At 19.0% G+C, this 72,089-nt stretch overlaps 9 protein-coding genes across 9 annotated transcripts; 5 read left to right on the plus strand and 4 right to left on the minus strand.

Annotated features, from left to right (window-relative positions):
- Nucleotides 1-7,545: 7,545 nt before the first annotated feature.
- Nucleotides 7,546-9,202, plus strand: MKS88_000095 (fam-l protein; the record flags this gene model as incomplete). Its single annotated transcript, XM_067219428.1, has 2 exons — nucleotides 7,546-7,548; nucleotides 8,393-9,202. The coding sequence occupies 2 exons, from the start codon at nucleotides 7,546-7,548 to the stop codon at nucleotides 9,200-9,202; spliced, it is 813 nt and encodes a 270-aa protein (XP_067070253.1).
- A 2,687-nt stretch (nucleotides 9,203-11,889) lies between these two features.
- Nucleotides 11,890-12,799, plus strand: MKS88_000096 (fam-m protein; the record flags this gene model as incomplete). Its single annotated transcript, XM_067219429.1, has 2 exons — nucleotides 11,890-11,976; nucleotides 12,110-12,799. 2 exons carry the CDS (start codon nucleotides 11,890-11,892, stop codon nucleotides 12,797-12,799), a joined length of 777 nt encoding a protein of 258 aa, XP_067070254.1.
- Nucleotides 12,800-18,720: 5,921 nt separating this feature from the next.
- On the minus strand, nucleotides 18,721-21,279 carry MKS88_000097 (uncharacterized protein; the record flags this gene model as incomplete). The annotated part of the gene is made up of 4 exons (XM_067219430.1): nucleotides 18,721-19,845; nucleotides 19,967-20,019; nucleotides 20,106-21,129; nucleotides 21,259-21,279. The coding sequence occupies 4 exons, from the start codon at nucleotides 21,277-21,279 to the stop codon at nucleotides 18,721-18,723; spliced, it is 2,223 nt and encodes a 740-aa protein (XP_067070255.1).
- Nucleotides 21,280-28,484: 7,205 nt separating this feature from the next.
- Nucleotides 28,485-31,059, plus strand: MKS88_000098 (uncharacterized protein; the record flags this gene model as incomplete). Its single annotated transcript, XM_067219431.1, has 3 exons — nucleotides 28,485-28,493; nucleotides 28,623-29,664; nucleotides 29,930-31,059. The coding sequence occupies 3 exons, from the start codon at nucleotides 28,485-28,487 to the stop codon at nucleotides 31,057-31,059; spliced, it is 2,181 nt and encodes a 726-aa protein (XP_067070256.1).
- A 4,196-nt stretch (nucleotides 31,060-35,255) lies between these two features.
- On the plus strand, nucleotides 35,256-35,991 carry MKS88_000099 (uncharacterized protein; the record flags this gene model as incomplete). Its single annotated transcript, XM_067219433.1, has 2 exons — nucleotides 35,256-35,339; nucleotides 35,473-35,991. 2 exons carry the CDS (start codon nucleotides 35,256-35,258, stop codon nucleotides 35,989-35,991), a joined length of 603 nt encoding a protein of 200 aa, XP_067070257.1.
- Nucleotides 35,992-44,447: 8,456 nt separating this feature from the next.
- Nucleotides 44,448-45,690, minus strand: MKS88_000100 (uncharacterized protein; the record flags this gene model as incomplete). Its single annotated transcript, XM_067219434.1, has 3 exons — nucleotides 44,448-44,585; nucleotides 44,710-45,534; nucleotides 45,667-45,690. The coding sequence occupies 3 exons, from the start codon at nucleotides 45,688-45,690 to the stop codon at nucleotides 44,448-44,450; spliced, it is 987 nt and encodes a 328-aa protein (XP_067070258.1).
- A 7,232-nt stretch (nucleotides 45,691-52,922) lies between these two features.
- Nucleotides 52,923-54,703, plus strand: MKS88_000101 (PIR protein; the record flags this gene model as incomplete). Its single annotated transcript, XM_067219435.1, has 3 exons — nucleotides 52,923-52,949; nucleotides 53,105-54,415; nucleotides 54,539-54,703. 3 exons carry the CDS (start codon nucleotides 52,923-52,925, stop codon nucleotides 54,701-54,703), a joined length of 1,503 nt encoding a protein of 500 aa, XP_067070259.1.
- A 3,707-nt stretch (nucleotides 54,704-58,410) lies between these two features.
- Nucleotides 58,411-59,278, minus strand: MKS88_000102 (uncharacterized protein; the record flags this gene model as incomplete). Its single annotated transcript, XM_067219436.1, has 2 exons — nucleotides 58,411-59,064; nucleotides 59,192-59,278. 2 exons carry the CDS (start codon nucleotides 59,276-59,278, stop codon nucleotides 58,411-58,413), a joined length of 741 nt encoding a protein of 246 aa, XP_067070260.1.
- A 10,936-nt stretch (nucleotides 59,279-70,214) lies between these two features.
- On the minus strand, nucleotides 70,215-71,249 carry MKS88_000103 (uncharacterized protein; the record flags this gene model as incomplete). The annotated part of the gene is made up of 2 exons (XM_067219437.1): nucleotides 70,215-70,832; nucleotides 71,232-71,249. The coding sequence occupies 2 exons, from the start codon at nucleotides 71,247-71,249 to the stop codon at nucleotides 70,215-70,217; spliced, it is 636 nt and encodes a 211-aa protein (XP_067070261.1).
- Between the last annotated feature and the right edge of the window lie 840 nt (nucleotides 71,250-72,089).

Raw genomic sequence — 72,089 nt, forward strand, 5'->3', positions numbered from 1 at the left:
ACCCAATTGAAAAAAATGTATTTTTTTGTTTAAATTAATTTTAAATGTCTTTTTTATATTTTATAAAGCAAAAAGTGTATATTTTATTTTTTTTATTTTTTTGTAAAAATCAAATTTAGTTACTTTTTATTTTATATTATATTTTGATCAAAGTATTATAATGCGCATTTAGTACAAAAGCTTTTTTAATACATGTTTAAAAGTTTGAATGTTTTAAATATGAGAATATGAGTATATAACTAAAAATAATTATTTTTTAGAATGAATTATTTATAGTTCACTATTATTTTTATGTATTATAAGTTCTTTATTCATTTAAGTTTTACATACACTTAATATTTTTCTCAAGTAAAATGTTCTTTTAATTCGATTTTATAAAATTATATGAATATATATTTTAAAAAAGAAAGTAATAGAAATATTTTCTATATGTATTTTGTTTTTTAATTAATATTAAATATCACAATGCGCTATTAAATTATTTAATTTTATATATAGAATATTTAAGAAATAATTATACTCTGATTAAACACGCACATATATATATATAGATAGATATATATATATTTTTACATTTAAAAATATTATAAATGAATATGATTGTTTATAAAAAAGACAATTACATTTTATATACCACATTTTTAACTAGAAATACTGTAAGTTTTTAAGATCCTTGTATATAACCATTTTCAATGGGAAAAAATATATATCATAGTAGAACATTTATTGTTTCTTTTTTATTTCTGTATATTTAACTTCCTATCTTGTATTTATTTTTTCAATAAAGTTTGTAATGTAAACTATATATGAGATTAAATATGTATATATATATATATATATAATATGATAAAATTAAGGACAAACACTAAAGAAAAAAAATTAAAAATTAAGTAGTGTCTTTATATTTATTAGAACTATGTATCATAAACATATCGCTCTTTTTGTATATTAATTTATGACTACTATAAATTGATATGAATAATAAAAATGAATATCTAATCATTATAAAACCTTTGTATTTATCCTTTTCATGATAACAAGACAGTATATCAATAATGTGAAATAATTTCTCTAATACTATTTTTTGTTGTATTATTTTGAAAATGATATTAATTATGTTACGAAAAAACTTATATATATATTAATAACTAAAATTTAGATATATTATAAAATTGAAGATTATACATAATTATATGGAGTTATTAAAATGAGTGAATATTTTAAAATAACAAATTCACAAATTGGAGTGGCATCTGAAAATTTTATAAGATGAAAAACAGGAGCTTGTATTTAAGAAAATTTCATTTGTATTAGAATATACACATAGTAACTTATATTTTATAATGACTTTAGTGGGCACTTAAATAATTTAAAGAAAAACAAAACTAATAATGCTGGAATATAATTGTATATATATATAACTAAAATATTTAGAAGACAGAATCTTGTGCATATGTATGTACATTAAAAAAATAGCATTATCTATAAGTGAATACATAATTATCCTTATAACAAGCGTATGTAAATATAAAATTGTTTTTTTCATGTACTTTCATTAACTGTGATGCCTTTTTATATGGAATATTCTATAAAGAAGATACATACATATATATATGTATGTATAAAAACGTTTGAATATTGAAAATTTATTCATTCATTATTGCTCACATTATCGATTTATGTTCTCCTGTTGTAGATGTGTGCACATAAGAGTACGTATATGTATATAACAAAGAATGAGACGAATGACAAAATACTGATAAATGAGGAGGTAGTATATCACTAGTGCTTCAAGTTCATAGAAATATTTATTTTTTTTATGTTAATAAAATGAAGAACGAAGAAATTAAATATCTAATGCATATTCAAAGGAAAATGTTTAAAATAAGTAGTTGTATAGAAATACAGTTTAACGATATTCCCATTTTATATTCCATTATATTTGTAATTGAACTTATTATTTCCTTTATTAGTAATAGTTCTAAAGGTTTTTAATCAGCATAACCACCATTATATCTAAGAAAGCTCAAGCGAAAACATAAAAAATGTAAAAGTAACAATTTTCAGTTCTTAATGTGGAAGAGCGCAAATTATATATGAATATATATGCGTATGGTGAATTTATATAAAAATGCACGAGGTTATAATATTTATCATTCATAAACAAGCATATAAGAAAATATATGGATGTAGTAACACAAATTATGTACATGGATATTAACTGTGCATACTTTCATATAATGAATTTGTTCATATGGAAATGAAAAAAAAAAAAAAAAGTATTATAATATAATTTTTTGCTATTTTTTTTTTTTTGTAAAATTTACATTAGATATATTCATGCACTCTTATTTGTAGAGTGAAAATGTTAAATATTTTCTTATAAAAATGAAAATAAGATGCTATAATGGACTGAAACGCATATAGATAAAATACATAAAAGTATTCGTTTTAGGGATTATTTTGACATTTATAAGTTTGTGTGGAAAAACATCAAAATGCAGAATAGTGCTAAGGGTATTTTTTAAATAATTTAATAATTTTATAATAAGTATAACTGTAAAAATATTAAGTAATGTAAAATTAGTAAAATTGTAATTTCACTGAAAATATATAAAACACACTTTAATTCATGTTTGAAACAAATATTAAAAAGAAAATTGTCTTGTAACCTATTATTATTATAATAATAACATCATTAGTTAAAAGAGAAATAATTTATTATTATACAAGTCATATTTATGAGAAGTGATTATTACATATAATATTATATATATAAGAATTAAAGAATATTTAAATACTAATATGGATATATTTATATGAATAAATAGATATAAATATATAAAATAAATATATATAATTAATAATATTATTCACATACAATGTATGCCTTCACTTGGGAAATAATAAAATATATCAGAAAAAATAAAAACTATACATATGTATTCCCTCATATTACTGAATATAAATAATTAATTAAATTAAATTGACTTGAATAACATTAATAAATACAAGATGCATAAAATAAGGCAGGAAAAAAAAAGTAATTCTCTAAAAATTTCGAACTTTTTTAATTACAGATAAATTTATAAAATAATAAATAAATAGAATCTAATATATATATGTAATATTTATCATTATATATTCAACATATTATATAGTATTATTTATTAAAAAGCACTGTTACAATCTTTCATATGTCTTAATATTTATAAATTTTGGAAAGCAAGAGATATCCATATGAAAGTATAATTTAATGTTCTTGAACAGAGAATCTGTTTAAATATATATATATAAATATATATACTATATTAATATGAAAATATGTAATGAAATAAAACTTTTATTATTTTTATAAAATACTATATGATAACATGTATTATATTGCATATTAAAAATTTAGAGACTTCACAGATATTTTTTTAATTACATAAAATATATTATTCATTACATTATTTGGGTTAATATTTATTTATAATTTAATAAAAAATTAATGCATTGTTATCTGCTGTATATAGTAGTAAAAAAGTAAAATAACACTTTAAGCATTTTCCTAAATTGCAATATATGTTATTTTATGTATTGTCTTTTCGTATTTCTTATATATATCATATTATGTTCTAAATTATTGTATTTAAATAATTTTCTTACTGTAATTGTTCATTTTTTTTAATCATCATATTTACAATAAGCGCTTTTTTTTTTGGCATTTACTTTTTTATTGTATTTTTTAAAATTGTCATTTCTATAGAAATTATAAATATATATTTTTTTCAAGAAAAAAAAATTTCCCGCCTTTTTTTTCTGGATTCTCAAATCTAATAAATTTTATTTTAGTCAAAATAAAACAATAAATTTTATCAAATGGTACAAAAATTTTAGTATTTCATGTGTAATAATATCATAAGTATATATAAAAGCGTTAAATTAGAGAGTAATACTTGAAACAGCAAATGCATGCATATGAATTAAACCTTACAATGGATTTTTTTAATCGTTGCATTAATGTTGTACATATCGTAGATACATGATATGTGTTAGTTTATAATTTGTAGGATAAAAAAATGTTTTGTTTTTTTCTTGTTTTTTCCATCTTATAAATACTATTATATAGTACGAAATAATTTATATTTTATCAGTAATATAATGATGTTTAAAAGGACTGACATAGAAATAAACTAGAAGTTTCATTAGGTTATCTAAAAAAAAATCAATAATTATATTTCTATTATATACTAATATCTCCTTTCTCAATGACTATATTTTATCTATTCCAGTAAAATAAAATATACATGCTCCCAAAAATCTATTTTATATCATATTTTTTCTGAAAACTAAGACAACAAAAAGTTATAATTGTTCTTCTGTACTATTAAAAAATATATTTTTTCTGAGGAATTATTAATTGATTAGTTTTACCAGTAATTATTTTATTTGATGTTTCTTGTTTATATATATTTTTATTGAAAACATTTACTATATTTTTAAAATTTTGTTATCTTTTTTGCACTTCATATTTTAATATTATTTATGAATATAAGAAACATTTTGAAAAATATAATAAAACAAAAGAAGAATTGCGTTAATAGTATTTTTCTAAGTATAATGTGTAATTATAAATGGTGTTGTTTACAGAGTTAAAGGTATTATAACCTTAAACCATACCAACTTGATATAAATTAAAATGATTTATTTTATTTAAAATTACTACATTTATATTTTTTATTTTAATATGTTCTGATTTTTATAATGTTTTATAAAGAAAACATAAAAGAAATTATTTCTATGTGGTTCCCTACTTCATATCATATATATATTTATATACTAATAAAAAAAAATACTTAACGCTTATATAAATTTATTACGTAATATATAATATAAATATTTCCATATATTTTTAGAGTATCTTTGATAAATATTTATATAATAAGAAAATTATTAATATAACATTATATCCAAGAATAGACAGATTATTATAATATAATTGTACGGAAAAAAAGTAAGTACCACTCTAAAATATGTTATTTTGAAATGGATGATATTATGAAAATAAATAAGATAATTATAAATCTGAATATGATGAGTAATGTTAATCTAAAAATAAATATAATTCAGGAGCAGAGTCCAAAAAATTGTTCACGTATTGCAAATATGTCCTATATTATTTTTTAAAAGAAATAAATAATGTTTTTGTAAAAATACTATATTGTATATTCATCCCTATATATATAATACAGGAAATGTATCTATCCTACTAAGAAAAAAAGTTTAATACTTTCAAAGTGTACGACTACCGCCTTAACATATTCCATATTGGTGTTATATTTAATAAAAGCATTTTCATTAACTGTATTTTTAGAAATCGATAAAGAATTTACGCTGTTGTTTTCTTTATTGTTAGTTATTTTATGTAATTCGGTGGTTATTTATATATTTGTAAAATTCTTCAAGCAAGCAATAGTAATATGATAATATTGGATTCACGCTTATATATATTGAATGTATAGCTTTGAAAAAAAGGTTTTCAGGTGTTTATTAGAAATTTTGTTTATGATGAATGCAATTATGTGCTCAAAATAATTTTTCCTTATACACTTATAAAATTCATATTGAAAAAATATAATATACATACATATAATTATATATAACTGTAAAAATGTTTATATTAAATATTTATAACCCCACAATCCTATATTTATTTTAGTATTATAACGCAATTATTGATGTAAGTTATATTTGTTGTTAGACACAAATATATTTACATATATATTTAAATTTTTATAATAATATGCTATTAATATTTATAAATATTCACAACAAAAATATATGTTTTATATGAAAAAATTATGTGCATATATGTTTAATTAAAATTTTTATTATAATAAATTTGTGTTTATTTAATTTAATACAAAATGCTTCAATTAATACAATGTCACTAGGACTAGTGATAAAATTTATATTTTTAACGATCATAATTTTTCTTTACTTTTTTTAAAGGATTTAATAATTTGAAGAATTAACTATAGGAATTTACTGTATATTACTTTTAATTTTAATATACCACGTTGTTCCTCATTTAAAAAAACAATAAATATATATTTTTTTTGTTAATATATATTTTTTCTATAAATGTAAATATGAAAAATTATTTTTGTAAAAAATATTTTGAAATATATGTGCTTTAAATCTTAATTCATATAAGAATATTTTTATTAAAATGTTCGATATTTATACTATTTTAATTATGATATTGTTAAGATTATGCTAATATTATTTTAATTTTATGAATAAATTATTAATTTTATAACTGATGAAGCTTTACATTTAAATGAAAAGCTTAAAAAACCTTTACTATTTTATTTTTTAATTTATGCAGTTATTGCAGTTAATTCTGTTTTATGAAATATTTATAAATTTTTTTAATAATAATAATGTAGTTAAGAAAAAAGGATATATATGTTTTTGTTTACGTATGTATTAAGTGAATACATATATGAACTGGTGTTAATCTAATATTAAATTATTCATACAGCAATTAATACTTTAGTTCTGTATTAGAGAATAATTACTTAATAATAGAGAATAATATTTTATTAGTGAAAAATATTTAACAATTAATTAAAATATACACGTATATTAAGGTTAAATATATTTTTTTTCATAGTATCCATATATATATATAATAGTTCATACATTTATGGTACTTTGAATGATATCTCTACATATAAGCTTACTACAGAAGTAATAGGACCCTAAAAAAATAAAAAAGTATAAATAGTTTATTAACTAGAAAATTATTTTAAATTTTCAATTATAATCCTTATTATAATATAATAGTAAGTAAAAGTAAAAACATGTTATATATGTGAGGAAATTAACATAAATATAATTGTCTTTATTAATAATATAATCTCTGATATATTTTAAGTAAAACATTATTATATATTTTGTATAAAGTATTAATTATATAAAAATATACTATATATTTTTTTGCACAAATTGTTTGCGAGCTTATCAATTGATTAAACTTTAATTTTCTTAAAGTCCCTCTTTAATAAATTTTTATTGAATACTCAGGTTAATATTAATATTTGATTTAATAATAACTAGGAATGTTAATATGAAAATACATTAATTAAAACATGAATGAGCTTAAGTATTTTATTTTTCTGGCCTAAATATAGTTGGAAATAGACAAATTGATATTAATACTTGGGAGAGTTTACATAATAATTTGACCACCTATTAATAAATATTTTTAAATGATTATTAGTTTTTTTTTTATCTATGATATTTTAATATTTCTTATAAATATATAAACTTAAGAAAAATCAAATATATCAAAAAAATGAATTTAAAAAGTTATGTTTAGATATTATGATATAAATTGAACTTAATAATTAGATTTTCCAAAAATTAGTATACTCCAATAAAAAATAATTTTATATTTATTTTTAAAATATAAATTGTTTATTTATTACGAATGGAGTTATTAATTAATTTGTTTATATATTTTATAGTATTATAAAATATATATATGCATAAATGGTAACTAATTATGCACTTAATATTAAACCAAGTTTTTTTTACAAATTTTTATTTTTTTAATTTATTTTTACTTTTATTATATTGTTATAATAACAAATATTTTATACAAAAATATCCAATTGTTGCAGTGTATACTGTAAATGAAATTATATTAGTTTACTGAATAATATTAAAATCAGTAATTATTATTTAGATATATAGAACAATGAATTATATCTACATTCTCTATATTCTATACTATATATGAATTCAGAATTTACAAATATTAAAAAAAAATATATATATATTATTTTGAATAGGATTAATAATATCATTTGTTCATTAACTACTCTATAAAACTAAATTATATATTTTAAATATATATAAATTAAAAATTATTATATTATTTTAAATGAATTATATATTAATGAATAAAATTAAAATAAAAATTTTATAATAATTTAAAATATTAATTTTTTTTGTATTATAAAATGTATTATTGTTATTTTATATGATTATTTTTTTATGAAACCGAATAAAAAAATAATAATAAACTAAATAAAAAGACGTAGATTCCTTTATTAGAAATATATTATATCAATATAATTTTTTTTATTAATTGAACTTATTACAATATATGAATTATATGCAATAGAAAAAAAAATAAAGTTACTCTTATTTATTAATATTGCTGCGTTTATTCTCTTAACATGGATATACAATTTTAGCATTTATATTGTATGATAATGTTATTCAGGAATATTTGCATTATTTGCTTCCTTTGTGTTTTATTTTTATTAACATTTTATTTAAGTGTAATATTGTTGACATTTTTTAATTATATATATTTAATTTATTTTTTTAGAGTAAATATCATAAATTTTCGGAACAGAACCATAAACATGGTAAAAAATTAAATATAGGGAATTATCGATTATTAGCAAAATGTAAACACAATAAGGATACATTTATTGTGGGTTTAAATGAAGTCAATTCAAATAATGGAATGAACGAAAAAAAAGATATATATAATAATGAACAAATGTTTGCAAAATTAAAAAGTAAACCAAATAGAAGTTCATCAAATAATATGGAATTCAGTAAAAAAGAAAAGAAAAATAAATCTTGTATATTTGAAACAAAAAAATATTCCCGTATGGAAAAAAAAATATTCAAAGAACTAAATTATTTGGATTTTCTTAAAAGCAATAGGACGATTCGTAATAACACTTACCAAAAAATAATACGTAAAAAGTACGGATTTCGAATAACGTTACCAATATTATTTGTTTTGTTGTTATGTATATTACTTTTTCTGGATTTATTCGAGGGTTGTGGACTTATAAGGGGGTTGTTTAAAGTATTGAATATTATTGCTACAACAATGGGATTAACAAACACAGCTGGTGTGACACCTTTACGAAAATTCTTGAATCCTTTACATCAATGGTTGAAAAAGTCCTTTTTTGGTTCGTTCTTCAAAAAAGCTATTGAAGCAACAAGGAAAGGAGCCACCAGTACTAATATAGATAAACATTATTATATAACAGGTTTCTTTGGTTTTCTTATATACTTCATACCCATCTTTATAATAGGTGTCACATATATATTAGGTATTTTTTACTACCATAAAAAAGTTAAAAAGTATGAAAAAATTAAGTTTAGAAAAGGGTAAAATGAATAATAAGAAATATGATTCTATCTATAAGAACGTATTTAATGTGAAGTAATAAATGTAATGTCTTTAGTTATATAGCTATTAAACATACCCATAATTGATTAATTTTTCTCAATTGTATCCACATAAACAAGGTTTTTTTGATATACAACAGTAAAAATATTTATTTCTAGATTTGCTTGAATTTGAATGTGCGATTGTTTTTCATTATTTATTTAAATTATTATTTATGTTTATTAAATATTATGGCGTAAATACATATTTGTGTATTTATATGTATTTTAATAAAAAATATATGTATGAGTGTTTAAATGAATTTATAATAGTACAATATATATTTTTTAATTTAAGCCATAAGTTACTTTACATTTCAACTGTATGAAATAGTATTTTTCAATTTTTCACTTGTTACAGTTCAAAAATATTATATGTTGATATAATTCAAAAACTGTGTTTTACTACTTTAAAATTAAAAATTAATATGACTTTTTTTGTATTTAATTATAGGAATTGTATGTCTTTTGTTGCAGAGAATTATATATATATTTTTTTTCTCAAAAGGAAATATTAATTACTCTATAAATTAAGTTTTGTAAGATATGCGTTATAAATAATACATAATTTATAAGTGGTTTTATCAATTGTTTACCTATTTTTTCTTAGTTTAAAAAGGAAAAAAATAAAGTATATCAAAATAATAACTTTATTGTCTATGGGTTATTAGTTATTTTTTAATAAAATTGAATTTATTTTTATTCTTATATAAATGAACTGTTAACGCTATTTATCATTTTATTATTGTGCTTACTTTTGGAGTTAATTCAGTTTCTATAAAAGTAATTAAATTTAATTTATATTGATAATTTATAAATAAATAAGCTATATAAATTTTATTATTTTTTACGTCGTTAAAGGATAATATTACTTAATTATATGTAATTTGATATTAATAAATTGTATATTGAAATCGTTATCTATATAATATTGTTTTTTTTCATAATTGTAGACTTTTAAGAATGTTTTATATATCTATAAATATTTTCATTAAGGGTAATGAAAAACAATTCAGTTATTTTCTCTTTAAAATAATAATACATAGATAAGTATTATATGTAAGTTTTATTGTTTACGATTTTTTGTAAATATATTAAGTTAAAACGTAACATTATTTCATAAATATATATATGTATACATAAAGTTTATATTAACCATTAGTAATTTTATCAAATTAATAATAAAAGTGCTATAAACAAAATAAAAATTAAAAATGGATTATTATTTGATAAATGATTTATAAATTGGTAATATTTGTATTATTCCTTTGATAATTATTAATAAATTATATCAAAATGACAAATATATTTTTTTAAAACGTTTTATCTAAATAATCATAATGAATGAGAAACTGCATGGAACAATTTCCCAAGTAATTTTCATGATTAAACTTTATTTTTTTTATATAATTTTCTATGTATTCATATGAAAATAACAATAAAATAATAACATACGTTTGAATTATCACCTTTATATATTATTTAAAAAGTGCTGTATAGTCAAAGAAATAATCATTGCACAATTTTTCTTTGTAAAGGTATACTTGGGAACTATAGAAAATTAGACTGATATATATGGTAATAATATATGTGGAAAATAAAAATATAAATAATAAAAATTTCAATAAAAATTGTATATATATACTTTTTAATAATAAATATTAATAAAACATATTAAAATATTTTAGTCCATTTATCAAATTAGTGTATGCACAGAAAAGAAAAATACTTATATTTTGACAATATTTATTTATTTTATTTTTTTTTTTTTTATATGTGAATGTTTCTTCTATATGAGAAAAAATTAATTAAAAAAAATATGTAAAAAGTTAAGTAGATGAATATAAAGATTTTTCATTAATTAATAATGGTATATATTAAACATAATTTAAAATCTTATTAATTAAAAATTATGGTAGAATATTAAAAAGTCAGTTTTTTTGGTATTTAAAATAAATTCTACTGCTTATATCAGATAGTAGAATATATATATAATACTATATAAGATTGTATGTGCTCAGGGATTACCTAAAGGATATGTAATGATTAATGTAACACAAAATATTATTCTATAGGTATATTATTACCATTATTATTCTGTTAAAATAATAAATATTTTTTAAAAATAATAAGAGATGCTTCTGAAATAAATTATTTATACTAATAGAATTATTAGTTTTATAGTATCTGTACGAAATGTACATATGGTATTCATTTATAGGACAGTATATTAACTGTATTCTATACGTTATATATTCTATATAAATTTAATAATTATATATTTTTTTATTTTATTTTGGAAAAAATGAATAAAAAGAATTACATAATTGTTCATATTATATAATAAAATTATAGTTTTAAAATATTTAAGTATAAATGAAAATTATTTTATCTTAATGAGAGTTAATTTTTTATAAAAATTAAGATTAAAATTTTATGATATATATTTAAAATTATTTTCTGTAGGGATGTTATAATAGATGTTTTATTTATATAATTTTTATTAGTTTTTTACAGAGAAAACAGTAAAAGATTGTTTTAAAAATAATTATAGCATTATTGATCTTTTGAAGCATATTATGAAATAATTATTTCTTTCCTTAATTTATTAGAATATTAAAGATATGTATAATGGTGCAAATAATTAAGTCTATCTTATTTATTAAAACTTCTGTCTTAGTCCTTGTAACATGTATATGTCATTTTAACAATGATATGGTTTGATAATAATATATAAGGATATATTCTTTATACGATTATTACATATTCTACTTTAATTACAAAAATTTCATAGAATTAATTATTTATTTTTTAAATAAAATAAATTTAATTTATTAATTTTTTTTTTTAGAGAACATTTAATAAATTCGCGGATGTGAAATACAAACCTGGAAGAAATTTAGATCCAATAACCTTTCGATTATTAGCAAAATATAAACAGGATAAGGATTCGCATATTTTAGGATTAAAACAGAATAAATCAAATAATAATGAGCATGAAAACTATGATATAACTATTAATGAAAAAGGGAACAAAGGGAAAAACAAAAAATCTGATAAAAGTTCATTAAATAAGGCGCAATACTATATGGACGTAATAGATTATAACAATGGAATGTTTGATGGAAAACATTTTCATTTTGAAAAAAAATGGATTAAAAAAAAAGATTACGATAATTTTCTTGAAAGAAACAGGAGAATTTGTGATATATCTTTAAGAAAAATAAGATATAGGAAGTATGGTACAGGAGTTGCTATGTTTGTTATTTTTTCCTTGTGTGCGGCAGCAATTGATGTATTACCGAGATTATCGTCTTTGAATAATGCATGGAAAAAACTTGAAGAGGGTAATATATTGAAAACATTGTATGACTGTGTAGATAAATGGAACACAACACTAAAGACCTCTATTTATTTAACATTATATAGTGTTCTTATGCTTATATTGATTATTGCGCTTGTAATAGGAATTTGTAGAGTCTTAGGAAATAATGAGAAATATAATAAAATTAAATTGATGTCTGAACAAAATGCATATTAATAGACTTATATATTTTTGTAATTAATTCTTTAATATAAGTAATGTCTGTAATATATTTAGTGATATTCTTAATATGAACACTTATAATTTCTAAAATATTGTAAATTCTCATGAACATAATTAGTCTTTTTGGCACACAACAATATATGTTCCTCGTCTTTTTAGGAATTTGAAAGTTAAAAATTTTTTTAATTTGTATTTTAACGTATAATTGAAGCTTAACTAAAAATACTTATAATAAATATATTTGTGTAATAAATAAATTTCAATAGACAATATATGTCGTTGCTTTAAGTGGAGCAAATAGTAGAATTATTCATAAAATATCATAAAACTCAGTTAAATTACATTATAACTAAACATTATTGTCTCCTATAATGTAACATCTTTTATTCTAAAATTATTTTTTGCTAAGGCAATTAAAAGAAATTATATTATTTTTTTTAAATTAATAAACGCCTATAGTTTAATATTTAATAAAATTATATGGGATCATTGTGTTGCACGGTTATATATATTTTTACTTAAAAACGCCATTAATATTTATTTTATATAATATCTTTTATTAGACATATATAAAAAAATATATTTATTGAAAAAATATTCTCAAAATATTTTGATTTCTATTTTAATCAGTAATTGTGAAGTATAAATATATAATGAAATAATATATTTTTCGAATATGAAAAATTTATAATTGTTTAATAATTTGTGTATTATGAAACATCATAATTATTTCATGAATAAAAACCAATTATTATATTATTACTGTTCATAACGATATTGTTGATTCTATTAATTATAAATTAATTTAATATATATTATATTGAATATACATACATATATTTTATATTGTTTTATTTTTCATACTATTATAAAATTAAATTTGTGAATTAGTTTTAATCACATATTAATAGGTAATATTTATATTTATTTAGATTGTAAGGTTTATCTTTTTAAAGTTTATTAGGAGAATATAAAGTTTTCGTATTAACTGGCAGAACTGAAGCATATAAGATATATATATATATGCTTATTACTGAAAATATATGTCAAAGTAGTTCTGCTTAATTCTATACATATTTTCTAAACTAATATAATCATTTTGTTACTCTGCTACAATATTGTTGTATGATTATTGCATTCATGTTTTAAAATAATAATATATCTTATTTTTATTATTATTTAGAGTAAGTCGATTTGATACGCGTAATTAATATTTTCAAATTAACAACAGAACAACTACATTTTTTATAATAATTTTTATAATTATAGACTAGCCAAATATATGATATTTTAGATTTATATTAAACGTATTAAGGGTTAATACTCATAAAATATATTATCACTTATATTTTGTTTATATATTATTTTATTTATTACTTCAACAGATGAATAATTATATAGCAAGATATATATCGAAATATTTGAAATGATGATTATATAATAAATATGTATAAACTTCATAACTAAAGTATGTTTTTATATTAATATAAATATTATTAATTTATTTTGGATTATATATTTCAAAAATTATATGTTATTTTTTGATTATTTTTTTGCTATTACTTACATATTTCAGTAATATTTATATTCTATGCACGGAATTTTCGATATATATAAGGTAACACAATTATTGAATTAAAAATAAAGAAATACCTATTTTATAGATGATAAATCTTGCACCTTTTGTTTTTTTACATAATTTAGTTAATTTTTTTTTTCTGATGAATTTTTAGATAGGAAAATTATATAAACCTATTATTATAGTGTGAATTATACGCTTGTTTTAGCGTTTACCAGACAACTATGGTAATTAATTCTAATTATACAGATTTTATTAATGTGTTATTATAAATTCAATTATTTAAAAATATTTTTAAAATTCTACAAACTCGTTTTAATACATAAAACATTTATGACTAACATTTAATGAAAAATATGACTGATTAACATGTTTTTCAGGGATTCTTTTCGTTGCACTATTCCCTACTTCATTATAATATAAAATCTGAAACTTAAGCGTATAAATGTAAGCATAAAACCTAAATAGTGAACCATTGGAATTTTCTAATTTTAGTACCTAAATGGAAGAAAATTATATAAATGTTTTAATATTTATTGTTAGATATATCGTGGTTTATTATATCTATATTTGCTTTCCAAGTTATAGCCTTTTTTTCATTATTCTTTATATTCCATTGTTTTTATTTTCAATTTTCTTAACAAATGAATGATTCTATTAATTAAATAAAAGGAGTTTATTCATTATTCGTTTTTTCTCTACAATTAATATATTTAAATAAATAAAATTTTTGTAAATTACCTACGAATTTTTTTTACTGCTTCACTTTTTAGTGTATCTTTTCTTCTCTTATAAGCCATTTTTTAAATATTAATGTAAAAATGTTATTATTAAGCGCCATTTCCATAGCGCACCACCTTTTTCTCCATTTATAATCGGAATATATAATATGATTCATGTTTTTTTAAACCATTATATACATTAATTTTTGCTCCAACTAGAGAATACATCATAAAGTTCTGATTGATATTCTTATTACATATTGGGATTGTAATGTATCCATTTATCATCTAATTTGTTCAAAAATATATTAAATTCCTCCTTTTTTTTCAGGACAAGAATTCTTTTACTTTATAAAATCTTATATCATTTTCTTTTTCCATCTACTAAGCCATATTTCACAAATAAAATTTTTATATTTTTCTGATAATTTGTATTCCGCTATCTTTTGTTTTAAATATACTTCTGGTATAACTTTAGAGAATTTATAAGATTTACAAAGTGGAGACGTTGCTTTTCCCGAAAATATTTAAATAAAATATTAAAAAAAGTGTATATTTTAGATTAATTTAATTTTTAAATGGAATTAACTAAAATTCAAATATATTTATTTGAAATATTTTATCTTACCCAACATCAGAAATCATCATTTGAACTGGTAGAAGACAATTTAAATATGACTGTCGAAACAGACACAAAAAAGAATATTGTCTTCATCTTTAATAATAAATAGTGTTATTTTATATTATTTAATTTTCATTTATATATATTAAATTACAAAAGTATACAATATAAAATAATATGTATAAAAATAAAACGGAACACAATAGAGTTTATAAAAATTATTTAAATTACTATTTAAAAAAAATAATGAAACAAAAAGTTTTACATAAAAAAAAAATAAAAAATTATGATTTTTATTAAGAATTAATTTTATAAAAACGTTATAACGTATCTATAGAGAAACGCCTATATCTACTTAAATGTAATTAAATATTTATTTATGTACTTATGCCCCATTATAATTATTTTAATAGCATTAAATTATTTTATTTATTATTTTTTTTTTATAAATATTTAATTTTAAAATATAAATAATAATAATATATAAAATTATTGTAAAACTTAATATAAATAAATCTATATATATAAATGTATAGATAAAACTTCAAGTGTTACAATAGATTCTCCCATGCATTCCTTTTTATCATGTAGATATATCATTAATATAATCCATATGGATTTTATTAATAAATAAACTATCCGTCATTAATACTATTATGATTATAATTTTTTTTTTTTATGGACTTGTTATTCTGTATAATTATAATATGATAATAAATATGCTGATGTAGAAATGAAGACAAGAATTATATTAGAAAAAAATATAAAAATAAATAACTAAAATATGAAACTCAAACTTATATTAATTTTAAAGATACATAACGATTATATAATGGATAAAAATAAGTTTTTAAAAATAACTTTTTAACATTTAAAACAGATTATGTTTTCCATATTATATTGTTTTACATTTTTTTCAACTTTCTTTTTATTTTAATTTATAAGATTTTTCAAACCTATTTTTTGTTCTTCTAATTCTTCTATTACTTTTTATATTTATTTTTATCTATTTTATACATTCTTATTAGTTTATTATTTTTATCCTCTTTTTACTTTTTCTCTTAATTTTTTTCATAATTTATGTTTTTTACCCATTTTTTTTCTATTAAAAAAAGTTCAGTAGAATAAATCATGATTTATGGCATTATTGGAGCAAAACTAGTTATATTAAAAAATATATTATTTGCATATTTTTATTATTTCCTTTTTTTTCTAATTGAATTATTCTGATATTGAAAAATTAGAATATATATTATGTATTACTTTTGGAGAAAATAATTATTTATATCTTTGTTCTGTATGAATTCTAATGATTTTAAAATAAAGTAAACGGCATAAAAATTTGCATGTATAATTTTTTATTATTATAATTCTATAACAGAATTAATATTTGCTATATTATCAAAATGTTCTAATAAAACGTTTTTTTTATTTATAAATATATTATAAGAATTGTAATTTTTAAAAAATGTAGTTAATATTTTTGGAATACTGTTAAAAGATAATTTAAAAAAAAAGTTTTTACTAGTAAAAAGTTTAATAGTATAAAAAATATGGTTACTGTACATTTTATAAATGTTGAAATATGTGTAACAAAATAAAAAAAATATATATATTTAAAAAAAACAAATTTATTTATTTAACGTGAAGGTGAATATTTACTTAACATTTACGCCATGCTCTAAAAGTTAATTAATAACATGTTTTAATGAACAGAAAAAATGATAATGTAATAAAATTATTTATACACAATAGCATAGCATTAAAATTGAAAAATAACATTATAAATCGGATGAGATATATCATTCCCATGATCTACTATAAGGTTGCTCTTTTTATTAATATTTCATCAATCATTAATAATAATTACTTTACATTTTAAAAATATATAAGTAACATAATAAATAATTCAATTATTTAAAAATATTATTTATTCTGCAGTATGTTCTAATTGAGAATATCTCCTACAATTGTAGTAAAATATATAGCATATTGTTTTATGGTATCTTTTTCTTATTCTCCTAAAAATGAAAAAAGAAAATTTTTTTTTATAAATATATATATATATATGTAAATGTGTTTAGTTTATTATTCATTATATATTATGGAGAAAATGAAATTATTCATTAAGAAATAGAATTTATAAATATAATTTTTTAATTTTTCCAAAAAATAAATAATTAAAAAGAACGCAAATATAGCTATAGGTAAAATTTTGAAAATATACAATAAATGAACGCTATTAATGTACTATATTCATTAACTCATAACAGAATAAGACGTTTTCATTAAGTATGTAGCATATTTTTTTTTTTTTAATATAATTCGTAATACAAATTTTGTGTAAATTATCATTAAGTTTTCATGCATATAAAGAGTTCTTTTCCTTATTTTTTTTTTTTTTATGAACAAATTTTTTATATAAATTGAAACATGAAACCGGTTGATCAATGGAAATATATAAAAGATACAAATAAGTATATTTCTAAACGTGAAAATAACTGTAAAATAAGAAGTAATGGAATAAAATGGAATTATATAAATTTTTGTAATAATATTATATTAATTCAGGAATAGTGTTACAAATTTTTTATTTTGTTTTTTTTTATTATTTCAAATTATAATTTTTTCAAGGTGTAACATTTTCGAAAAATTTTAATATTAATCTTTTTTTTTTATATATGTATTAACATATTACTATTTTTGTTAAATCAAGTATTAGCGGAGTGTCCTAATGTATATTATTACAGATATGAAAAAACGTATATAATTGTAATATATTTTAAATACTTCAATTTCAAACTTCATGTTTCATGATTTTTTTTTTCCTTTTTATTACTTATTACTTTACATTCATTTTCATTATTTCCTAGAGACTTTAAAAAATTTAAATAATATTTTTCATTAATAGCCTTTTTTCTTAAATATCATCTAAATATATTATGGAAGTATACCTATGAATTTATAGAAACTGTTTTTCTGCTATTTCATCCTATTTGTCTATTGTTCTATCACTAACTATAGAATTTGCATATAAGTCATCTTCTCTTATCCAATCTTCTATCTCATTTCTGAAACTATCTTTCCGTATATGAGCATCAAATTCCTCATTTCTTTTATTTTCTATATAATTTTTATTATATTCAATTATATTTTCTGTAATTTCTTGCTTTTTACTTGAATATCCTTCTCCTTTCCATTCATTTATGGATCTATCCAAATATGATTCCCTATTTTCAAGGTTTACCTCATTTTTATATTCTTCTAATACTGTTATAAGCACGAGAATACAAAACTTTGTTAATAATTTTTTTTTTATATATTTACATAATTCTTCATAATTTTCTTTGTGCTGCAGTTCTTGTACATTTAATAGTGATACATAATTTTTAGTATCCTCATTTACCCATTCATCTGAGATATTCCGCAACTCCTCTGCTAATCCATTATTCCAGTACTGATCAAGATGTTGTTGTAGAATCATACCCTTTTTTGATATCCACTGTCTCCATATATCTTTTTCTCTTTCTAAAAATGAAACTTTTTGATTTTCATTTGAAGATTTCTTTTTTATTTCTTCCATTTCTTGTATGTAAGATACTTCTCTTTTCCATTCATCCTTCAAATTATTAAACCAATCGTCTTTTTTAAGATTTTGAGAAAGATTTCTATGTCTTTGTATCCATTTATTCCATAGAATATTTTGTTTTTTAATATCAATGATACATTTAATATTTTCTATTATTAGATCATCATCAATTAAATTAGGAAAGGTTATATTATCCTCTTTTGTGAACTCATCTATGCATATTTCTAAAAATTCGTCTTGGATGTTTTCCCATTCTTTATTTCTGAATTCTTCGAGTACTTCCATATGTACTTCTACAATGATTTTGGATCTGTCTCTTGTTCGCTTTGATAAATTTACATTTTTTGTAAGTTCATTTATTTTTATTTTTTTTATAATTTCTTCATCATCGTATATTGTGTGTTCTAAAGGATCATCCGTAAAAATTTTACTTTTCTTGTTACAAAATGAAGGTACAAGCAATCTCAGAAATTTCACATGTCTTCTACTTATCTTTTTTTTTTTTTTAAACATTCCAGTTAAAGCAAACTATAGTATAAGTAAAACATTTTTATAAAATAAGCTATTACAATAAATAAATGATTTTCATATTTTTAATCTTTTATTATTATATTACTTTAATAAAAAGAGAAAATAAAATAATAATTACCAAGCTTATTAAAATAGATGATGTATATTTATCACTTGGATTTAATGTCGTACCTATAATTGTATTTTATACATATATATGTATATATTATTTAGTATAGTTATTGCAAATGTAGAAATATAAGTAGAATTAGTGATACCTGTAGTATGGGGTATTTGAGGAGGACTACGTGCTAAGGTATATATCGATGCTTTATCAGTTGGCTGGGTATTCTCACGATCAGGAGATAATTGCATGTCTTGAACAGTTTGAGGGGGTGATTCATTAGTATCTTCTGATACTACATGTACATATTCAGAACTATTAGCTGTTTCTAATGATGCATCTGTTAAAGGTTGTAGATGATTAGTCTCTTTAGTTGAATCCTGAATTTCTAAAGCTTCTCCATCAATTAGTTTTGGAGGAGCTTGTGATGGAATTTGTAGTTCAAGTTCAGTTTGATTTTTGGGTGTAATGGGTACATCTATATTTTGATCTTGAAGTTTTGGAATAATTTGATCTGTACCTTCAGTTTCACTTTGTAATCTTTTATTTTCAAGTAAATGTTCAGTAGTGTCTATAGAATTCGGGGTTATACATTCAGAAAGTTCTTTAAATGTATCCTGATCCAATATGTTGCATACAGGTTCAGGGATTTGTTTTTTTGATTTTTTTTTTGGACTTTCTTTTGTATAACAATTTTTAAAGAGACTTTTCTTTTCTTCAAATTGATTCTGCATCTGTTTAATCCATGCATTATATGTTTTGCATTTGTCTAAACATGTATTGGCGCATTTACCTGAATTATTCTGTTTTAAGCTCTCTATTTCTTTCAATTGGGCAGTCTTTTTTTTACAAAAATCCTCTTCTTTATATTTTAATTCTAAAAGTTCTTTATGTTCTTTTTTTAAGATCATGGGGCATCCACCATAATTAGTTATATCCTTAAAGTATTGATGTAGATGAAACTTCAATAAGGATTCCCACATATGTTGGCTTGTATACCAAGGAGGAGACGTATTCTCAATTAGATAATCAGCTAATTGTTTGCATTCTTCTCTAAATAAATCTTCTTTATTTTCCCTTTTTAAGAAATTAGTTTTATTTTGTATGTGAGCTCTAATAGTCTTAAATTGTGGTGTAAATGTTAGCCCAAATCCTGCCGTTCCAGAAAGAGCGAAATGCTGAATTTAAAAGAATTATTAAAAATTACCTAAGTATTAAGTTTTACGTTAATTGCACTGTAACATATTTTATCATAAATAAATAATCTATATATGAATTTAATAGTTTAAAAAAAAAATGAATATTACCTTAGGTATACAATTTTCCATAATGACCCTATATTGATGCTCTAATTCGTTGAAAATGAAAATGTTAAAGAAATTTAACCGTGTACATTTTGTATCAATAGTTTATTTTAAAAATTAAGATGTATTAAAAGGAATTACATATTTATGAGCTACGTAGTAATTTATATTAGAAATATAAAGTAAATAAATTTATTATTATATATTTGTAAGAGTTTTATCTTATTTTACCTTAAATAAATATAAAACAACGGAAGATATATCCTAAATATGTTTTGAAATTAAATGGTAGTTAAGCATATATTAGTGTATAAAATTTATATAACCTTCATTAAAGGAATCACAATAACTTACAAAAAAAAAATTACATATAAATTAAATGTAAAATAAGTTAAAATTTACTATATATAAGTATTATTAATCAATTTATTGCTTTTTTTTTTTTTTTTAACGCAAAAATAAGTATATGAATACTGTTGTATTAAGGTAAACAATTTTTTTTGTTCAAGTTTTTTTGGAAAATAAATAATCTATAAACCAGATAATTATTAACACTTATAGTATGTTTGTTATTATGTTATATTTATCATTTTTCCCATATTGGACACTACATTGTAATTATATTGTTAACGGTTTTTTATTTTTAATACCTTATATATAGAAATGGGAAATAATAATATATAAATTATACTATATTGTTTCTGTTTTTGAGAATGATAAATAACATTATAATGCACTTAATCCATTTAATAATATATGCAAATAATCTACCAAAAATTTAATGAGTTATGCTATATATTATGCCATAGAATAATTTTAAATAGTATGCATTATCATATATATACATATATATGTATATTCGGTACTTGTCTATTACCATTTTTGAATAAAATTGATTTCATTTGGACTAAATGTTAATTAATAAAGAATACGTTAAGGTATATTATTTATTGAATAAAATGTTGACTGCTTATGAAATATATGAAAAATTATTAGAATATACTTATGAGAACGTCATTCGTATTATATGTCTAAAAAAACGTAAAATGAATTATAACTATGTAATGAAAAATAATAATACTAAATTTCTCGTAAATGCAATAATATATTAAATTAAATAATACAAAATTATTGAAGTTTCGTAAAAGTTTTTTTGTACTTATTCATATATATATTCTAATAAATACATCAAAAATATTTTTTTTAATTTTATTTCTATTTTTATTTTTTTTTTCTGCATTTGTTATGAATCTGAAAATATAGTTGTAAGACTATTATTAAGTATTCATTTATGAATTAGAATGACAAAATTAAGTATTAGCTTATAATATTTTTTAAATATTAATAAATAAATGAAATCACAGAACTCTTTAAAAATATTACTTGCAATATAATTTATTATTTGTTAATGTAAATATATTATTACTTATTTTAAAATTTTTTGTGAAACAAGCATATAAAAGATAATGTATAAGCAAGAAATTAAAATAATATATATATTAGTAAATTTTAGTAAATAATTATTTGCATTAGTGGTTGCTTCAATATAATTATGTTTAACCAATCTGTTATATTAAAGAATTATTGGTTTTTACTTATTTGTAATTTTTGAATTTATTTTTACTCAATTTTTATTTATTTTTTTTCTGTTCTTTATATTTTAATCCCTTACATACTATCTCATTTTTTTTTTAAATATTTTTATTTATTACATTGTACATGGGAATATATGTGATAGTAATTCATCATTTTTTAAGATATTATATATTTAAAATATCTCATTTGAATATATAAGATATGTGGAAAATATAGTATATAATATATATGTAATAGTGGTTGATTAGGTAGCAAAATAAAAGAAAATATACTTTTCCGAAATATGTGAAAGTATACTGGAAGAACATTATTATAATTGTTATAAAGTGTATATAAAACAATTTATTTGCTCTATATTTTTTTTTTTTTATTGTTTTATATGTGTATGAAAAATCTTACTGTTTTGATGTATCCTTTATTATTATATTTTTAATATATTATAAAATTTATTGCATAACATTACAGTTTATACATAACATATAAGTTAAATAAATAAAAAAAATAGTAAATATTATTATGAATTATATGATATTTCTCCATAGTTCGATGATTATTTTATTAATTTATTTTAAAAATATATTTTAATATTAAAATAGATATATTAAATAAGTGGAATATTCATATAAAATGCACTAATGATATTCCAGCATGTATAAATATATATATATAACGTTTTATTAAGAATACTTTTAACGTATATAGTATGCAAAAATATTTGTATTCTTTATGTATTAAAACCAACTTTTTAATAATTATAAAAAAATTATATGCCCAATATTAATTATAATCACATAAATACATTATACTGTTGTTCACTTAAAAAAATATTATTCGTCCAATTGAATAATTAAAAAATAATAAAAAAAAAAAAAAAATTCACAAAATTAACAATAATATATTATTATCTTTTTAATATATATATATTTTTGTTATGACAGCGTTTATGATAGCGATTATTTAGTTTTTAATAGGTTTTAGCAGAACTGGATTCTTTAATAATCTTATGTATATCTGATGTTTAGAATGAAATAAATATTCATCCATTTTTATATATTCATAATAATATAAATGTAGCATACAAAACAGAATAAAAATAAACGTTGTATATAATGAAATTCCCTTAAACATTTACATGCAAAGAGGATTTTTCTATTTTAGTAAAAATCCTTGTTCCTAAATATTTTTTGGGGATATTTTAATAAAACAAAATATATATATTTAACTAACTTATTTATGTTTTTTCTATATTAAGGAATACTATAAAAATGATTTATTATCTTTGTAAAATATTATATTTTTTCCTTATTGAGTATATATTATATAAGGAAAATGCATTATTATATGTACATCTGCATAAAGTGCAGAAACTTTTCACATGAAGTCTTTTTTGTATTTGCTAAATTATACATAAATAAAAAAGAAAATAAATATAAAATAATATTAACAATTTTTAAAGTGTTATTTTTATATTTATTCTAGCTATATATTACAATATATACAGAAAATAAAATGTTCGATTTTTATGGAATATAATGTTTTATATGTGAGGTTTCAAAATATTACTTGAAGATATCAATATTTTCACTTTAGAACGAAAGAAAATTCTTTAAACTTTTCTCTTTATTATATTTTTAATATAAATTATATGTTTTGTTTATACAAAAAGTTCATGTAACTTAATCTAATGCTTATATTCATCGCATCCACGATAAAAAATATCATTAATTATATAATTGTCATACAAATAGATGTGAACAGAAAATTGTAAATAATTCTTGTAATCAACTAGAAACATTTTAAAATAAATATGGAACTAGTAAAAAATATATGTCTATGTTCAAAAGTGTATAATAGTTAAAATATATTAATGAACTACATGAAGTTACTGAATCTCAGTCATTTTTAGTTTCAGTAAAGTACTGATAAGAGAAATAACTGTCAAATAAACCACCTTATGATGGTACTTGGAGTTAATTTATCTATTAATTTTCCATAAATAGATTAATACTTATTGTAATATTTTTCATATTTTTCTTTTTGTATTACATTATATATTATTTGAATTAAAAATGTGAACACTTTTCTATAGTAGCAATATATAACGATAATAATTTATTACTATATTAGAACTTTTTATCTCTCTATGTAATACTTAGTGATATTAGTTTATTACATTTTGACAATGATGTTATTTCCAAAGAATAAAAAATAAAAAGTTGTCGAAATGTGTAGAACGCAATGACAAAATACAGATAACTTGTTTTGAAAATCATTGGATATATATGAGTAGAGAGATATTACATAATATATACAGAAAAAAGTGCTAATGTATAAATTTCCAATAAAACATATATTTGTGAATATAAAATAAGACCTTAATAAACTTAATGAAATATATTTTAAAAGAATGCAAAAAAAAAGTTAAAATAATTTTTTTTTAACAATAATACTACTAATGTAATATATAAGTGTATGATTCTAACAGAATTATAAAACTTTGATAAGTGAAGAGCCGTATAAACTATTATAATAAGGTTAAAAAAGAAAATATTTAATTAAAAATCAAGTATTTTACTAAAAGACTAAGTTATGAATACATAGGATGAGAAAATAAAAAAGCATTAATTTTTATTGTATAATCAATATTCATATTAATGTTTAGTATGAACATAGTAAGGATATATAAAATTTCTTCTAAGTAACCCATCTTATTATATATATAAATGGATAGTAAAGAAGAGACGTTTATTAACTGAATAAGTGTAGGACGAATAGAAACTATTAAATGTAAACAGAATTATGATTAAATTAACTAAAATTTCGTAATAGATAGAGTATATCATATATTGTAATTCAGAATTAATATATAAATTATGTTTTTTGCACTATAGTAATATATTTGTCAAAAATATCTTAAAGTCTGTAATCCAAAATTTTAAATACAAATGCTATAAAATAGAATTTTATATTAAAAATATTTATAGAGAATAAAAATATTTAATCCAATATCATTAAAAAATTTTAATTGAATATTAACAATACTATCTAATATTTTATATTGAGATAATGGGGATATAATTTAATGAATTTTTACTAAAATCAAACATATAGACAAATTTCTTGTATAGTTCTAGTAGACTCTATATTTACTTGCATTTCTAATAAATAAAACGTAAAATTAAAAATTATTTAAGGTAAAATAAAGTCTTATGTTATAATTTTCTACTATATTATGCTTTAATACTGCTTGAACTATTGGAATATATTTATAATGACATATTGCAGAAGGAAATAATATGAACTATAAAATTTTAATACTTAAGGGTATTTTTTTAAAATATTATATATGACAGTTACTTAAATTTTTCATTTATACAAATTAAATATGAGATAATTATAATATGTTATATAAAGTAATTGAAAAATATTACATAGGATTGTTTTCTAGTATATATGTATCTAGAAATTGTGAAGTTTAATGTGTAATGTAATACTGTTGATGTGTTTAATGTGAAATGTTTCAATGTCAAAAAAATCTATTTTAATGTTAAATATTATTTTTTAAATAAATAATATATTAATGATGCTATGAAAAAATAGAATATTCAATAATACGTTTGAATTTTTATTAATTTATCATTACTTTTAATGAAATGCAAAGTATAAATTGATATAGGATAAAATAATTATGATCATTTATAAAAGCAAAATAATAAAAAATACCTTTAAAAAGAAAAAATTTGGTTATATAAATTTTTGAAAGCAAATTTTACTTATTTATTTTCATAATCTAAATTTATTTTTGGAAAAACATATAATGTTTTATGTTTGTACATGTTCAAATACAATTTTAAGTTTGTTATGTATGTAAATAATGTATTCAATTACAACTTAAATATATAATATCCTATAATACAATAACATTACATTTATATATATTCCAATGTATACGGTTATTAAACAACATATTTCAAAAAAAAAAATTGCATATATCGTAAGAAATTAAAATAAAATGATTGTGTTTGTGAAGGAACAAAAAATTGTATATAGCTAATTTAAAAAGTTAAAAATGCTTTATTATATTAAATCTTAAATAGAATGAATAAACTTAACTATAATAAATTTAACTGTTTACTTGATAAAATTATTAAAAATTTATTTATTTATTAATATATATTTTTTTATATTACTTTTTCAATATTTTTTAATCTTTTATTTACCCAATACAAGTGAAGTGTTAAAATTAGATATAAATTTACATTATAGTAGAATAACATGTAATATATATAATACATTTAAATTTTTCTGTAATTTCGTTTGCAAATACATGTCTTAAAAATATTGTAAAATAATATACGAATATTTTTATTTTTTATAGCAAATAATATTTACTGACAGTGTTAAAGAGATATATATTCGTATAGTTATCAAATGCAGTAAAAATTGAAAAAATAAATAACAAATTTTAATCTATTTATTTGAACATTTATATTAATAATTAGAAAAAAATTATTACGAAAGTTCAACGTTTTTGTTTAATTTCATATATTATTGCATTTACATGAAATTATAATAATTTTATTTTTTATTGTAATGTTCTAACAAAAATTTTTTTTTTTTTAACCATATTGTATAATTATTTTCTTTATAAGTATAACCTAATAATTTTTCATATTTTGAATAATTTGTTAAACGCATTTTTATTAATAAATATACGTTAGTGCCCATTTTACTAATTAAAATTTAGTCCTAATGGAATCATTCGTATCCAAATGTGGCAACATATATACCCAGTAGAACACTTATATATAATAATTTATACTAATTTAAAAATATTAAATTTCATGTTTACCATAAGTAATGAAATTTATATAATTCATATATATAGAATGATTAGACAAGTTCGTACATATTAATTCCATGTATTTGCCTTAACTATAGCAAAAATTTAGTGTAATTTATATATTATTAATTCTCACCAAGGGATAAAAGGAATTAAATATAAAAAACTATTTATAAAGTTATAACATTATAATGGAATACATCAAAAATAAATAACAAAGAAGTATAAAAAGAAACATACTATAAGTACTTATGACTATTTTTCTTAGAGATTATATGTTATTTTTCACGTAAAAGTTTAAAAAGTGTCATTTACATTAATACAGGTAAAAAATAATTATACATATAAAATTTATAACTAAAAAATAAAGGATATAATACATATTTTATTGATAATTTTATACAATAATTCTTGTATTGCTTATTATTGTTACTTATATGTAATTTTATATATTTAGCTATTGAGATTTTTTTATATAAGAGGAAATATTAATTTTATAAAAAAATATATACTCATCTTTGTTTTGATATCAAAATAGGAATAGGATGCATCTACTATTGTGATAAATTCTTTTAATGTAAAACGAGATAAGAAGATTATAAAAGAAATAATAATGTATTCAATTAATTTCTAGTTATAATATAAATACTTCTGTATTTTATTAATTTCTTTTTGCTCTTAAATAATAATGATTTTAAAATTACTATATTGATAAATAAAAAGATGTAATTTCATATTTTTCTTTCTTTTTATTATTCACAACGAACTAAGATAGCAACGAAGTGTCATTATGAAATGGGTAAAATATATTCTTCCTTAATATATCTAAATTTAGATATAAACTGTTTATTAATAAAAAAAACCGTCATATTTTAAATAATATAAAATTTGATGAATAAATAATTCCTAATTATTCTTTTAATTTTAGAATTTAAGTGGACAAGGTTATGGGGTTTTGGAATATTTTAGAAATCCACAATTTAAGGAAATTATAGAATATATTAAAAAGGAAACTCCTAAATTAAAGTCTATAAGACGTAAAAATGATTTTAGAGAAAAATGCTTATATTTTGCTGAATATGTAATTGAAAAAAGGTATAAAAATCCACCTAGGTTTAAACAAGAAAATTGGGAAGCAGCACTTAAAACATGGGTAAAGCATTATTTCTTCAAGGAGAAAACTAAATATGGTATCTGTCCTGTTATTTTTGAGCAGAACGATAGAGATCTTTTAGAATTAACATATAAGGCAGAGGATTTCTTTGAAAAAAAAGAAAAAGAATTAAAAAAAATAAAACACTTAAAAGAAAAAAAAGAAATTTCAAATAATTGCATTAATGATAATAAATGTAAACGTTCATGTGAGGAATATAATGAATGGATTATATCTATGAAGAAAGAATTTGAAGGAAAACGAGTCTTCATTTTAAACAATTCTAATAAGGAATTTACAAAATTAAAGAATAACAAAACATTGAGCGACTTGGTTAAATCTGATACATTTGAAGAAATTCCTAATTGCTCATACAGGGAAACAGTCGTTAATGTTGAACTTGTATCTGAGAAAAAAGAGGAAGTTCCTGTAGGAAAACCAGGAGGAGCTCCTAAAGAACAAATTATGAGTTCATCTGGAGAAGATGGGCATTCTATGGAAGCTGCAGTTCCATCTGAAAGAAATGATCAAATGCCACAAGAAACAAGTACTTCTCATTCATATCAAGTACAACGTGAAAAAGAATCCTTACCTGAAGATCCCCCTAAAGATACTGAAGCTAATAGTGCAGAAAACACACAATATGAACCGGAAAGTATGTTACAAATTCCAGGAGATTCTGGAACAGCAGTTGAAGGAAATATAATTTTACATCAAGAAAAACCCCTAACTGATGTCCATGCAACTACTTTTACACCTTCTGCACTACCAATTCCTAACTTACCTTTTGTAACATCTGACATCCTTAAAAAGCCTGGTACCACTAATGCTTGTTATTTTTATATTTTTGAAATAAATACAATATAAAATACATATATATAAGGTTTAATTACAGGTGACAATGGAAGTACTCGTATGACGCATATACCGCCTCTTTTAATAAGCCTTCTAATTATTGTATTATTTTCTTTTATTATTAAAGTAAAATAAATGTAAAATATTAAAAATATTATAAAGATTTCCTTACTAAAATAATTTGTTGTATAAATACATTTTGCTAAAATTGTAGTATTTTTTAACAGGGTTGTTTAAAAAAAAAAAAAAGATAAAAAGAAGAGAAGTTAAATTTCTGAGAATATTAGTACCTTCCTATTATAAAAGAAGTAAATTTTTAAGACAAAGTCATTTGGAGCACCCAATAAATGAAGAAGAAGAAATAATTAAAAAAATAAAAATACAAGAACATAATATGAACAAAAATGAAAATGTATCATACGGAAAAAAGGACAGATCCATAACTATTATAGAAGTACATATGGAAATACTGGAAGAATGCAGAAATAAAGAATGGGAATATAACAAAGGAGAATTTTTAGCAATATGCCAAGAAGTATTAACAAAAAAAGAAAATAGAAACTACACTAACTTAAAAGATGATGAAGTAGTAATGGATAATATTAAAAGTACCAATGAAATTGAAAAACAAAAAAGTCTATGGAGTAAATGGGTGGAAAGACATAAAATATTGTTGGAAAAATTGAGAAAAAAGGATTGGTTTAACAATCTGAAAAATGATTGGAAAGAAGAAAGTTCATACATAAAAAATAGCGAAAAATTAAGAAAATATCTTTCAAATGAAAATGAACAAGATCCATTTTTAGAAAGAAAAAAAGATATATGGAGACGTTGGGTATCAAGGAAGGGTACTATTGTAGAAAAATATTTGGAAGAGGACTTGTTTGAAAAATTGGCAGAGGAAATATATAATATATTAGATACATATGAAAATGAAGGAAGAAAGGATGATATATTATTTATGAATAAAGAAGAATTGGAAAACAAAAAAAATTATGAAGAATTATATAAATATTTTAAAAAAAAATTACTAGAAAAACTGTGCATACTAGTATTTATGATGGTATTAGAGGAATGTAAAATTGAGGAGTATATAGAAAATATGGAATCACATTTTGATAATTCTATAAATGAATGTATGACAGGAAAAAACTTAGATATTAGACCAGAAAATGAGGAAAACTTAATTGATATTAACGTCGATGTTTTAGAGAATAGAAAAAATAATAAATTTAATGCTTATGAAGAAGAAACTTTTAGAGAAGTACTGGAAGAATGGATAAGAGAAAATGATACCCATGTGAATTCCTTAGATAGTGTCAATAACGTATACAAATTTGATCAAATCGTAGAATAATACATCTTAGAAATTGATAAGAACATACTAAAAATATACTTTAACAATATTTAAAAGAAGTCAAACCATATCCTTGAAACAAATTTATTAAAATTTTTGGTGCCTAAAGGGAACAAAGAAAAGGAAGAATGTAAAGTAAAGAAAAATATAAAAGCTAAAACGAGGAATGAAATATGAAGATTAAAAAGTTATTATTTTAAAAATATTACCCCTATATATAATATTTTATTGTTGCTTAAGAATATCTCTAAGAAAGTTATATTTAATACAAGATTCAATAAAATTAGCAAGACAGTAACGTCTATATAAAAAATATATTAATTTTTATATGTTATATTTTAGCATATTTATATATGGAGTTTTGAGCAAAGTTTTTTTGTTTGATTCCTTAATAAATATTTTTTTTTAATGAAATAATGGGATATATTAAATTTATATCTTATATTTTTAAATTGTATTTACTTTATTATATATATTTTAGATAAATATATAGTAAAATATTTGGTACCCGGTTCCCATAATATTAATATTTATGCGAATACTAAGATCCTGCATCAAATTTTGTTTTTAGTTATATATATATTATGTTATTTCCTAATTTTTTTTCCATTTTTATTTAAATAATTAATTTCATTAAACTTCTTTTATTTGATTTAATACTGAATTTTTTATTTTTATAACATAATAATGTTATGTTTTACCGTAAGTGGAGTAAATTTTTATATATATTTAATATTAAGATCATATATAGTGAGCCATGAAAAAAAAAAAAAATTATAAGATTCTATAATAATTTATTTTTCATTCATGTTAAAATATAGTGATACACGTTACGTCTAATAGAATGATCCGATACGAATAATATTATATAAAGATTAATGAATGGTTATTAACCGAATATATAATTTAACAAACAAAATATAAATATTCATTGATTAACAAGAAATGGGATAATAATACGCATGTAATAAATAACTGCGTAATGTAGAGATACAATGTACTTCATTAATAACATTTTATTATAATTCGTAATTTACATTCTTTATATTTGTAAAATGGAGAATAAAAAAACAATTTAGACATGTCCTCGTAGTATACATCGTATATGTTAGATATCTATAAAATGATGTTTTGTATTTCCTAATTATGGGATAAAAAATTAATGATTAAAATATTTCTGACTATGTGAAAAATATGTTTACTGTCCTTAAATTAATTCTAAAAGATACTTAAGAAAATATATTATTGATTTAGTATTCTTAATTAATTACGAATACATATATATATGTACACAATGTTTTAATTAGTGGTGAAACATGATAATATTAGACCATTTGATCCAAATAATATTTTATCTAGTATTTTTCTATAATATAATATTAAATATGTTAGAAAAATTGCGAACTAGGAAGTAAAATATAGATATAATGAAATTTTTTATGTTATTTTTTATTTTTCTAAAAATTTATTTTTAAAGATTTTGAATATATCATTAATTTTTTTCATTTACTTTTGTTTAATTTTATCATATGTTTTTGTTTTATGTAATATAATTCTACAAGTAAAAGGAAAAAATATTCTTAAATTCATATTAAAAAAAGAATAATTTTATTACTTAAATTATATATAAGACAAATATAATTTCTCAGAAATTTTTTGTTAACTAAATTTAGGAAAAATTCATACATATGTACAATAGAAAAATAAAGCACAATACTATTATACCTTCATATTTTCTGTTAATGTTATTGTATATAATAAAATATATTTTATTTTTTTGGATACTCATTATACAAGTGTTTTGGACTTACATTGATGAATAAATAAATTTTATGCATTATATATTTCTACTAAATGCAGCTTATTTATTTAGAATAAGTCTTATTTATAATATCTATGATAATATATGTACTGCAGGAATTTACCAAACTTTCGTAAAGAAGTAATGAATAATAATCATTATATATCTCTTCATTATATATTTTTAAGTCTTACTAGGTTGTATATAACTTTTTGAAAATTAATCCTTTCGGTATGTATTCACCTCGAAATAACATGGGCAATAATACTTAATATGTAACATATTAATATCATTCTTTTATGTATGTATATATATATAGAAATTATTGCATATAAATTTTTATAATATTCAGTTTTTTTTATATATTTACTATCTTATTACTTATTTTTATATTAAAAATGCAAGAATAAAAACACACATTAATTAATATTTCTTATGTCATTTAACATAGTAATTTATGCTTTATATATAAAATTCACGTATAAGGAAAATTTCTTAGGCTTTGTTTAATCCCCATTACGGACTTATTGCATGTGTCATAGGGTATAATCCCAAGAATCACAATGTGGGTTAAGATTTAATGTATTAGGAATGTGTTCTGAATATTCAAAATATATATTATACAGGGCTATATAAATATAAATAACACCTAAATAATTAACAATATAAAATTTCATGAAAAGCTATTTTACATACTAATATATTTTTCTAGTTTTAGAAAATAATTTTTTTTTATTATATATGAATATTTTGGTGGCCACTTAAAACGAATTTAGAAAAAATTAATAAAATTTTTTAAATCAACTAACATGATGTTATTTACTATGTTTTATATGTAAGTGATATATGAAATAGTTTTCTAGATATTCGTGATCAGATTTTATCCTAAATTTTGTTATAATAATGAAAAAGAAAAAGGTAACACTTATAACTATATGAATTTATTATATATGTAGTAAATATAAACTTACATATACCCATCATATATAAAGAAAAAAATTTCTAATAGAATGTACTTATATGTATATGTTTATATAAACATAATTAAAATAATGTGTCATTTCAAAAATAAAATTAATGTATAAGATAATTTAAATTATTAATTATTTACTCTTTATATAGCAAATTATATTTTATAAATAAAAAATATGTATTAAATCAAGAAATGTGGTTAAATTATGTTGATGAATAATCGTCTAAATAAACTCTTTAATAGTATATGACAAAAACAAAAAAATAATATAATTTTAACCAATAATTATTTAATCACTAACTATAATGATTCATTTTTCTTAACAATTTTTATATTGTTCTATTGCATTTTATAGTAAACAAAATTTTCTCTATTGTTTCACATATTTTCTTATTATATATAATTAAAAGAAAAATTCAACGTAGTATAATTATAAAAAGTGTCAATTATATATAATATAAATCTTTATAACATTTTATATATATATGAAGCTTCAGTTTTTTATTAATTTTTTTATTTTTTTTTAATTATATTTTTTAATTGTAAGAATTTTATAAAATAATTTGTACGAGTTCAAATTCTTATTTGCAATATTATTTATTATATTTGAAATTTTGAAATAATATTATAGGAACATTAGGTATATGGTATAGGAAGAATTATGATTCAATCATTTAAAAAAGTTAATATTAATTTATCTGTTAAAATATAACAGAAAGTAACCTCAGTCAAAATAATATATATAAATTTTCATTATCAATTCATTTAAGAATATTTGTTTAAAATACAAAATCATGTTATATATTATATACTTCTTATGTAATGAATTAAATTCTATTAAATCTATAAATATTTTTTTTCGATATAATAATATTAATTTGCATATTAGAAAAAATTTTTTTTTCCACATATAATATTTTAGCTGACTCCAAAAGAGTTTGCTTTTTTTTAAATGCAAATATCAATTAAAAATATATTTTAAAAATCTTATATCTATTATGTTATCTAATTTTATTAGATCTTATCTATTTCTATAAAAGATTAAGGAAACACTTTAATAATACGAGAAATTAATATATACATTATTTGCAGCTTTTTGTAGGTACAATTATAATATAATAATTATATGTTTTTTAATAATTTTTTAAAATTTATTTTATATATTTAATCTTAATAATATTTTTACTTAGAAATATTATTATACTATTTACTATTTAATGAATTTTTTTTTTTTTTACTTTTGAATGTATGATATAATTAAACATTAAGTAGAGAGAGCTAAAAAGTTTTAAAAATTGAAGGAACTGGTAACAATAAGGAAAACCTATAACATGCCTCCTATTGAGTATTATAGAAAAGGTTGTATGGATAAAATTTATATTAACACATAAGATTAGCATTTAACTTAAATAATTTTAAATAATGGTACAAACAAAAAAATATTGTAAGGTCATTAAAATTTTTTTATTTGCCCTTTTGATATGGAAGTGTCAGAACTTCTATGAAGTAAGATAATTATTATATTCATTAATTTTTTCCCATTTTTTATAATCTTATATTTTAATTTTATAGTTAATATTTAATTTATATGGAAGTATGGCTGTTTTTTTAAACATAAAATATTTTCTGTAATTTTTAGGCAAATACTTACGGCAAATCATGTATAAAAAGGTGCATCCTGGATAATGCATTAGATCTAAGGGTAAATAGATTACTATATGATGAAACAGATGTAGAATTAGAACGAAAATATGTGTCTTTAAAAAAAAAAGCAGAGAAAATAGTTAATGAAGATGAATACAATTTTGGAAATAGATTAAATAAATTAATGAAAATTTGTGATTTAGCAAAAGAATACAATATGTTATTGTATAATCGCGATGCTGAAAAATCATGTAGCTCACTAACTTCTAAAGATAATTTTGATAAATCCCGTGATTCATTAATATATGATAATTATATTCAGTATAAACATCTAAGAGAATCATTAATAATGGATAAATATATGCCAAAAAGAACAAATATATTTTCTTCGTATTATAAGAAGTTTAAGAAATTGGATAAAAAATTTGACGGAACAATTGCAAAATTATTAGGGTTAAGGCCAGGTTTTGAATTAGGAATTAAATTAGGTTTTGAAGCAAAATTGTCGAATTAGAGTTTACATTCTATTTTTAAATTACATTGTAATTAATTTATATATATATGTGTATATAAATAAAAAATATATTTGTTTTATGTAGTTGTTATTTTTTTATTAAAGTAATGAAGATACTTTAAAAATATTAATTACAAGTTTCAGAATGTTGCTCAGAAGAAATAATAGCATTTCCCCATATAGGATTAGGTCCAAAATATGAAGTTGTAAATACACTGAAATTTTACTATATATGAAGAGAATATAAATGATGCTCATATATAGTAGTTTTTTTTATAGTTTTCTTTTTTAAGGTTTATTTTTTTAAATTGCTTACTTCAAAGTTCACTTTGAATAATAGTTGATAATTTTAATTAATAAAAGGATTTTTTTTTCAGTTTTTTTTTTTTTTAATTTAATCAATTTGTTCTTTTAATTATAAATATTATATTTAACTCAGAAAATGTATATTTAGAAAATATTATATTTTAATTTACGTGAGACGATAATAAGATTTCATATATATAAATATTATTTAATATGTTTAAGTATGAAATAAGAAATAACAAAAAAAAATTAATGACTATACAGAAGGTACCTTTTATCATATACCTAAACACATAGTTAACATTTTTACTACTAATGATGTATTTACATTAAGTGATCCATGAAAAATATAAATTAGAATTTTCATTTTGTATAAAACTTTTACGATTATACATATATTTTGGATATTCTATTATTACTGAAATATGCGGTAATGATGATAATTATTATAATATTTAAGAATTCTTTTTTTTTTTTTTTTTTTGTTATAGTTAATAGCTTTTATTTTATATAATTTTTGTTATACTAATGGAATTTAACATTATAAGATAATTATCGAATAAATGTTATCTTGATATATGTGTATAGATTTTAAATTAATTGGAGGCTCCCCTTAATAAGTTAATTTTTTGATAATATTTTTATACCCATGTATATTTTATTCTATTATACCCATAGAATGACATGAGGTCACTATGTACCTTTGTAGTGCACTAACATTGGAGTATGACGAAGTAGACACAATTAAAAAGGAGAATATACTTTTGAATTCATGGTTTTGGTAAACAAGTAATAGTATGTTTTTTAAATTATATGGAACTGCTTAGGACAATACATCTTTGTTATAACAGATAGATAAAACGATATTTCATAAATTATTATTTGTGAAAAAATAAATGTTATTAATGTTTATATTTTTCAGCATTAAATCATTTTTGGCATAGTCCATTAATATTTAGATATTTTTAATAATAGCTTAAACGATGAATTTCCTTTTAATGATTATGAACTTCACAAATAAAAAAGAATAAAATTATAGAAGATTATTAAATTTTATATTTTAAGATCCCTGTTAAATTCATATAGAATTAATACATAGAGTATTATATAAGCTATTAATATGCTTCTTTATTTTTTAGTTATTATACGAAAAGATTCTTTTTTTTATATATTTTTTGGTCACTCTAAAAACAAAAGTTATGAGCTAAAATAATTAAATCATGTATCCATAACTATACAAACATTATAAAATAAGTAAACTAATAAATATAGTTAAAAATATAATAAAACACATAAAATTGAATTAAGACGAACTACTTATATTACACATTTATATTATACACGCATAGTGATTTATTTATAATTTGATGGGTATTTTAAAATATTAGTATATAATAGTTAGTAGTGTGCTATAATTCGATGAGTTTGTTTTAAATTTCATATTACATGAAAATATACGTAGAAGGAATAATAATTTATAAAGAAAATTCATAAATTTTTTTAATAAATTGTAATATTATATTATCGTATTGTATATTTAATTTTAAAAAATGGATTTATAAATTACAGTGTAAATTGAGTCTTCAACGAATATAAGAATAATTCTTTTATGCTTCCTTTTTTTTTTATTTCGAAAAATATAGTTATATGACATAATTTTTATAAAAAGAAGATAAATATAAATATTATAACGTTTTAGTAAAATTAACGGTATTGTAATATAACATTTCATTGTTATTTTACTATCTTAAAAAAATAGCGAAAGCAACATAATATAATTTCGTATTTTAATAAACAGTGTGTAAATTAAGTTGTGTTGTTTCATATTTAATATGGATTAATATTTCACCTATGTTCGAATTATAAATACTCATGTAACACATTTATATTAATATCGTACGATAATTTATTTGGACTTCTTTTTATAACTTTTTTTTACTATTTATTTCGTTATATTTTCTTTGCAAATTTATTTTAAATAATTTATTTACCAAAAAGTTTATATGATATGCAATGAGAAATGTAATACCCGAGAAAATGAATTTTTAATATCTACACTATTCAAAATGAAAAGGAAAAACAGATATAATGTTGTAATTAACATTTGTAGATTATTTCACAAATAATAGAATTATAATTGAACAAAAAATTCGTGTAATAAATATTTTCCATTTAATAAAAATGTTTCATATTTTTAATGTGTTATAATTGTCTTCAGCTGATATATTTCAACAATTGTAGTATTTTACAATTTTTTAATTTTGTGTTTTATAAATTATTGCAAAAAGCACATGTAAATATCTTAACTATTTATGGTATCTTTAGAAAAGATTTTTATGTACGGGTCTTTGAATAACGTAGATGAATAATTATTCTCGATAAACTTATCCTCCTTATATTAAAATGAATGTATAGCCCATACATTAAATTTGCATCAAGAATAAATTATAAGTTTAATATATATAATATAATTTGAAGTTCGAATATTGAAAAAGCATTTCTTACATTTCGTAACATATAAATGTAATTACAGAATAAGTACATAAAATAAATTTTTATATATTACTATTATACCGTGTAATATCATATTTTACATGTAATATTGTAGATAAATATCGATTTAATTTTTACTTAAATTAACAATTTGTCTATTATATGTCAATAATGACACTATAAATTAATAATGAAAGAAATTAAATAAAATTTGGATATAAGAAGTAACTATTTGTATTTTATAACTAGTAAAAAAGAATACAATGTTCATCAATAGAATATGGGATATATGTAATATATATTTTTTTTCATATAAATATATAAAAAAAAAAAAAATACACGTTCTTTAATTATCACAGTCATAGAAATAGCGAATAGTAATTAACATAATGGAAGTAACAATGTAATTTTTTTTTTCTTTTAAAATAACTGTTCATGTCATATTTTTTGATTATTCTATTTCTCTTTAAAGAGAATTAAAAAAATTATCCTTGAAAATAAAAATTTATAAATTAATACTTTTTTTAATTTTTCTTTTTTTTATAGATTAATTTGAAGATAATAAGAATTTTGATGAACGATATGTAATAATTTATGTCTCTTATATTTAGCATAAGATCTTAATGAAATTTGTTTAGGGTGTAATACAAGAGCAATATTCGTTTAATTTGTTGTTTTATTAAAAAAATAGTAGAAGACTGAGTTGAATACTCCAAACTTTTTAAAATATATGATGGATATTGAGTATGGTAATTGTTATAATCACTTGATCTGTTAGTTATATGGCAAAATAAAAGACTGTGATTTTTATGCCGTATTCACTAATGAACTATTCAGCAAGATGGATATAGCTTTAAAAGGAATACATTGTAAAGATTAACAATTGGAATAGTTCTATGAAAAAGGTACAAAATAATATAATATAGATGTACTAAATGATAAAAAAGAATTGCATTCTTTTTATAACATTATATAATAATATAAAAACCGCAATGAAAAAGAGTAAAGTTTCAAACAAACAGAAATATTGCATATAATTATGGAATATTAAAAATGAAACACAAAAAATAAGATTAATGAAAGTATGCTTAAATTATATTATCGCACAATATTATTGTCAAAGTGGAATCTCTAAATTAAAAGGAAAAATGAAAAAAATTTGAAAAAAAAAATTGAATTAATTTTTTGTTCCACGATATAGATTATTATTATTGTGTTCTCTACAATAAAGTATAAATTATTAACAATATAATATTCTTTTAATTATAACAGACATTATAATAAATTATTTTTTTTTTTTAATAATATTTTTTTAAAAACTTAAAATTTATATAACGATATTTTTTTTTACAGCAAATGGCAAATAAAAATATTTTTAAATATATATTATAAAATTTACATATTATTCTTATAAAAAACTAGCTATTAATAAAATAATAAAGTTTAAATTCATTAATAAATATTCCATATATGCAAATTAATTAATTAATAAACTAATTAGATAATTTTTTATCAGTTTCTTTTTGAATTAATAGAAAAAAAATTATATGATTTAAGAATATTATTAAATATTAGTTTTATAGAGTAAGGAATATAGACAATATAGGATATGCACTGTTATATATGAAAATAGAAAATAATAATTTAAAAAATGCTTTCCTGTTAATAATTATAAATTTATAAACATTACATTTTGGAAAAAGTTGTTATTGTAAAATATTATTTATATAATTAAAAAAATAAAGTAGCAGTTATGATTAACGGTGAGAGTACTATTATGTATAACATTCTATATTACATTAATAATGGCACTTTTATTTTTAAAAAGTCTTTAATATAGTTATAGAGTAAAAATTATAATGAACTAACAAATCTATAAAAGAACATACATTTAAAAGGTAAATAAATTATAGTTTTTTATTTTTGAATAATTCTTTTTGGAAAATTATAATATTCAATTTCAAATTATGTCATTATATTTAAATGATTCAAATTAAAGCGCTTATCATTTATTGCGGATTATTTTTAATTAAATATATTTATATAGTAAAAATAATAATATATTAAAGAAAAAATAATAAAAATAAAAAGATATCACAGTTAAAATTGAGATGGAAATGTAATATGAAGATGCATTAATTTTACAATATTTTAAGTGATATATATTTCATAATATAATTAACATACATTTTTTATATATGCATAATAAATAGGAAGGAATACAGATATAATTTATTAATATATTTAATTTAGTAATTTTTATCTTGATAATTTTAGGGGAAATATGTTATTTTTTCATATATTCATATACTTTTCATAATATTAAAAGCATATTTCAGAGGCATAACTTATACTGTGATATTGAATAAATAGTATTTTATCAAAAATAATTTGATCATTAAAAAGTTGCTATTTTCATATGTTTGTTTTCGCTATATATTGTAATCCTTATAATGATAATCATATAATGTATGCAAAGTAAATTATTTTAATCATCTAATATTTAACTTTATATTATTGTTCTCTTTAAAAAATATTATTCTTTTTAGTAAATAATTAAAATATTAAAAAAATAAATTAATTTAAATTCTATTTTTAAATTAAAAAAAGAAAATATGTAAAAATTAACAATATTATATTTTTATTTTTTTAATATATATATATTATTTTCGTTACAACAATTACAATAATTCTTATTTGGTTTTGCTTTAAATTTTAGCACAATATCATATAATCTCTTTTTTACTCTAAGTTAATATTACTATGTAAAGTATAAATTACCTCTTTTTGATACTTTATAATAGTCCTCTTATTACTTATTGGATATATTATGTACAATAAGTGCGTCCTTGTATTTTTGAAATAGTTTCTAATAAAAAAAATTTATTTATCGTTTCAATACATACAATTATAAGTTGTTGTGGACATTAAACATTTATCATTTAAGTTGTTTGTCATTTTAATTTTTAGTGTGCTTTATATATACTATAACATTACATGTAAATTAAATATATACTTTTAATAATATTTTATAATAATGAACTTTTACTAGTAAAATCATAATATGCATGCAAATAGTGGCATGTATTCTAAATGTGCTCATTTTCTTTCATAAATATACACTACCAGATAAACAAATAATATAAAATATGAGTTTTCCATAGTAAAATCATTGTGGAACTAGTTTTTTATTTTAAAATAATAATAATAATATATGTTTCTCATCAGATGCACATTGATTGCTGTATTTCGTTTTCTGTATATTTTTAACAATTTTATTTTAATATTATATTAAAATATTACTGTTTTAAAAGAATATAATATATTTATTCGCTTAAAAGGAAGAAATATATCAGTACATTCATAACCATGGATAATTTTAATGCACTTTCGTATATAAAAAAAATTGAATTACGTAATTCATTAGCTGGTGTTCTTTTTATAGCATATTAGAATATCTTATGTTATATAGAATAGTTATTTTTAATAAGTATAATTTAATACGAAATAATATAAATTTTGATTAAGTGAATGTTCATATAATTTAAATGTTTAATATGACTATCCTTTGTATATACAGAGTTTAAGCTTTATAATTTTGGAAATTATAATTAGTTATAGATAAATACACAAAAATTTAATAAAAGTATTACACTCTATTTTTTATTGTAGATATTCTATAGCTCCAAGAATTAATATTTCTTTATTAAAGCATATATTTAAAAATATTTATGCATCTCATAGAGAAATGTATTACTTGTGTTTTATATGACCATTATATGAATCTAATATTCGTAAAAAAAATTTTACATGTAATTCTACTTTTTCTGATAAAGTGGAAAACATTAAAATATATTGCATCACTTTTAATTGCAATATTAAAGGAATAAATGCAATAAACACAAATTCACTGATGATTGAGATTTTTTCATTTAATTTTAATAAATAATTCAAGTCATAAAGAGTAACTTAATTAAAAGCATTTAAAAAATAAATAATATAAAAAAATAATATATAAATAATATACCTTTAGAACAAAAACATTATGATAAATCTCTTTAGAGTACATAAGAATTAGAATATTATAATTTATTATTCCCTTGTTATATTTTCAAGGTGTTGCTTAATATTAATATTATATTTAATAAAAGTATTTATATAATAGTATTATATTATGAACTACAGTATCTTCTTTTCTTCAAAATAAAAATAATAGTTTATATTAATTGCCTTTTACTTATGGAAAATGTCTATATTATTAATATGCATTATTATATACTATGAATGACGTTAAGTCTGTGGTAAAAAAATATTTTATTTCAATTTTGTTTTTTCTCAGAATATAAATAATTCCAAAGGCATATATATGATTCTATTAACAATTAATTGAATTATTTAAAATAAAGTGTATTTAGTATAATATAAGTTATTATGTTCCATAAATGTTCAACGTAAAATAAATATAAATTTAATACTTCTCTGCATTTAAAAAATAAACTATTATTTATTTATTTAGGTCCATTATCTTATTTTATTTCTTATTTGTAAAAATATTGCCTTATGTTCAACTAATAAAATAAGTCTTCTTTTTATTTAATAATTATGTGGATAATTAAAACATTACATAATAAAGAAAAACTCTGACATATTTAATTTAGGATAAACAATTTCATACTATAAGCGGCATTAATTTCATATTAATATTGTTTAGTCTTTCAGTTTTTATAAATTTACTTTAATTGTTATATAATTTCCAATGCAATTATCTACTTGTGTTTTAATAATATACATTTTTTATTTATTTGTTATTTAATTCATGTAATCACAGACGTTCACCAAGGATTATAATAATAAATATTATATATTTATTCGCCTACTTTCACTTATTAAAAGTGAATAATTTTAGTTAAAAAATGTTGATATACTTCAACTTAAATATTATATAATATGTTGTAAGCATATGCACCTATCCCTTATACCATAAAATACAAAATGAATATTTTTATCATTCTGTTTGCAAATTAATATAATATATATTTATTACCACATTAGAAAAAAAGCATATATTTATATAATATATAATTAATATATCATTATAATAATTTTCTCTTATATAGCAGGCCTTTAAAAATATTTCATTCTTATACTTTAAAGAATTGTATATTTATTGTAGTTCTCCGTAATGATTTATAACTTAAAAATTAATGGATGAATATATATATTTATATAAAATAAATATATATTACATATAATAACATTTACACCTTAGTATTTATATATTTTTATTACATAACGCTAATCACTAAATCAATAGGAAAAAAAAAAAAAATAATTAATTTTCATAATTTTATGTTCTGTAACATATAAAAATAAGAATTAATACTTCTGTATAAAAATATATTTTTCTATTATGTAAATTATAAGTATTTTGTTTCTTTAATAAAGGTACTAAAACTTCCCAAAAAAGAATAATAAAAAATACGTATAAGGGTATAATATTCAAATGAATAATAATTATTACTATGTCATTTATATAAGCAGTTTTTATTTTTTTTTGTTTTAGTAAGTTAATTTACTTTCAGAATAAGATTTAAATGTGTCTTAATTTGTCTGTCATAAAACATTTTATAATACATGTGCAATTAGAATTAAATACTTCATATAGAATAATAAGATAAATAAATATTTCTGTCTTCTAAATTTAACTTTTTGTGTTTTGCATAATAGAATTTCTCTAATAATTCATTTTGATCTAAAAATGTTTCTTTATTTTTATTTTTCCTGTAGTGATAAGTCTAATATAAAAATAAAAATATTAAAAAAATAAAATTTTTATTTTGTAATTATATTTTTTTAAGGAAGATTTATTATACAGAAATGTGTAGCGAAATTATATTTTATAACGGAATATTTATTTACTTTATAGAATAAGAATAATGTGAAAAGTAGTCCTATTGTAACGAATCCAAATGTTATTGCTTTGTAAAAAGGATCATCTAAAACGTTTATACGTGTTCTTTCAGATGAATGTTGATTTATCATTATAACGTCCCTATCAATAATTAATTCTTGAATTAGTTTTTTCCAATAATCAATGGATATATTATGTTTACATTTTAATTCGGATAAGAGATCATATGGGCTATATTTTTCTTCACATTTAAAATATTGTGAACACATGTTCATGTAGCTGTCTTTCTGAAAAAAGTATTTACAGCAATTCGTTATATGTTGTTCGTATATATTTTTTATCTGTTCAAGATAGTCACAATACTTTTTTTTTTCTGAACCAGGAGAACCTTTTTTATTTTTAATGTGATTATAACTTTTAAAATAATAGTACAAATGTTTTTCTTCTTTCCATACATTAAAATTATCATCAAAGTAAAATATACAATCTTTTTTTACTATATTTTTATATGCAGAAAGGATAGAGTGATTAAGTTTTGTTCTATCATCTGGGTGAAAAGTTTTATTCCCTTTAATATCTAATTCACTTATAATTTGATCATATATCCAGTAAGTGAAGTAAGAACATTCATCATAATTAATATTTTCTTTTTTTTTAGTTTTATTAAATTTTTTTAAGTAATCTATAATATTATTACAAATAGTTTTTACATTTTGATCTTTCCATTTCGATTTAGTGTCTTCTTTACAGTAATCAACGCTTAACTCATTATTTCCATCTTTATAAAGATCATCATATTGTTTATATTCAGGTAACTCTTTTAAAATACTTTCCTAAAAATGTATTAGAAGAATTCAGCATATAAATATTTAAATTTTTATTTTAAAAAAATTTTTGATTCTTAATGGGGTATAATGTATTAAAATAACAATTAACAGGTATATTAATAAGTGTAAAATATATACCAAATCTCCTGTTGACGCACTCATTCTATTTTGAGGAATATCAATTAAATAAAAAAATCATAATTTAGAACACATAAATATAAATATATATATAGAATAATAGCATCTGATAAAGTGATAAATTATGTACATTTTATATGAAATATAAAGAGTTAATAAATATTTATTTTTGAGAATTATAATATATTTATAGATTTTGGATTATATTATAATAATTATATACTTACAACACGAAATAAACATTTTTGAGGTAGAAAAAAATAAAATGAATATTACAAATATAATGTTTATATTAAAATAAAATATTATGTGGAAAATATTTATCTTGTAAAATTTAATTTTATAAAAGTACTAAGAAATTCTCTTAATTATATATATTAGGTAAAAATATAACTAAATAACGTATATATTTTTACGTTATTTTATAATAAAATCTTCACTAAATTATCCTATTTCATTTCGAAAATATTGTATTTATCTATATATATATATAATTAATTTTCCTTCATTATGATTAACTTGGGTACAATAATCAATTACATATCATATATATTAGTATAATTTTTCTTTGTAATTATAATAATGAATATTATATTTTATTATCTTTATATTAATGTGTATTAGGAATTAAAAAAAATTTTTAAATAATTGATATATGATATATATTATAATATATAACAAATTTTTTATGTATTCTCTATTATAAAAAAAAATTTTATTTATAAATAATAAGTATAAAAAATACAATTTATTTTGTAATTTAAAAAATTATATATATTTCTCTCTTTATTATTCTTCGAGGAAATTAAAATCTATTTTATTTTACTTTGCACCAGTAATAATGTAATATACATGCTTAAAGAAATAACTATTACCATATATGCATAAAAAAAATTAGTTTTTGTTTTAAGTTATTCGGAATAAAATTATTTTAAGAAATTTTAAAATTCACTATATTAAAAAGATTACATTGAGGATAAAATAATATATTAAATGCTATCCAAAATAAAAAAAATATTCACGAAAATTTGATAAAAAAACATTTATTTTATCTGTAAACTATATTCTAATAAATCTTTTTTCATCAATTATATATATATTGAAATAATTCATAAATTTTTTATTTTTATATAGAAAAATATATATTTATCAATTATTGTTTTATTTATTTGTAATTTTATAATTAAATATTCGCTTCTGTTATAATAATTAATGAAAAGAAGCAAAAATTGATATATAATCTTTCTTATATTTTTTAATATTTTGTGTACCCAAGTGGAATAACTTCATTCAGCTATTATCTGTAGCATTATTTTTAGTATATTATGGTATTATTACATATCAGTTCATTTACTATTATATTAAATAAGTTGTCGTAAAAACTCGTATGATATAATAAAGGAAAAATTAATTATAATTATTAATGTATGGAAATGAATATACTATTTTTTTAATAATTTAATGGAGCTATAAAATTTTTTTTATAATATTTTATTTTTTCTGCTATAATATCAGTGTTGACATATTGAGAATTAGTTTTTTTCCCGTATACATAATATATTGAGTTAGAGAATAATTATATAAGTGAATGAGTTTATATTATTTAATTAAATTCACTATGTTACAGTATTGTTAAATCTAACTTATAATACATTGCGTTATTTCATGTACTATTTATTTTAACCTTACAAGTACATAATATATATCCTATATTATTAATTTAGCTTAATCTAAATAATAAAAATTGTAACTAGGAATGTTTTTATTAACTACAATATAGTAATTATACTCTTAATATCTAAATATTTTCATAAGTTAATATAGTAAGAAAATTTATTACAATTATTTTATAAAGAGCACAGCATCTGAAATAAAATATATAAATTAATAAAACATGTGTAAGTAAAATTAACTAATAAAACTTTAATTATTATATTTAATATAGAAAAAAGAAAATGTTTTAAGAATAACTATATAAAATAGCATTTTTTTTAATTAAATTCAACGAACTCTTTATATGGAGTATTTCAAACAATTTTTATATTTTAAGATTATTTGACATTTGATCGTCTATTTGTTATATGTCTTAAAGATTATTTTAGATTTCTTAGTAAGTACGCTTTTTATAGAATTTACTGTTATGTTATTATGTGTCTACAATGTATCCTGTTTTATGCATAATATATTGATAACAAAACAGATATTTATTAAAACCATTTATTATATAAAACTTCATAAAGTAACCTATGTATACTTTCTAAAAAATTTGGATGTTCTTTCAAATCTTTATACATATTTATATATAATATAATTGAATAACATTTCTAGTATTAATTTTATAATACTTAAATTTATTATTTATATTTTTCTTAATATTATTTTATTCTTTTTATTATTAAGTTGAATTAGAGTGTGAACCCTATTTTTATTCTTCTTAATGTAGTCTTTTTGAATCATTTAGTATTATACTTCATATTATTATACATATTCTAATACAGGATGATAAGATGAACATAATTGTATGTTGTTACAATATATATATAAAGATATGGCTATATTTTTTCTTAATTAGTTTGTATGTTCCATAGATATATTATTATTTTTTTTTTTTCTCTGTTGTATCACATACAAAACTTCCAAGTAGAGGTTACTAAAGAATATATTAAGATAATAAAAAGAATATCATGTAATTATTTTTAAACCAAAATATTTTAAGGTTATTAATATATAAAAATTAGAGTGTATCATATGAATTTTAAGGAAGAACTTATGTTTACAATATTAGGGGTATAAAAAAGATAAAATATTCTAAGTATTAAGGAAACTATAGTTATAATTCCAGAGCATATTATATTAAATTATTACATACAGTTTTTGAAGTATTAGCATAATCCATATTAATATCTGATGGTATCTCAGATTTTAAGAACTTTAGCAGTTACTGTATTCTGTTATGTAAACATAATTAAATATATGTTCAAAATCATTGATAACTTTAAAATAAATATATTAACTTACCTTGATAAGTATTTACCCTTTTTTATCCTATATTAATTTAATTATTAGTGTTTATTTGTTGTACTATTTTGTGCTTTATATTCATTAATAGACAGAAGTTGTTCTATGAGTGTAGTTTTAAATTAATTACCTAATATATCTTTGCACTCATTTATATTTCTTTTTGTTTCTTAATATATATATTCATATTTCCTTTTAATATGATCATAACTTTTAAAATAAGTAAATAAATTTTCTCCATTTTTACGAAGTTTATACACATCCATAAAATTACTTTCAGAAGGTACCTCTTTTAGAATACTTATAATATTTTTTATTATGTTATAAACTTTATTAACACTTGTGTTTCTATTGTAATTATAGAAGTCACCTGATATTACTGTTTTCCTATAGTAAAACTTGTGCTAAAAATAATGTCAGATATCTCTGGAATTTTGAATGGTTTGTTACGAATTATATTAGTTCCTTAAATTTATTGCTACCTTTTTAAAATTCGCTTTAATGTCTTTATGGCTGCCTTTTAAATCATTATAATTAATTCTATAATCACTTGAATTATTATCTACATCCAATGTATTTTAACTTTCACATAAAAGTGAACACTGGAATATATCTTTTTAAAAATCAAATGATAAAAATAAATTATATGTATAAATACTTTCCCTCCAGAAAGTGTTTTTTTCATTAAACATATTTAGAACATTCATGTTATAAATTATTAATAATTAATATGTTAAAAATTAGACTTCCCCATTTATTTTGTTCAAAAGTGCTTTTCTATTTATACATATGTTAAATGTAGATAAGAAAGGATTTGTTTTAGTATATTTTTAATTTTATAAAAAATAAGTATAGCAATTTATAGACACATTACTTATTTATCAATGCCAATTTTAATAACAAAACATATATTTATTAGTTGGATAACTTTACTCATTTATCTTTAAGAATAAATTATAGTAGAACTATATATACTATATAAAATAAGTATTTTTAATTTAAAAAAAAAATTCAGTGAACATCAGAAATTTAACATTGATACAAAATGCAGCATATCATATTAAAAATAAGCACTACGTAAAGTAATAACCTATATATTTATAATAGAATTCTATTAATCTCATAATATATAATGAATGGTATTTATATTAAAAATATATAAACTTTAATTTGCATTGAAAGGTTTATATAATATTGCTATTTAACTTTTAAAATATTCCATTCCGGCTGAATATAATTGTTATTTATATTTAAAATCAATAAAATTTATATTATAAGAATATAGAATTTTAATAAACGAACTTTTTTATTTTGATTGTTTCTAAGAATATAAATATACTATTAATCATTTTCAATTTAATTTATATTAAATATTTAAACTTCTTATAAAATGATAAAATATTATAAATTAGTAAATATAATATACGACAAATATGGTATATTTTATAGTACAAAATATGATAAGTATTTCAAATTTTTAATAATTATAATTCTATTATTTTGAAGGATCTGGTATTTAATTGACCATATGATGGTTTCTGCTTTTCTTAATTTTGAGGTAGCTGTAAATTTAACATATTAATTTATTGTATAACGATATATTCTCTATGTAATTTTAGGTTGTTGAAATAATGGTATAATTATATATTTGTAATAAAAGTAAATGTTAATAGCGCATTATATGGTACTAGAAAAATTTTCAGAAATATACTAAAATAACTCTTAAAAAAATAAAAATAAATTTAAGATTTATTTTTACATATTTAATATCACAAAAATACATTTGTAAATTATATATATAATTTGTGTCTTTAATTTCTATAAAAGTATTACGTTATCGAAATAAATATATGATATTCTTTTTATTATTCATACATTTAATAATGATCATTAAATATCATTATGTATAATTTCCCAAATATATATTTTTACATATTTTATTTATTTTTGCTGCGAATTATACTAGTAACAGTATATAATAGCACATTATTTAAAAAAAAATAAAACAAATTGGTAATCATTATTTTTTTGAATTACGTTTTAGCAGTAAAAAACTTAAATCACTATTTACAAAGTAAAATATATAATGTAAAGATTTTATATACTTTTTATTATTAGTTCATTTTTAATGAATAATTATATATATTTTTTTTAATATCTGGAAAAATATTATTATATGTATTTCCATCACAAATTTCTAGTTCATCAGAATAAAAAAGTAAAATAGAAATCATCTAAAAAAATATTCCGAACATATGCATTAATTAGTTAATTTTGTGAGATACTGTTTCACAGCAAAATACAATATACTCATATATATAAATGAAAAATTGCAAAAATTTTAAAAGCAATTGCATACAATATAACATATATATAATAGTTATAATTAAAATTGGCTCATAATGTTTTTGATAAAATATATATGTATCATACGTGTGAAATATTTTTAAAAGAACATTAAATTTACAACAATTAAAATGACTAAAATATATTGTTTGCGTAACATGGAATGCATTTTAAGAAATTAGATATTTTATGCATATTCCATTAATCAAAGTATTATCATATATAATCTCAATAAATACAAAAATTATTGTTTGAATTAAAAGAACTCATAAAAAGTAATAACCTAAATGAAAATGAAACACAATGTAGTTAAAAATTTTTGTATAAATTAATTAATTTCTATATTTATTACATAATTACGTATATATTAAGTGGTTCTTTGCATATGAATTATTATTAAGAATTCATTAATATATTTATTTTAAAACCATTTGTGTAATCATAATAATAAAAAAATAAACAATAGCTTATAATTCCTTTGTGCTAAAGATATATATATGCAATAAACATAAAACAAAATAAAAAAAAAAATTAATAAAAATTCCTCTTATATGACACAATTAAATCAAAAGAAAAAAAAAATATAAAATATATATAGCAACTATTTCATTATATAAATTTATTAATTCTCAATATATTTTTTCTAATTTAACAAAAAAAATTGTGTAAATTATAATGAAAAAAGTAATAAAATTATTTTAGCATCTACAAGTATATTAAAAAAGAGAATTTTATTATACTTATGTATAAACGAATGGTAGAAGCTTTTTCAATTTTTTTGTTCAAAAAGATTTTCATATATTATGTCATTATTTGGAACATATTATTTTGTGGGCTTATAAAATTATAATGAGTTATTTAGAAATATTACCTAAAAAAAACATATAGAAATTTATATATGCAACTCTATTTTATCTTTTTATTAATGCATTAATATGTAACAAAGTATATAAGGATGAGATATTAAAAAGTAAGTATTAATTTTAGAGTACTCTACTATATCCTTTTATTATAATTTTATAATGTGAAAATAGTAAAAAATGTACTGTTAATATATTTTAAAACTTAAGACATTAACTTATGTTATATTTGTTCATTTCAACATTATTATGAAATGATATATTTTTAAATATAGTAATTATAAAGGAACTATTTTGTTATAATAAAAACTTATAATATATTTTAAATATTACAATTGTAATTATAAAAAAGTTTTTTAAGCAGTTATTATTTTTTATCTTATTTAGGATCATTTATTAATATGTATAACAATAACTCTTGCTTTATAAATTTTCCGAATTTGTATAAATAAAGTTTCTTTAATATTCATTTATCTAATTTTAATAAAAATATATATATGTATATACTATTTTATAATAAGCCCTTATATCGATTTTATGGAATAATTTTATTAATATAGTACTAAATATAAAAGAGAATTAATTATTATTGGTAAAGAAAATATTAAAAAAACGAAATTGATTGATACATATATTAAAGAATTATTAAAAAAAATAATATAATAAAATATTATGATATAGTGCAAAATATTAATGGAAAAGTGAATTAATCTTATAAAAAAGTTATTCACAAAATAATACACTATGAGCTAATATTAAAATGTCATTTTAGAATTCTGAACTTATTTTTCATTTGTTCTATTTCAAAATTTTAAATGATTATTTTATTTGATAATATCAGTGCTATGGATTTTTAATTATAAATAATAATTAACTAATTTTTTTTACTAAGGAATATTTATTTAATTCTTATAATTAATATAGTGAGATACATAATATGTCATTAATAACTGTATTTTTATTTTTTATATATAGCTAATTCAATACTTCGAATGGTAAAAATTCTTTTTATTTCAATTTTTTGAAGCAATAATGTCGACTTCAAATGAGGATAAATGGGTACATATTAATTTTTAATTAAAAAGTGTATTAACACTTTATAAATTTAGTATTTTTTTATGAAAACAAAATATATATCCATAATTTTAAAAGAAATTGTAAATATATATATATATATATATATATATAATTCATTAGGTTTGTTTAATTTTTAGGATAAAATTTTAGTGGGATCACCTTCATATAATTTATATAATAAATTCGACAATAACGTTGAGGGAGACAAATATAAGGATTCTTGTAGTGCTTTCGAAGAAAAAGGGGATAGCAGTAAAAATGAAGGTTATGAATTGTGTAGAAAAATTGCAAGAAATTCAGATCATTTACCTGAATATAGTGATACAGATAAATTTACTATTCACTGTTCGCACTATAGATATTGGGCATACCAAAATATTAAGAAGTTCCTAGAGAATAATTTGGGAAACGATAATGGAGCTTCCTATATTAGTAAATTTATGAAAGCTCGAGACAGTATTAATCAAGCCTATAATTCATTTTACTGTCAGTATGATCTTAGAAATGATAATGCAACAGATGTGTTAAAAGATAGGTTAGAAGAAAAATATTTGTATGATTATTTTCGTAATTATGATAGTATTAAATCTTATAAAACATGTAATATATTAGAATTCATTAAATATAAAGAATACCTTGAACATATCGATAAACTATATAAAAAGTATAAAAATGAAAAATACTGTTGCGAAGATTCATGGTATTCTTGTCCAAATTATTTTAATTGTTATGAGGGATTTGATCCAACTAAACTTTTATCTGTATTAAATTCTAAAGGAAAGAAAAATTGTGATAATTTAAAAAGTTTAGAAGATTCTTTAGCATCCGGTATGGCCAAGGGTTCTAGTTCCCAAACAGATATAAAAGATTCAATTTTTATTTTTTATTGCACAGATTTTAAAGAAGAACTTTCAGTTAACGGACGTACCGGTGAAAGAAGAAATGATGATAAAAGTGTATGTCATTTTTTTCCAATTTCTTCTGAATCTCGTAGTAAGCCATCCTTAACAGGAGTTCAAACTTCTACTAATTTACATTTTTCTGGAACGGTTCTTCAAGAACAACCTTTAGATAGTAACAAATCAAGACAAGAAACTACAAAAATAAGTGAAATTCCTGGAAGAAAAGATCAAGCACCGCCTGAAAATTCATTAGAAAGAGAAAAAGTTAAACAAACGCAAGAACAGGAGACTTGTCCTGGGTACCAATTAGAAAAAGATGCACCAAAATTCTGTAAAGAGGCAAATGTACGAGAAATAGGAACTCTCGGAGGAAGATGGAATGAATATTCTCCCCATAAAAGAGTTAGATTCACACGAAGCATTGAAGGTTTTTATTCTCATTCTTTAGTAAATAAAACTGATATTATTAGGAACACTTTTTTCCGAGTTGGTATTGCATTTGCTTTGGCTGTTGGAATAATTTTTATTATTTTCCTTTATTATAAAGTAAATTATAGATTCTCTATAAAATGAAATATATATTAATTTACTATTTTATGTTTCTATTGAATTATATAATTATAAAACAAATGTATTCATTATGCTTCGTATTATTTATTTTTATATTAGTTCACACCTTTTGGACGACATTTAAGAAAAAAGCCATCCAGGAATAAACGAATTGATGATGATGTTGATATATCATACTTGCGGCAGTTTAAAATACGTGCACCAAAAACGGTAAATAGAAATAGAGGTAGTACAAGATTACAATTTGCTTATTATTCTAGGTGAAACCATATTTGATTACTTCAAATAAAAGTCAAAATGATTTAGCGAATGAATAATGAAAAGCAAACATGGAGAAGTTATAAATGTATTTATATATAGTAAGAGAAAAAATAAAAGAAAATTGAATGAAATACAGTTAATACGTAATGTAAATATTTATAATATACAATGGGTATACAAAAGATTATCCAAGTATTGCGCTTATATATGTGAAAAGTATGCAGCAAAAAGCCTAAAATAAAAAATAATCGAACACAGAAAATTAGAGTAAATTTATATATAAAATAAAAAACATAGAAATTTATGAAACATATATTGATATCAGAAGCAGAGTAAGTAGTATGAATATCATATAAAAAAAAAAAAAAAGAGGAAAAGAAAAGTATACTTAAGAATTTATAAAACGTATTACATAAATAATTATATATTTTATGAATCTAAAATAATTTAAGATAAATTAATATATATGGAAAAAACACGATACTATAAGGAAATATACAAAAAGTTTGTTGTAATTAAGAAGTAGGAATTTTATAAAAGCATAGTGTGTATGAATTATATATAGTGAATGTATTTGAATGAATAATAATAGAATAAACAGTTTAAAAATAAATAGGAAGGTAACGATATATATACTATCTATATTTAGGTACATTTTTAGAAAGGTAAATAGCTAATTTTAAGAATTAAGTTTGGGCTTTTAGAATTTTTTTTTTATATTTGTCTTTTAATTATATAAATGTAATAACTGAAATACTTTACTTTATATTAATATTATCATTAATTTTGTTTTAATTTACGTTATATAAGTAAAATAATATATATTCTATAAAATTCTTATACTAAATTTGACATAGATGCATTACATATGTGAATAAAATAAAAAATATTATGAATTATGTTAATATAACTTTTACATTAAAAATATCCAAATAATTCCTTTATTTAAATGAATACAATTGCTATTACGAGAAAGTTACCTCTTAGTTTTGGCAAAATATATACCTTTTTTTATAATATATATCATAATATAAGATGAATGAGGATTTTATTATTAAAAAAAATGAAAAGAAGGGAATTATAAATGCCGTGAACCAACTCATATATATAGTTACTTTATTATAATATATTTAATAAAGATAATAATATATAAGAATGAAATTTCGCAATATACATGTAATACCGGCATATCTTAATAGTCTATGATACATTAAAAAATATATTGCTGAAAACATTTAATAGTCAGTTAATTTTATATAAGGTATTAAAATATTACAAATATCATTATGCTTATTTTTAGTAATGCATATAAAATAGAGTTAGATATTGCATTAGATACATCTGAAAAATGCGGATAACTTGTTGTATATAATATATATAACAAATCATGTTAATAATGTACTTACTAAAAAATGAAAAAATACATATTTTATTTATAATAAGCATTAATTTTTTATTTTACCATCATTATTTCAGAAAATTATAATTTTCAATTAAACTCATAGCATTATTCCTAAATGTAAATTTTCCAATTGTATCTATTTAAATGTTTTTTTTTTTTTTAATTAAATATATATATATATATGATAAATTTAACGAAAGGGAAAAAGAAATAAAAACAGTAATTTGTGAGAAAAATACATGATTATCAGCATAATCGAAATTTATATTTGTTTAAATATATCAGGAATGTATGTACATATTCATTTTTTTTACCATTTTATCTTATAACAGATATTTGCTTAGTTTTTATAACACAGAATTAAATCAGGAATTTCATACGTATACTAATAAAATAGTAAATAAATGTATGATCTAGAATATTGATGTTGTATTGTAATAATCAATATTAATAATCTCCTACATGAAGCCCTAAAAACAAAAAGAATTGTACTAGTATATCTTGGTAATATTTTTGCCATAATTTGTACTATATATTACCCCTTTTAGATACATATGTGTACTATTTACAGATAAAAATATAATTTTATAATATTTATAACATTTAATATTGAAAAAAAGAAAGAAAAAATTGTAAAACATATTAAAAATTTTCTTAGAAATAGATTGATACTTTTATGCGCATTTATCCAAATATTAATTTTAATTTATCTAAATTGAACAACATATTTTCAAAACAGTAAAATAATTATTCCTTTTTATTGTCTACTATATACTTTTCTAAATATGCAAATCATGTAATGAATTAAAAAATTATTAGTTTTAATTTTTTGGTTAAATTATAACTTACAAAAGTTCTTTTTAAAAAATGATAGAACATTAAAATGTGAAATTCTCGTACATAAATTAGACCACACGTTTTATGATTTGTCTCTTTGTAACTAATCACTAAATGCAAAATATAATTTAAGATTTTAATTATTGTATATCATAACATTTAAAATAATTAAAGACGTGATAGCACTATTATGATATAATATGTGAATACAAATAATTTTTTACTTAAGTTTATGTTATTAAAATGAGAAAGAATATAATTTCAAAAAATTACTAATCATTAATATAATATTATATAAATTCACATATTTAAGATCATATTACTGATGCGGTAAAAATATCTATAGAGCAATAATACTAAGTACTGAGAATTTGCGAATGTTTATTTATGTGTAATAGTGTTATGTAAAAAAACTTATATATCTTTAAACTGCATTAACGCATTATACAGTAGTTAATTGAATTCCATTATAAATTTATTATTTACTTTTATTAAGTAGTTATTATTTAGGTTTGGAAAAAATGCGTAATTTTTTTATGATACATACTAGTATAAGATTAACATTAATTAAAAAAAGTATTAGCTTGATTTTGCTAATAAAATATATATATAATATCTTTTTATTATATATATTTTATTTTTTAAAAAAAGCATTAATTCCTATAACTACAAATTTTATAAAATACAATGATAATTTGTTTTCAGCTCTTCATTTAAATATAAAATATTATATATTCTGAAACTGAAATTAAGCAATTAGTAATGCATTCTTTAAAGTAAAAAAATATTGGTATATAAGGATTATTGCATTAATGTACCTGGCGAATTAAACTATATATATGTTATAAAGATATTTAAAGTATATATATTTTTTATTATATATTTTCTATAAAACTTCTTTTTTAGTATAAATATTATGTTGTCTTTTAAATAAAAAAGTGTTTGTGTCAAGGGAACAAAATTCTTTACGTTACTATAAATTTAAAACAAGACGCATTTATTATTAATTTAAAACTAATAATACATTGTTTTAGTTACAAAAAAAATTAATCATTTTTCTATAAAAAAATCTTGCAATATAGGAAGAAGCATTTTTTTTTTCAAATATGAGTTTTCATACTTCAATAAAATTATATCAATTGTTTTATTATATATTAATTTTTAGCTTAAATATACATTCTTCATAAGAATCTAATTTAATAAACATATTTGTGTATATATTAGGCCCATAATATGCAACTAATATGAAGCAATAATATAAAATAAAATTTTAAAAATATCAAAATGTTCATAATGACGAAAAAATGAATAATTAAAATTTTTTTTTCTTCTGTATAAAAAAGAATAATTACTCATATATGTATTTATAAAATTATAATAATTATAGGCATATTTTATAAAAATATATTCTATAAAAATATTATAGATATAAGTTAATGTTGTTAACTTACAGAGAAATGTTTATTTCTAATTACTCATTTAAATTAGCCATTAACTTAATTTTTTTATATTTTTCATTATTTATTAAGAGCTTATATAACGCTATTAGAAGTATGACAGATAATATAACCATTAATATCCCAAATGATATTAAGAAAAAATATTCTTTCGCTCCATTCAAGACACCTTCTACCGCAGTCCATACTGTTTCCAATCCTAATGAATTTTTAATCGAATCCCCTGCAGTTTTCAAGTATTTAAAATGTTGTAATATTGGCAATCCAATTGCGAACAAGAAAAAAAGGAAAATCATAAAAGCTCCATATCTGTATTTTCTGAATTTTATTTTTTTTAAAGCTATATCACAAATTCTCCTTTTTATTTCAAGTAAATCATCATAGTCTTTTTTCTTAATTAATTTTTTTTCAAAATGGAAGTGTTTACCGTCAAACATCCCATTATCATAATCTATAATTTCAGTATAGTATTGCGCCTTATTTAGTGGACTTCTATTAGACTGACTGTTTTTTCCTTCGTTCATATTTCCACTGAATGTTTTTTCCTCTTTTAAACATGAAATATTTGAATCCTTATTCTGTTTATATTTAGCTAGTAAACGATAACTTCTTGAGTCCATTCTTCTATATGGTGTGCAATTATTATCTAAAAAATTTTTAAAAGTACTCTAAAAATATTATGTTAATATATATTATTTCATACAATAAAAAATCTAACAATAATAAACATTATTAAAAAAAATAAAACACGAAAAATATAAAATTTACAGAAATCCATATATAATATTATCATACTGTATCACAATAACAATGACATATCCAACTTAAAATCATAAACGCAGAAATTTTGAAAAATAAGGTGGAATTAATTTTTTGTTCCATTGTATAGATTATAAATATACATATATATTCAGCAAGGGAAAAATTAATAACTATTTATTTTACTGCTTATTATGGGGGATGCTATATTTATTTTTAAAACAATTTGTTTTTATTACTTCATAAATATTTAATAAAATATATATAATGATCATGTATTTCACAGGGTACACAAAGAAAAAAACTTTAAAAATATTTAAAAAATTCTTAATGTTAATGATATATAAAAAAAAAAATAACTAACATTCATTAAAATAAAATATGTCTATTTATAAATATTCAAAATATATTATATATTTATTTACTCTAAATAACTGGTTAAATAATATATGTATTAATTTTTTTTCATAAAAAGCAAAAAAAAAAATATATGATTTATTATTATACGAAAATATTTAGTTTACATAGCATGCAGAATGTAGAGAATATATATATTATATAATGCTCTTCATATTAAAAATATAATTGCTAATTTTAAAAAGGATATTCTTTAAATAATTCTAATTTTATAAAGATATATTTCAATAAATTAATATTCCTAAAATATATTATTTATTGAAATATAGTAATAGAAAAAGAAAATTTCTTTTGTGAAGCCTGTTATGTTACATATAGAAATTGCATTACTTATTGAGTAAACACGGGTATTTTTTTATAAGCTATAATATAATTTTTAAAAATCAAGTTTTTAATATAATATTATATAATCTATGAAAAAATACGTATAATATAATGATGTATAAAATCTGATTTTTTATTTTATTTCCATAATTTTTAAAAATTTTAATTCTAAATTAAGATTAATTTATAATGTTATTTCTATAAAAAAAATATTCATATTCAAATAATTTATTTTTTTTTAATTAATAATATATATTTAGAAGATATATGAATAGTAAACATAATTTTAAATGTACTATTAATATTCTAATTAGAAATATTTTTAATTTTTCTATGCTGATATGACCATATGTACATGCCTCATTTTCTGTATATAATATGTGGAAAGTTGCAAAGGAAAAAATATGGATACGTTATTTCACCTATTTAATGATTATATTTAAAGAGTATGTAAATGTAATAACTAAAACTTATATTCAAATTATAATTTTCATTTGAGTCTATGAAAAATAATATTTAATATTTGAAAATTACCCAATAAAATGCTGTAGAAAAAAACTTACAAATTATATTTATTTAATTAAGCATTTAAAAAAATATATACTTTTTAAAAATAACTTGTACTTATCCATAAGAAAAAAAAATGATAAGTATTTATATATTATCTACAAAAAGATAATTGTTTTTTTTACATATTTTATTTGTTAATTTAATCTTTAAAAGAATAAAATGTCTGTATTTCTTGTATTTATATACTTACGTTATCATATATATTTAATTCGTTTATTAAAAATTTAATTTACAACACAATTAATATGAATAATTAAGTAGTAATTTATTTGAAATCTTAAATGATTGTAAGGATATATAATTCATAATCCATATAAGAATTATAAATAATTAATAAGAATAATTTATTAATATGCATTTATATATACATATATAATGTACAAAAAAGGCGATGTCCGTGAAAAAGGTATTTAAATTAATACACTTTATATCATGTTCCACATAGAGTACAACTTATAGAATATTAAATTTCATATATAACTAAAATATATATATATATATATATATATATATAATCAATATAACGAATTATATTCACTTCTTTTCATTGAATACAAAATAAGATACGTTTATTTTTTATTTAAAACTAAGAATATATTTTTTCACTGCTGTCTGTAAAAAATGCCATATATATATTGGGATATATATAAAATTAAAGATATTAGGATTATGTTTAATATGATTAAAAATATTGTATCAATTACTACATATTAGGAAATTCTTTAAGAATATATATATATTCCTTACTATGTATTTTATCTTTTGCTGAACTTGATTTTTTTATATTTTTTAACTTTATTATGGTAATAAAAAAACGTTGAATATGAAAGCAATGCCTAACATAATGAAAGTTATGAAAAATATTATTGTTCCAATTTAATGTCTTAGAACATAAATTTTTCCTTTAGTGTAATCTTCATCTAAAGAACACGATAAGCATGACAAACTATCTTTTAACTTTTCTGATGAAGTTAACAATATTCATTTATTTTACTCTACTAATTGAGTATTAATGCTTCATAATTCAGCAAACATATTTTCTTATATACGAAATGCTATGTTAAATGTATTGTGGGTATTATTAATAATAAAAGTAAAATAATTCTTAATCCGTACTTTTTAAGTGTTATTTTTTTGTAAGTCTTATTACTAACAGTCTTTTTTTCCTTAAAAAAATCTATATAATCGAGTTCTTTGAATATTTCTTTCTCCATGTAGCAATATTTTTATTGTTTCAAAAATATAAGAATTATTTTACTTATCGTGTTTATTATGATGCGTATTCTTTAACGAATTTTCATCTGATGCTTTTATTTTTACATTTTTTCTCATTATTAGTTGTATTTTTTTTTTTTTTTTTTTCGGTGTATCTTACTTTTTGTTTTTCACATGAACTGTTGTTGCACAAACATATTAATATAATCATATATAAGGATTGTTTAATATAGAATATAAATCGTAATTAATTGTGGGTAATTGTCTTGGAGTATCTTCACACATTCTATATTGTTTTCTTCTAATTCCTTTTTGTATTCTGAAGATGAAGATTCTATTATTCGTATATACTAAATTTTGTGTATTCCCGTTTTTTTTTCTATTCATTGTGTTCCGTATATAATTCTTTATAATTTTTCTTTTAGATTATGTTTTCATATATATATATTTTTTTTTATCAGGAACAATATTTAGTTAACTTAAGTCATTATTTCTATCTATTATTTACTTTTACATAATTTCTTCTAATAATAACTTTGATATACTTTTATCTTCTTTCTATATCGTATTTTCTTTTAAAATTTTTTATATTAAAAAAATACTTATCCTTAAATTAAATCAGTTCTTCATCAACATCAAAAGTCTTCGAAAGTCTGCTTATGTATTCAGTGGTTTCTTCAACTTTATATTCCTAAAATTTCTTGTTTTCATTAATTTTAATATGACTCTTTTATTTACTGCGTAGTATATGATGTATAAGAATTTTTATCGGTATAATTTATTCTCTTTATATTTCTTATAGACGAACTAAAAAAGCTTCTTTAACGCATGCTTCATTATTCATATATTTATTACTATAAAACCATCATACATATCAATAGCAATAATTTTTCTATAAGTTTTATACTTTATTGCTTATAGTATTCTTAGAAAGATTTTATATCTACTTAGTGCTCCATAATTGTTTTTACCATAATGCTGTATCTTCATTAATATGTGTATATATATCACGTTTTTTATTTAATTCTTTAAAGTATTCTTCTTAAATATATTGTTGTATCTTGAACATGTACTTCACTGGTCAATGTTTTAAAGTACTTTTCTCCATTCCTATTATATGATTTATTACAGTAGAAATTACTGTATAAAATTTTGTTTTATCTTCTATCGTATCTATATATTGTATTATTTCATTTATCCATTTAAATTTAAATCTATGAAAAGATGCCTATTTTTCCTCTTATCTAGTATTCGAGTATAATTTTTTAAATAGTTTGCTCCATAAATAATTTTGTCTACTTAATATATTATTATCATATGTTTAATTTTCCATATATATTCTGAATCAATTACTCCCCAATTATTAAATATTTTTGCTTTCATTTTTATAAATATTATATTGAATAATAAGAAATATGCATTATCCAGTTACCATTGTTCATTGATGTATTGATGTAATACATATGGGTATATATTAATAATACTATTGTTAACCCTTTTTTTAATAGTTTTCTAGAATTTATTCTTATATTTGTGTTTGTATCAACTTTTTTTGATTTCATTTCTTTTCTAGGAAACCTATTTATAGCGGGCATTTTCATAAATTTTAGTTATTTCAAAATGGTAATATGCGCCTATTATTAATAGTTAACCATATTTTTTTTTTTTTTATTTCTACTTCATCATCCTAAACCTATTCCAAATGGTGCATAGTACAATGACATAGTAATACTAGTAATATATATATTATAATTTTATTTTAAATGTTAAATATAATAAATATAAAATATCAAGAAACATGTAAAAATATTATATTTTTTAAATGGGCCTTCTGTGTTACATTGTGAAAAAATATTGACAATATAATAACAGCTATAAGTATTAGGATGAACATATCATTCGAATCATTTTATTTTATTTTATGTTAACAATATTTTGTAAAGTATATAAAATAATAGTTCATCTTAATATATTAAATCAATACAGAAAAAAATTATAATATATATATATATAATTATTGTGGGGGATAATTTTTTGTAAGCTTTTATTTATAAATAGAACAATCAAATTAAAATGTAAAAAAACGCAGAATAATGAAAAAGAAAACTTATCTTTTTATATATTTTTTCAAAGAACCATTGAAAATTGTATTTATTACTAAATTATATCTATGAATAAAATTTCTGTGTCCACATATATTTATACAATAAAATAGGAGAAAAACAAAAAAAGCATGGCAGGAATATTTTTAATATTTATATATTACACTTTAGAGACACCTCTATATATTATTTGTACTAAGTAATAACCCTCAGGATTTAAGAATGTATTTTAAAGATTTATCTATTATTCCACATATAAATTCGTATTCTTATTTTAACGGAATATAAAATTCAGTTTATATTTTCTAAATAAAATATAATACCACAGATATAAAAATATAGCTTCTTACGTATTATCATTTTCGTACGCCATTCTTTTTTTTATATATAATTTATTAGAACAAATGTATATTATTTTATGTATACTGAAGAATAAGAGAGTATATATACCAAAATGTGAATAGTTATCTTTTTCTGGCTTATTATTTTTATTTTTAAATTAACTTTTAATACCATTCTAAAAAAATAAAAAAAAAATTCTAGAAATTCTATTTCTTATGATATATTCATAAATAAAAAACATTTTTCCCATGTGTTCTTAAAATAACTAAACATATAAAATAATGTTTGTTTTATATAAAAAAATATAATAATAAAAATGAATACAGGCAGATTTTAATGTGTTATTTTTTCTTTTAAATTTTTTAGTATTCACAAAAAACAAAAAGAATATTTAAAATTTTATTGCACATTATTTTATTATTTTTATTAATACTTTTTAATAACAAAATTATTTAATCAAAAAAATTAAAATACTAAAAGAACATAAATAATGTTTCTTTTAGACAAACCGAATCATTTTGAAATAAGGTTTATATGAATTTATTATAGTGATCTTAAAAAATTTGTTTTTTCAAATAAAATAAAAGGTTAGAGAAAAAATAACAAAGAACACTGTGCTAAGAAAATTAAAAGAATATATAATTATTTAAATAAAAATGCATAAAATTTAAAGGGGAACAAATAAAATCCATTTTAAATATTAAATTTTTTTTTTTAACGTTATATAATTCTAGTAAATAATTATAATCATTTAAGTTTATTATTAAGAAGAGTTTAAGTTTTATATGCAAATTATTAGTTATTAATATTTTTTCGTTATTCAATTTTTATGTCATTATATTTAAAATGTGTACATACAGAAATTATAATATTAAAGAAATAAATAAATAACAGCAATATAAGAACGAGTAGTTCTAAATGTATTACTAAAAGAATTTAACTTACATTAAAATATTTAGATGCTAAAAAGGGAATGATATTACATATTGGAAAGCTTCGTGTTTTGTATATATGTGTAGTTTTACATTACTCTCATACAATTATTTTTTAAAATTAACAGTTCTTAAAAAAAAAGGGGTAGGCTAAATATTAATAGTATTGTAAGTGAAAAACACATAATAAAATGTATAATTAAACCTAATTATATAGGAGTTTTTGTAAAGATATAATTTAATATTTTTATAAATTTAGGTCTTAAAAAGTAAATTATAATTTCTAATTTTTTTGACCTTTATTTTTTTAATTTTAAAGTTTTTAATTTCATATTTTTATCTAAATAACAATTTGAATAATTTTTATTAACTATTTTAAATTTATCCCATTAATGTTTTATAGTATATTATTTTATAAAATATACTTTTATAATATAATATATTTTTTTGAAATTTAAAAAATATAAAACCATATATTATTAAAAATGTATAAAAAATTACTGTTCGCATTGGCATCTTTTATTACACTTAATTTTTTTACTTAGAATTTAATTAATGAGAGCTCTAAAATTATAGGATAAAATATATCTTATAAATTTATTTAAAATTTTTAATTCTAAGTGAGAGTTAAATTACCTTAAAATATAAATTTCCCATTTAATATTTTATTTAGTTTACTATTATGAATATAAATGTAACGAATTGTAAGTTTTATGACATTTAAGGGAATATAACAAAAAAGCATTTAAGGAAAAAAATTTATGAAAAAAATATATCAAAAAATTCTCATAATTTGGATTCAAAAAAGCGTTTTTTGGAAGCGAACGGTGAAATGTTAATATATTATGGAAAGAAAAATAATGCTCATCTTGAAAGAGATTTTTCGAGACGGACTAATCATTTGAGAAACTTAAAAAGATGTATTCCATGTAAATCGAATATGATATTAAATTATAAAAACCCTTTTCGAGAAGTACTATCTAACCTTGTTTGTTTCTCAATTTTGTATTTATTTGAATGATTAAATGTAATTTGATATTATGATACATGGTTTTATGTAAAATTTTGAGCTTATTTGCAAGTAAAATATGTGTATATTCCACAAAATTCTTATAAATGTGTATACATGATATTTTTTTGTTAAATTAGTATAAAATAGATGTATTTAACTGTAACAAGTGAAATAATTTCGTCTACTTTTATTTTACCTTTTTCGAATTCTAAAGTATTATCGCGTGACCTAAATAAAAAAATGTATTATTAGTTTTGACGTATAAGTAAATGTCTATTAATCTATATAATATGACGAAAAGAGCGTTTTGTTTTTATATTTTATTATAGAAAGTAAATTTAATTAATATTTATTATAATTGGATTATAATATTTGTATAATGCAAAAGTCATTTTATTATATTTTTAAAAATTTGAATAGTTTTTGTATGAAATTATAAATATGTAGTATAATAATATCTTTTAAAAATGAATTTACATAAATAATTATTAATTTTGAGGATTATAAATTGCTGTAACTAAAAAACGGATGAATAGACTTAATAATTTTCTTATTTAAAATATGCTGTCAATTCAATATGTAATATTTAATTTAATATTTATTATAAAAAAATGTTATAAATACAAAATCTACTTCTATTTTTACTTTTTTATTTTTAGAGCAAGTGAGCGTTCTAACATATCAATATTAATAGATTATTAACGTTTGCACTGCACAGAAATTTCTTATTATTTTGTAATAATAGTAATTGTTTAAATACAAAATATATAAATGTAAATGTTTAGTTACTATAATGGAAACAAAAATAAATTCATATGTTTAACCTAGTGGAACGAATATTCGTAAATAATTATTTTTATGTTTGTGCTACTATGAATATTTGTATATATATGTTATAAAATTATAGTTAATATGGTCTTAGAGTTATTTTAAATTATTCATAATTAAGGTTAAGTAATGTCAATATTTTGATGCTAATGATATATATTTTTATAAAATTATTATGAGTAATAGTATGAGTTGACATAAATGGTACTTCATTTGCAAAAATATTATCTTTTATTTTATTAATTAGATAGTTATATAAAGACTGAACGAATGTCTAATTGTGTATCTATATAATATTTAATTGAAAAAAAGGAAATATACCATTTTGTATTCAGCATTTATATAAATAATTAATATTGTTACATTTAATATAAAAAATTTGAATTTACTTAAACTGAAATAGAGATTTAATTTTTATTTGACGTGTTATTTACTTACTGGAGTTATGTGAAGTGACGATATTATTTTTTTGCAATTATGTGTATGTTTATGGGCTATACTAAGTGACACTAACAAATGGAAAATTCTTCATTAAAAAATTTATAATCATGATAATGAATATTTAAATAGAATACATAAATTGTTCTTATATACTTTTTTGTTAATCGTATATATTACAACATGTTATTACAAATATTAATTTTACGTATATAATATATAAGAATTTTATATTACAGAAATTTTTTAAATAAAAATTACCTTTCGTAAGAGAAACAATATTTTATATAGCACATTTTTAACAGGATATAACATAGATGTTTAGTATCTCTATATATAATCATTTTTAATAGAACACAATGTACATCATAATAGAAAATATATTATCTGTTTTTCTTTATATAAGTTTTATTTTATTTCTTATATTTACTTAATGTTGAAATTTATAAAATAATATGTGTATTTGCAAAAGATATATGTCTTTTAAATTTCATTTAAACTATAAATTTTTGTAAAGGTTTTTTTAACGTATCTTAGAACAGTTTAAAAGTCCATCTTAAAAAATATTTACACTTGGTAACAACTTATTTGCTGAATGTTAGTTTTCTATCAGTTTTTTAAGTAACATATCTACGTATAAATGAACATTAGATTATAAAGAAGTGGAATTTAAGGAATATTTTTAGTTATTTTGTAGAATTATTAACAATTAATACACATTACATTTAGGATAAAAATTCTGCAACTCAACTTTATATATAATGTAAACTTATTTTCTTTTTTTTTTTTAAATGTATTAGGAGAAAAAAATAATGAATAAATGATTTATCAAGTTCATTAAAACAATTCATAAATCTTAATAATATGGTAAGTAATATAATGTTACTTATGGTAATAATCATTAGGCATGAATTATTGTGTAGTAGCATAGGAAATAAAATTTTTTCTTTTTATTCTATTAAGAAATCAATGAATATAATTAATGCACAAAATGCACTTGCTTTTTGTAGTCTGTGGTGCATTAAAATTATACATACATATTATATAATAATGTGAAACTTTTTTCATTTTAGAATAGCATTATATTTTATATTTAAAAAAAAATTTATTTATTCCAATATTAATAAATAAAAAAAATAAAAAAATATTTCGAGGTGAAAAATAAATATATCATTAAAATTTACTTGTACAATTAATGAAAAGAAATATAGTAGAATATATAGTATAATGAAATATAAATATATCACTTTTTAGATATTTTTTTATAATTTTGTATATTTTAAAAATAAGGTTAATTTAAATATTTTTCTTGTTAACAATATCTTTTAATTTTTAATATGTAAATGCTCAATAATTATAATGAAAATAAATAAATATATTAATGTATTAGATGAAGTATAAAAAGCATATATAAATATATAGGAAAAGTGTACAAAATAAACTAATATAGTTATTTATGCCTATGTTTTATATGTAAAAATATCGTTTACTTGGAAAATATTATTATTAATTATATAAGAATATTTACAAAGTAACACATTTTAAGAATTATAAAATTTTATGCTATAAATATAATAGTGCGTACGCTATTAGATACAACAGTAATTTTATAAAATATTAAAATAGACGGAAATAGACAGAAATAGACGAAAATAATATAAACGTATTAAATTTAAAGTTGTATTAAAATCAATATATAAATTGTACATATAAACAGAGTATCAATATAGATTTCATTATGAATGTGTAACAAAAAACTATTATTATACTTGTATTATGAAATTAATTAAAATTCTATATTTGATGGAATATATATAATAAAATTTCATAATATTTTTGGACGTGTATTTTTTCAGCCAATATACTGATAAATGGATCGATAAGCATGTGATTTACTTCATTTAATTTTATAATGAATATTTATAAATAGAAAATGTTAAAGAAATGAAAGATCAAAATTTTAAGTTATTTAAAACTGTGCAAAAATAGATGACGCATTCAATAAGTAAAATGAAAAGCTAAAAAATATTAATTTATCTTAATGAACTTTTAATACAATATTTTATATCATCTTATAATGTATAATAATGAAATTTGTAAGTAGGGGGATCTGAGGGTACACACGTAAGATATGATAATATATTGTTTATCCATTAAGCCAAATAACATAATAAAAGGAAAGAAGAAGAAAAAAGAATTCTACAATCTGTAGAGTAAATAAGAACCGTTAGTTAATAATTGTATTATGTTTATCAAATTTACGCATGAATATATATAGTAAAAATATATTCTTGATAATTAAAAATCAAAGTAACCATGCATATTTTCAAATAATAATACATGAGTTAATATAATTATATTTTACCTTTTCATATTTTTTAAATTGATAATGTTAAAGTTTATTATACAAATTTATTTAAATATATATATATTATTCACTAGAAAATAAAATTTTTTATAAATTTTGAAACTTCAATAATTTAAAATAAAAATACCAATACAAATAATTTCTTATATAACAAGACATATAAAATTATACAAAGACAATTCTTTAAGGTAATATATGAATAAATAAATAACTCAAATATTATATAATTGTATTTGTGGTATGGTTTTATTTATATATAAATATATAACGTTTTATGAATTTCCAAATTAATATAACAAATTTATAAAATTAACTTTTTACAGTGAATAATTTTTTCTTATTTTTTACTACGCATAGATTAATTTATCCTCTAATTTTATGTATATTAATGTAAAATAAATTGTGTTACCCAAAGCATTAGAATATAATATTAAAAAAATTTTACTAGGAACAACAATAAATAGTGGATTACAATATAAAGTAGTAATAGACATAATTGCTACGGGGATAATTAAACACGAGGTATATAACGTGCGATTACAATTGACACACCGATTATAATTAATCCAACGAATAGCTTAAATATGAAATAAATTAGGAAGAACAAAATTATAGAATTTATTGATTGTTTTTTATTATAATTTATATTAACTTCACGTACACCTTCTGAATTCATAGAATTATATTTATTATTTGATCTAAAATGGTGTAAATTTGAATTATATTTTGAGTGCAATTTTTTTAAAGATTTTGGTTGGTAATTGTATTGAATATTATCATAATGTTCTAATGTAGGTGATTGTTCTTTTAAATTAGGTTCAAAGTCGAATTCTCGAAGTTCATCAAATTCTGAGTTTTTCATTAAATAATTAAATTCATCGTAAGAAGAAGCATCAATATATGGTGATTTCTTATCTTCATGAAAATGTTTATTATTCTGTAATACATATGTTTTTTTTTTAAATGCTTCAGCGCTTTCTCCTTCTAAATTAATTATTTTTTTTTTTAAAAGTTTAAATTTATCTCTCACCGATTCTACTGTTTCACTACTTAATAATCTTCTAAATTTAACATTTAAAACGTTATTTCTGTTCAATTCCTTGTTCCATGATTCATCGCAGATGGTTATCTAGAAGTGAAGATTCATATTAAATATTTAAAAATGTATTTTTATATTATATAAATAAAATTCTTTTATCATATAGAAACATAAAATTAAAAAGAAAAATAAAAAAATTCAAGTATAATTACTATGATACCTCATAAAAATATTTTAATGTCCATATTAAACAAGAAAAAATAAAAAATTTAGTAAAAAGGTGCACATATGTGTATTTCACTTTCATAATAAATTTTTTTAAAGTTAAAATTTATGTCATAATTAAGGCATCAGACATATATGGCATTTTCGACAATAATAAATAAATAGTTAATTTAGAATTTGTCTTGACTATTTTCTATTATAACAATATAAAAAGTCTTCAGATTTTTTTTATTTTTAGATAAATATAATCGTAGTACGCATTACATTACAAAACAAAAACATATTTAAAAAAAAGTTATTAAAAAAAATATATTCCAGTAATAGTTATATTTAGAAATATTATTATTTCCCATTTTTAAAATAAAACTAAAAAAGAATGTAATAAATATTTAAAGGAAAAATTTAAAGAAATATAATTGTTCAAAATACAAATATTTTGCTTCAAATATATAAATATATATTGGTACAATATAAATTGATAAAATATTGATTTAATAAGAATATATTATTGCATTAGATTCTATTAATAAAATATGCATTAGAACACATTCTAAAATTATTTTTAGAGCTTTTATGATAAAATATATTAGAAAATATATAATAATAATTTTTTAGAATCTATCTACTAAATATTCAAATATACTGTTTTTGAGAATTATTTTTAATAAAAATTATTAAAAAAAATGTGGAGGGAATAAATAAAATAGTAACAAAATTATAATATATTAAATAAGTTTACATATAGAATGAGTTTCAGATATAATTTGATCTAATGTAAATATAAGAAACTTAGTTCACAAAATATAATTATTTAACATATATATAGTTTTAGTTTTATGTTATAACTAATATATGTAACATTTATTTTTTATAACCATTATCATTTAGCTCATTTGATTATTTGCAGACCATGTATATTTATATATGGAGCCAATAATTCAAAAAATATATCTATGTAAAGTATATTAAAACTTGAAATTTGAGCTACTATTATACATTGTTTTATGAATGTTTTAAAAATGCAGATTATGATATAATGGGAAAAAAAAATTAAATTAAATAGTGAACTTTAAATATAAAAATGTTCACAGTTTTTTAGTTTTTTACTGGTATTATTTCTGT

The sequence above is a fragment of the Plasmodium brasilianum genome (assembly GCF_023973825.1).
Source record: "Plasmodium brasilianum strain Bolivian I chromosome Unknown PB_00_02, whole genome shotgun sequence".
In the NCBI taxonomy this organism is placed as follows: domain Eukaryota; phylum Apicomplexa; class Aconoidasida; order Haemosporida; family Plasmodiidae; genus Plasmodium; species Plasmodium brasilianum.